At 44.5% G+C, this 72,089-nt stretch overlaps 1 protein-coding gene and 1 long non-coding RNA gene across 2 annotated transcripts in view; one reads left to right on the forward strand and one right to left on the reverse strand.

Annotated features, from left to right (window-relative positions):
• LOC139042745 (uncharacterized) overlaps positions 1-2,286 on the forward strand; it is a 5,788-nt gene extending 3,502 nt beyond the window's left edge. Inside the window, exon 3 of the long non-coding RNA XR_011499810.1 lies at positions 449-2,286. This is a non-coding gene — a long non-coding RNA (uncharacterized lncRNA). The remainder of the gene's footprint in view (positions 1-448) is intronic.
• A 15,358-nt stretch (positions 2,287-17,644) lies between these two features.
• MXRA5 (matrix remodeling associated 5) lies at positions 17,645-45,597 on the reverse strand. Its single transcript, XM_014864344.3, has 7 exons — positions 45,404-45,597; positions 42,940-43,155; positions 35,802-35,931; positions 35,191-35,581; positions 27,869-32,830; positions 24,176-25,076; positions 17,645-20,655 (listed from the first exon to the last, which is right to left on the reverse strand). Exons 1-7 carry the CDS (start codon positions 45,448-45,450, stop codon positions 18,747-18,749), a joined length of 8,556 nt encoding a protein of 2,851 aa, XP_014719830.3. The 5' UTR covers positions 45,451-45,597; the 3' UTR covers positions 17,645-18,746.
• Between the last annotated feature and the right edge of the window lie 26,492 nt (positions 45,598-72,089).

The following is a 72,089-nucleotide window of genomic DNA, read 5'->3' on the forward strand; positions in this document are numbered from 1 at the left end:
TATATATTGGAAAATATATATATGAGAATATATGTGAGAAAGTATGAGAAAAAATATATATACAGTCATGTGTTGCTTAAAAACAGGGACACACCCAGAGAAATGTGTTGTTATGCAGTTTCGTGTTTGTGGCAACATCACAGAGTGTACTTATACAAACCTACATGGTATAGCCCACCACACACCTAGGCTATATGCTAATAACCTTATGGGACCACCATCGTCTATGTCATCTGTCATTGACAGAAACGTCTCTATCTGGCACAGGACTGTATTCTCATTATTCATGGTAGTTACGTTCTATGAAGTCCCTGCAAACTCTGAATTAGCGAATCCTGAATGGCCACTCCCAGGGGAAATAGAGAGTTAGGTTCCTGTGAGCCTCTGGTCACCACATTTTCATCAGCCAATGAATACTTAACCTTGTTTTGTGTGTTTCTCTTTAAAGACACCTTATTGAATCCGTGTTGTTGATTCATCACTATTGAACTCCCAGCCAACACCACTGTCACTCCTGCCTGAACGAAGCTCATCTAACACACGTGTTTTCTCCATAAGATGCATCTCGGCCTTCTTGTGCTTAGGAACGTTAGACAGGTCTTCAGTGCTACACTTGGGGTCCTTTTAAACAGTGAAATCACCAACAAGAAGCACAAAATGCCAAAAACATTGCACTAAATAGCCCTTGAGAAGGACCCGTTTTTAGTATGAGAGCTGAAACAAGAAAGCAGAGGATCGCCTCTTTCCTCCTCAGCTGGGAATGTGGGTGTCGGGCGACTCAGATGTTTCACTCTTCTATTGCCTTTAACAACGTCTTTGAGCCCCGGCAGCTCAACTTCACCCTGGACTCAGAGCAGGAACCCAGTGTGATTGCACTGTAATTAGACTGTTTGTGTTGGAAAGGAAATTGTCCCTGTCGCGTACAGCCTGCTGGACTAACACAGTGAAACCCCGAGATGAATTACAGATCCAACAGGAAGCCTACTCTTCATGCCCCAGCCTGGCTGATGAAGTGCGGAGGCTGACAGTGTCAGAAGCTTACCTACAGACATCCGTCTCGTTGATAGATTTGCTTCTCCTTGCAGCTCTTTCCAACATTTGTAGCAACATCTTTAATTTATTGTCCTCTGGCTTTGCTAGGGGAGCACTGAGTTCTGCCAGGTAGCAGAATGTAAAAGCCATGCCAAATGGATGCTTGAGTGAATGTTGACTCGCTGCCTCTGCTGGAGCCCCTTCCTAATTTGCCATCACCCAGCTAATCCTCCAAGGGACTTTTGTTCCAAGGTTGCCTTCCGCCTTCCAGCTGCTGCCCTGAATCATCGCACCATCAAAAGTCATCTTCAGCAGGATCAGCCCCTGAACTGAATTAACAGTGCCCTGTGTGTCGAAGCCTGCAATCTCCACCATCTTTCTGAAGTATTTGGTGTTTATATTTTGGGCAGAAGAAGAGGTTAAATTGGATGCAGCAAATAACTACCACAGAGTAGCTTATGCATGTGGGGACTCATACCATTACATAATCACAGGCATCCACCTTTCTACTTAGAGAAAAGTTAACCCCAGGGGAAGTGAGCAAAGGCTTGAGTATTTATAAGAAATGACTGTGTGGCTCTCCAGGACTGCTGGTAAATATTTTAGTTATAGGTACGTTTTCAACGATTAATGACAGTATGTGTGGGCAGGAAGTGGAGTCACCGTGAGAAGTTGGAATAACATTCTAGGACTGTAAATTCTTAATGAGCGTGTACACACATACACACATGTACAAAGAGGACAGAGAGAGAGAGAGAGAGAGAAGTGCCACCTTCCTTGAAAAGAGTTAATAGTTGAAGAAAGCAAAGCAGAATGGTTTATGGCTTTCTCCATGTCCTCTTGTGTGTTCTAAGTGAATACCTCCATAAAGACTCAGTTCCTCCACCGCTTACTCCTTCCTCATTCAAAACAGATAGATTCTGTTGCATTTTGACCCCATGAACCACAGGGAACGCTCAGGGCTAAGCAACAGGGGCCACTTAAGAATGAGATAAGGCTGAGGACCCTCCAATGATTTGAAATTACAAAATGCCATTCAAAGAGGGAAGACTTTCTGTGCCCCATAAAGCCAAGTTTTGCACGTAAAGCAGTCTCGTTGATGAGATGGTAGGATTTTCTTTCTGGGTACATGACCAAATTCTGACCTTCTCCTTTGCATGCGTTTGAAAGGTGGGAGAGGTTTCCATCGCTCGGCGATGCCAAGTGTTGAATCCCTAGGTCAGAGGAGCTGTCTCGACAAGCGTTCTGGGATCCTATTGTCCAGTGGCATCGGGAGCCTGCCAGAAAGAAAAAGAGACGGTCTGTTCTCATGAGAAATTCAGAGTGACTGGGCGTCTGCAGGTCAGGTCATTCGGTTGCATGATCTGCTTGAGTTGTTCCATCCAAACAAATTATTGAGAGAGGAAGTCTGTTCTTATTCGGTGTGCAGAAGATTCCCCTCATCTTTCTGGTTGTAATTAAAACCCCATCAACCCTGTTGTGTGCATCTGAGCCAGATTTTCAAAGCGCTATTAAGCTGTCTTCAAGCTTTGCATCCACGGCTCTGGAGCCAATTTGAAGAGCACATAAAATCCACACCCAAGACATGAAAACGACAGATAGGCAGGGGTGAGAATCCCCCCACTGGATGTGCATCCTTTTCCATCCACAAGTCAAATGAGGGGGAACTATTAACCTCGTCCTCACCCTCAAGGAGGGTCTGAAAAAGTCAATGGGTCTTGCTTTGGATGGAAGAACTTGGTTTTTCTTGCAATCTCAGGAAAGAGTTCCTTTGCATTCTTCTGGGCACTGGGGCTCCAAGCCTGATGGTTGGGCCCTTCGGTTTCCCAGATGTCAGTTTCTGTTCTCTATCTCGATGGCTCCCAAAGTGGGGTGCCTTGGCTAGTAGCATCAGCATCACTGGGAATTTGTTCAAGAATGAATCTAGCTGGTCTGTAACACGTTATAGAACATATAACAGGTCCAAATAACCACAAATGTATGAGATAATGTGGGGTATGCAACATGGTGTATTCCTTGCTTGTGTAGCCACAGTTCCTAGCCTAGGGGCTGACCTTTAGGACACTTGACCAAACATTTAGGGAAAGGAGGGAGGGAAGGGTATACTCACAAACTGGAAAGAACCTGGAATTTTATTTTTCACAGAGACATGCTGAAAGGATGGATTCCAGGGTAGAGACGAGATGCGGCTAACAATCAGAGTGGGCTTATGAAGACAGCATGTTAACAATGAGAAAATTGCTGTGCTTATCGCACAGAATGTGCCGAGTTAAAATAATGGCAATCTGTGTTTAAAATATATAAAAGTTAATGTGAGTGCATAAAAATAAGCCACATGTTGCTGGAGCCTGATTTGAGGCATGGAGAATGGAACTTTGCCCCCTAAAGACTCTGAAGATTGACTGTGAGAAGATGCCCAGAAAGGGTGAATGCACCATATTAGTGGGTCACAAAATTTGGGGTGCACAAGAATCCCTGGGGATCCTGATAAAATTCAGATTCTGATGGGACAGGTCTGGGGTGGAGCCTGAGATTATATATTTCTGACCCGCTCCCTGGTGATGCTGAGGCTGCTGGTCTGGACCACACTTGGAATGGCTGGGCTGGTGAGAAGGTCAGAAAGAACGAAGAGACACAAAAAGAGGCATTTAGTCTAGAAGGGATGGCTCATGTCTCAGGAAGTGGCATTTCCATCTATTTCAGAATTGGAAGAAGAAGGAAGTGTACCAGCACTTCCATTGGAGATGGAGGTTTTGGGTGGGAGAGAGGTTGGTGTATTGGAAACATTCAGTGGTCCATCCCATGTGCCTGAGGGTCCCTTTAACAAGTTATGTACATGCCTTCCTTGACTTACCTGCACTTTGCTTCTCCAAGCCAAGACTCTGCAGAGATCTGTCCTTCATACCCTGGAGCTGTTCACCTCACCTCCAGAGACGGGCAAAGTAACTTCAGCCCTCAGCCAAAGACGTACCTTCCTCCAGTGAGAACAGACTCTGAGATGTAACTTACTTTATGATAGACAGATAGATAGAAGATAGATAGATAGATCGATAGATAGATAGCTGGATGGATGGATGGATGGATGGACGGATGGATGGGTAGATGGGTAGATGGATAGGATAGATAGATGGATGGATGGATGGATATTTAGGTAGGTAGGTAGGTAGGGAGGTAGATAGATAGACAGACAGACAGACAGATAGATAGATAGATAGATAGATAGATAGATAGACAGATTTAAAACTCAGATATAGAAAGTTTCTCCTGACTATTTGTTGGTTGACACACATGTCAATCATCTCAATGATGGGTCCAATGTTTCCCATTTTTACTGGCCAGTTGAGATGCTGTTTTACCTACATGGCCATCGATTTTGTTGTTGCTGTTTCCATCATGACCCACATGCCAAGAACCACAGCAGAAGTTCTCAAGGCAATGCTAATGATCGTTCACCACAGAATAGACATAGCACACTGCTATATAAAGTGGAGATCTTCTTTCTGCCCTCTTGGGTTCAAAATCCAGCTCTGCTTCTTCTGAGGTGCTCAACCTACTGCTAGTTGCTTCCTCTCCCCAAACTTGGGCTTGGGGTCAAGTGGCTAATTAGATCTCCAGTGCTATCTGGAGGATTATAGAATTTCGTGTAAAATATCTAGCTCAGCACCTAGCCAAGCCCAAGATACTCAGTAAAGAGTGATTAATATTGCTAGTAATAATAAGGAAAATTCCAGCACATGCCCACTCAATTTGATCTGACAGACACACGACATTCTCTCTGCATTAACTTTGGGAAAACCTGCTGCAAGTTGATGTTAGACGCCAGTAAAATGCTGAGGACCATATTTTAACTCTCCTGTTTTCATTTCAGATCCTGTCTGAGGACATAATGGAGGAGGAAAGAGAGCAGAGAGTCTGCAGTTGTTGGGACCTCAGTTCCGATTGAAGATCTGCAGCTCATGGCTGTGCAGCTTGGACAGGAATGAACCAATGTCACCAACGTGGGTAGTGGCAGAGCTGAGGTGTAGCAGGTCTGATTCCAGATGGCCAGCTTTCGACAGCTGTGTATATCACCTGGCCTCTGAGAGTCCTTATCCCCACCTGGAAAATGGACGAACAATATCGCTTTCACCAGGCTTTCCTGGAAATCTAGATCAAGCATTAGCACGGTGTTCACCCAGTGTCAGCCCCTCAGCTCTTGAGTTGCCTTTCTATTTCCTTGATTTGATAACTCTGCTCTTCTTGCTCATTGTTCTTACTGGTTTTTCAATGACCTTTGACCAAAAGCAATATATTCTGTGTCCCGATCTTTTTTGGTCAGTGCCTCTTCCAAAGAATACAATTTACAAATGAACAAAAAACTTTATTTCTACATTGCCCAAAGAATAAATCTACTATTTGATTTGTTACAAAATATTACATACAGCACTGATCTGGGTTTCAAACTTCTCCTTAAAGTCGACAACGTACACTGCAATCTTAATTTCATGAACACACACCTTTGCAAGTATTTATATGTATTCTTTTTATTATTTTTTGGTCTTACTAATACTAGTCTATCAGTTTAGTCACAGAATTCCCTCTGTCACGCCAAACGTCTCCCTTATCCCATGTTAATCTGTCCATGCTCTGTTGCACAACTGTTGTTTAAATGTTTCTGGGTCCCTGGTGGATGTGGCTTCCGTTATTACTCATCATTCTACTCTCATGATAAAATGAGAAAATTATAATGGACGGTTTTCCAAAACTGATGGCAGGACTTCTCGTTCTGCCTGACCTTCCTTCATGTTGCCATGGTTACAGCCACGGAAAAATAAAATAAAGATTCGACAGACTGCAACTGCCTACATGCATAATTCATCCTGCTCCTGACTTTCCTGGTGCGTTTATTGCCGTTTCGGCTCCAGCGTGATTCATCCTATAGGCATGTGGAAAGAGCTTTAGTGAGCTTTCGGTAGAAGTGCAAGCTTTCATGTGCTCCACCCTCAGCACCAAAGCTGTTCACCGAGCCTGGACGGGCCCAGCTTTCTTTATTTATCCTGGCAAATCGGATGGCAGTCGGCCATTGTAAGGTTGGCGGGAAGACTGTATCGAGATCAATTAAACTTTTAGACTAATGAGAATTCCATTCACCTCATTGATCATCAAGCATTTGAGACTACTAAAACCGTCCATTCTGGGTCTTCTCTCTCTTGCCCGGGGCCCTGGTTTTGCAAAGGAAATATGTGATTTTTTTTCCCTCCCCCGAATATTTTCTCTGGCTGGTTTCCGAGGTTCAGAGCAGTGGCAGTTGAGCGCCTGAATCACGGCCTCATGCTGAGAGGGAAGTCTGCGTCCCAGAGTTGACTTTATGCCTCTAAGAGTCTTTCTTGCTGACACCTGGTGGGGGGAAAGCTCTGTTTTCGGGCAGCCCTGTGGAGGGCAGGGATGCCCTCAGGTTCCACGGGGCAGCCACATGTGCAACAAGTCACCCTGGGTCTTCAACATTCCAGCACGTAGCTTTGCCTGCCAGATGGGACCTTGTCCCTGGCCCACAATTCTGGGTAGACTTTATAAGCCTTGTTACAAGGGGCAGGCTCTCTTCGTTAGTGCTTTATTGCCTCCATTTGGGCTGAGAAACGGAGGTTTTGTAGGAGGCTAATAAACCTTTCACGGATCTGCAGCCAGCACATCCTTGGGGTGGTAAGGATGGTCTCCTCAAATCAAAATCAAAATTCCCGGTTTACCTCCATTGATGCCTCGCCCTGAATCTGCACATTCTTCTTGTGCCAGCTACAGTTTGATTTTTGCCCTGATACTCCCGCTTTCTCAGAAGTCAACCTACCACCAATTCCTTCATTTTATCTCTTTTGCTTAGAGCATATTAATAAAGGGCTAACGGTCCAAAAGAGTTAAACCTTAAAATAATGGGATAGATACAGTTTATAAATTATAAAAATGTAATTGTTTCTGAATCTGGGGATACTGAGAGCACATCTAGTTATTTCTATTTGTCCAGTACTTTCCATTCACCGTCTAGAAAACAGCATCAACTTTTAACTTCCTCACTCTTGTTGAAGGAGATGCGTTAAGCTTAGTCACTTGGATCCAAGTATTTTTTAATATTGATAGTTCCTGCTTTATAGGCAACCACCCACCAAATCCTAGAGAATCTTCGCCTCATATTTCCCAATTGTCTTTCCCCCTTTCTATTTTCACTCAGACCTCACAAATCTAACCTTCACTGGACAATAATCCTTGTACAAATTATGACAATCACCTCTGAGCTAATGGGAGCCCAATTAATTTTTACCCTTGAGCATCAATCCAACTCACCATGCCTCTATTAATTTTCATGAAATTCCTTACTGGTTAAATACTCTATGGTATGTGGTGGAAAACAAAGAAACAAACAAAAAACCCTACAATTGTTCCATATGGACTGTCCAATTTATCCCAATATGGAACATACGTCACAACATAGCACCATGGGCTGCCATCTGTGGTTGACCAAATGTCACCATCCTTGAATGGTCCTTCTTCTAAGAGTCTTTTCTCATCCGACTCTATTCCCTTTTTACAACTCTCTTAATGACCTCTGCTAATGAGAATTTAGTAGGTGGTTTACTGTGTCATTGGGGTCACTGTAATGCCTGTCTCATTTCCTCCACTAAACCATGAATCATTTTCAATAGTAGGTCTTTATTAAATATAGGATGATGTAAATGAATGAAACCAATATACACATAACAACATTGAATTATCATATCTCTCCTTGTTAAGAACTCCACACAAGATTGACTATCCTTGGAGCTCTGCAGCCAAGAGTAAAGGTTGGGTCTCAAAAGAAAACTCAATTCATAAACAGGTTGGCCTGATATTTCATCAGCTATTTTAACAGCAAACACAATAAAAAGGGCACTTCTGTTCCATAAAGCTAACATAAGCAACACTTGATAAAGCAAAACCTGTTGCTACCTAAACACACACGGATGCAGAATTTGGGTGGGAAGTGAGAGAATGTGAATTATTCCAAGTTATGCTTTTGTTTGGTTTCTTTTCCAACCATGTGGAACTCATTAGTTTTCTTTTCCATGGAGCTGCCTGCTACACAGAAAGAATGATTTATCTGGAAACCAAAACGACCAGAATTGGCGGTAGGTTGACTTGTGAGAAAGCGAACCTGGGAAGCCTTGACGAGGAGAATCTTTCAGAAGAGATGGTAGGTTCTGAGGGTCTACTGTATGTTCCACTATAAACGCTGTATCTGTTCTTTTGATCTCAGATCTCTTCCATATGAGTGAATCTTTGTTATTCCATTCGGAGGCATGGATGTTCTTACCGAAGAGGATTCTGTTTATTGTGGTAAGCTATCCAAAAATAAAAAGCAGCCTCTCTCTATTTGATGTAGGTTGTCCAGTTAGGAAACAATTGTTTATATATTTGGGTAGATTGAGAGTCCTGGAAAGTGACGAGGTCAAAGCTGATGCACCATTTCCTTAGGGAAACCTTGGAATTCCAGGTTTGGCACACATCTGTTTCACAAACTCTGATAGCATCTCACTTTTCTTTATAAAACTTATCCTAACTGTTTTAAGCTGATCATCATGTAGTTCTTTATTTAATTTTTGCCTCCCTTTTGGACACTTTTATTATGCTCTTTTCACATTGTATGGCATGCAGAATATACTCAAAAGTATTTATTGAATGAAGGCACGAATGAGATAACATATATGATAAGTGAGGTGCAAAGCATAGCGGTTCTCAAAAAAAACCTCTCTGATTTGTAGTGTCTTCCAATTTCCACGGTGTAAATATTCCACCATCGTTGATTTCAAGCTACCCAGGGTTGAACAGGTGGCTCAAAGATTTCCTGGATATTTGACAGTCGGCTCCTCAGAGCCATGATGAGCCACTCCAGTGCATGGCTCATCCAGAACTGTGTGGGAAAGGCCTTTATCAGTTTCAACACCCCTTCTCAACAAAGGAACAAGCTTAGTAAATCTGATGCACATTCGCTTTATGTTGCCTGGTGCAGATTTTCTTCAGTAGAAAAGTCTGTGTTTCTTCTTAGAGCATCTGCCAGAAGCAGCACCAGAGTTCTGAGAGTTACTTAAGAGAGGCTGCTCCAGACACATTTTCCTTCTGTAAGAATCAGAAATGCTGCCCACGATTGCTTTGGAGCCTATAGCCAGTACAATAGAACAAGAAAAGTAAATAAGAGATACATCTATTGGAGAAGAGAATAAGCCATCGTTTTCCACAGACAATAGGATCACTTAAGTAGCTCAGCTAAAAAGGACATAGACAAAGGAGACCTCCATGAGAAGATTTAGGAAAAGTGTTTGAGACCTCTCTGAAGGTCAGAGGTCTGACCTCTACAAAGAAAACATCAGAGTGTTTCTGATAGATGTAGAAGGATGGAGGTCAGCTCGTGTCCTTGCGTGGTAAGACACAATCTTATAAAGCACAAACACTGCAAAACTAATTCATATGTTTAAAAAATTCCGGTTGAAATATCAATGACTTTTTGTTATGAAATTTTAGTAAGTGAAGTTTATTTCAAGGCAAAAACTGTGTAAGAATACATATGACATATGGAATATATTAAGAATCTTGCACCATCATAATAAATTATGCTACAGTAGGCCACCACACAGAAACCCACTCAGGTATTTACCGTAAGTGGAATTTCTGTCACTGGGGAAATGACAAATTAATAGATGATATTAGATTAATTGTTTTAATATTCAGGTCAAGAAAGTGAGATTTTTCACCTCATACCAAGTGAATTGCAAATGTTCTGAGTTTGAATATTTAAAAATGAAAAATATTATAAGCGCTAGTAAGGGAATATGTAATCTCGGAATAAAGAAAGGCTGGCTACAAACATGAAAAGGGTGGAAAAAATGAGACACAGCTACAGTTTTAAAACTTCCATACTTCCCCAAAATGCAGTTCTATAAACAAAATGGAAAGAAAAGTGACTGTAAAAAAAAAAAGTATTTGCTATATTTTGGACAAGTATTAATGCCTTATTGTGCATTGGCCATTTTTAGGACGTGTTAATCTCTTGTTATGTAAATTATTCTTATTACTCAAATAATGAACTCTAAATAGCTCAAGAGAAATGTGGAAACAAGCTAATAAATAAAATTCCTTCATGAAACAGTCAAGTGATGTAGTTTGACTATTAATTAAAACACATAAAAGATAGAAAGGACATACCCCTCTCTGGGTATCAAATTAGGAGTTGTTAAAATGATGGAATACTTGGACAGAAAGTGTGGCGGTTTCGTATTGTCATATGCCAGTGTAGTGGCAATAGAAACGGGAAGCTCTTTTTGGAAGGCCCTTCCAAACTGTTTGGCAAAAGCCTTCAACATGTTCTCACCCTTCACTGTAGCAATAATACACCTCAGAACTTCAGAGATTTACGGCAGATTCTTTGCAGAGATGGCCAAAAATGTGAAACCATCTAGATGTCCACCAAGATAGGATTAAACACTTTATGGCACATGCTTTTAATGGGATCTCAGTCCGACTAAATGGCATTGAAATACGCAAATCATATATTGTTGTGTGGAACATAAATGAGCTTTGAACGATATGGTTTGGCATATAAATAGGACTGAAATTACATATGTGTATATGTTTGCAAATACACTTACCAAAAGCTAAACATATTCAGAGTATTTATCTTTGAGTAACGGGATTGGGAATAATTTTCATTGATTCACTTTTTTTCTATATTTCTTATATCTTGTTATTTACGACATTTATAATATGAGACAAAGGTTTTTATGGAAACTCATATAATACAAGCTTTATGTGTGAAAACATTAGAAACTTGATCTTTCTCTCCCAAATGGCCCCTGATATGCCTTCCTTCTGGTCAATTCGTCTGTCACTCCGGCAACTGGCCTCATGGTGGGTGGCCTTTTCTGCACTTTTCTGGTTTCTGCTGGAAGGATGTCAAGAAAGATTATTTTTCCCCATTTTGAAATGTACTAAATGCAGTGTTTTCTGTAGGAAAAAAATCTCAGTGGTTATTAGTTTTTTTTTATTAGTTTAAGTCTTGGCTTCACAAAAGTGTCGTTTTCCAGAATCAACAATAAGAAAATGAAACTGCAGTAGATACTAATTCAGTTCTCTGAAAATTGTGTTTTTAGTCTCTTTCTTTAGCTATTTATTTAAAATAGACCTCTACCTCCTACCATCGTCCGGAAAGAAAAACAGAAAAGAGCTTTTACACATGATCTATTTTTATAATCCTTTCGAGCCAAATCCTGGAGCAGATTATCAACTCCAACATCTCAAATCTGGACCCAGAAAATATATCCTTAAAGTATTTTGACATATTTCACAAAAACTTATAGAACATAAAATAATAAGAAGGGACTGCATGAGCCTTCATGTCCTATGTGAAATCTCTTAGGTTTTTTGTTTTTTATTATTGCTTTTAACTTCATGTTGCCAAGCCTTAATGAAAAATAATCAGTTTTTTTCCTTCTAAAGGGACATGTCTGCATTTTCTGTTTCATAAGAGAAAATTGAATGCAGTTTTCACTAACAATATTTCATGACTCCCAAACCTCTTTATAACGTTTTAAATACTAAAATATACTTTGCTCGTTCTATCTCTTACATGATAAAGAGGGCCTCGGAGTGTGGGCATCTGGAAGGGAGCATTGTAGAAAATTTCAGCATATGCCATGTTTAATAATCCAGCTGAAATATTGGGCTGGACTTCACGCAGTCTTTCTCTGCCACTTACACATGGGAAGAACTAGGGGTGGCCAGAAAACCCCATGAGCTCTAGTTCTTTGATTTAGAGTAAAGAATTAACACTTAAAGTCCTGTTTTATATTTTAAATTGCAGTATATATGAGAGATTTAGAAAATTACAACTCATGTAAAAATTTGAGTTACGCTGTCATTCCTCAAGACACTACTACTAATTTTTTTTTTCCATTTCCATGAGAAGTCCTCCAGAAGTATTATCTCATTTAAACATCACAATGCGTTCACGGATTAATGTCTCATGTGAGACTAAGCTGTGGGTAAAATAAGCCTCAGACTTGCAGGAGTGTGACACCAAAAGACTGGTTTCCTATTTTCAAGAGCAAGAGTGTTTTCCAGAGCCATGGTGGCCGTAAGAAGAAAGAAGTTAGGAGACGGTAGCACAATAGAGGACCACAGGGAGCCCACGTCATGTGTTCTGTATCTGTGGTGATTCAGGCACTCAGGTTCCTCCCATCTTGCAGCTTCCCCATCCCCTAGTGCCTTTTAATCTCTGTATTCGGTGGGGGATGGGAAAAGAGAGATGGAAAAGGCATCTCTGCTTCTTCACCATCTTAGCCAGGAAGGTACACACATCATTGGTAATAATTGGCCACATGACCCCATCTCAAGGCAAAGGAGCCTGGGAAATGTAGTTTCCACCTGGGAGGCTGTGCCCTGCCAATATTCTGCATCACAGCAGCAGGTGCGTGAGGCCTGGGGGATGGCTAACCGCTTCCGTGAAATTCCACTGGTGGCAACATTTCGCAGGTGAGAGACTCTGTAACTGGGAGCCAGATTTAGATCCAGGCTACCGTGCGGTAAGATTGCTTTTTAAAAATACGTTTTCTATGTGCTACAATGAGAGTGATGTACCAAGCAAAATATTATTATTTTAAATTTTGTATTCATTTGTATATATTTTATGTTTATATATTATATACTATACCTATCTACCTCTATTTACTTATTTATTTATCTATCATCCATTTATCATCTATCATCTGTCTATCATCTATCATCTCTATTATCTATCAATCAATCTATGTATCTCTCTGTCATTTCTATCTACTGTCTACTTATCTATCTATCATATCTATCTATCCATCCCTTTATCTATGTATCTATCATCTCTCTATCATTTCTATCTACTGTCTACCTCTCTATCTATCATATCTATCTATCCACTCCTTTATCTATGTATCTGTCATCTCTCTATCTCTACTCTGTTCTCCTGTTTACAGCCTCACTACTTTGCCCTCTTATCTCAATACCTATCTGACAGTCCAGCCTGGGGAGACATTCCTTTCACATAACCAAAAAGCCTCATGGAGAGTTTTCTACAACAAAACTGATCTCTATCTTTCAGGTGATTTATGCCATCCTAATAGGTGGTGGGCACAGATGCATGCCTTTTTAAATAGGACCTTTGACCTTGGTCCCATCATCCACATGTTATCTCAGTGGTTCTCCCAGTAATCCTAGAAGGTGAGTGGTTGCCATGTGATATATAAGGAAATGGAAGCTCATGTAGATGACACATGGGTTCCCACAGCTGTGAAGGGGCAGGACCTAAATTCAAGTCCACATCTCATCTATTCCAAGCCTTGTTTGCTCTGCCATATTCTAACAAGCCTCACGGTTGAGCGGAGCCCGTCGTGGCACACAGGTTGATTCTGATTCTGCTACATGGCTTTGGATGGGCAAATCACAGCTGAAGTTGGATGGTGTAAGATCGGACTGTATCATCTCTAAGAACCCATCCCCAGAATTCAACTCTTCCAAGAGATTGTGAAGCTTGAACGGAGAGAGCATGTGAAAGTGCTCTGGAAACCATAGCTATTTTAAAAGCTGGAAGAATAATAGCAATAAGTGTGGAAACAGCAATGCAGACTAATGGAGTGGGTCAGGCTCCGTTCTAGGCACTTTATTCTCTGTCTTCACAATGACCCTATGAGGTGGGTGTGCAGTAAGTTTCCTCTGTCTCCCAAGTCTTGGAACAGAGGCATAGAGAGCTTAAACAATATACACCAAGGTCCTAATGTCTGTTTAGGAAGGTGCCCTACAACATGGTGGAAATAGGCACATTAGGCTGCCCCAAAGAGCATTGAACCATAAAGAAACCCACAGCGGACCATGGTATAGATTCGCCAAACCACCTGAGGGAGCCAGCACTAAGCCCTCCTCTGGTGCATCTCGATCTTGACGCAGATCACTGGGGCTTCTGTCTCAGAGATTCTGGTTTAGTTACTCAGAGATATGGGTTGGTGTAGTGGGTTGAATGGTGGCCCCCCAAAATATATGCCCACACCCTAACCCCTGGGAACCTGCAAAGGAGACCTTGTCTAGAAAAAGGCTTTTGGCAGATGTAATGATGTGAAGGATCTGAGATGAGATCACCCTGGATGAGGGTGGCCCTAAATCCAATGACAGTGTCCTTACAAGAGACAGAAGGAGAGAAAGACACAGACACAGAGGTGAAGCCACCTGAAGACAGAGGCAGAGATGGGAGGGATGCAGCCACCAGCCAAGGGATGGCTGGAGCCCCAGAAGCTGGAAGAGGCAGGAAGGACCCTCCTCTGGAGCTTCCGGTGGGATCGCAGCCCTGCGACGCCTTTATCTCAGACACCTGGTCTCCAGAACTGGGGGAGGATGAATTTCAACTGTTTTAAGCACCCTAGTTTATGGTAATTCGTTATGGCGGCCCCAGGAAATGAACACACCAGGACATGAGAAAATTTTAATCTCCCTGGGTAATTGCGACATGAAGCCAAGGACGAGAATCACTGCCTATTATGTCATAACAAGGTTAAACTAAAGAAGACCGTCCCGAAGGAGGCTGAACAGCTAGACATTCAGGATGGAGTTAAATGACCTTTGGGGTCCCCCCACCCTCCTGTGCAACCTCAGGTCCTCCTGGCATCCAGGCACTCACCACACTGCCTGTCCGCGGTTTGGTCTCACACGACAAAAAGTGCAGAAAAAGCTGCTGCAGGGCGCAGCATCTTGCATTTTGAAATCAGTAGCAGGGTAGGGGCATCCCTCATGAGGTCTAGAGTCCAGTCCAACTTCCTTGGAATAAGAGCTGTGTTTGCAATGACAAATGAAATTTTATAGAGAATAGCCTGGTCTGGGTGTTGTTTTCCAGTAAGGACCTGGGAACCATCAAAGAGTGACAATTGACTGCTAGCTAAAAATTCTGCTTGTGCACAAAGATTTACAAGCGCATAGGCCAGATGTTAGAAGCTGGCAATCTAGGGGGTAAGAAAACTATCTTTTAGTTAGTATATTATTTACAAATCATACTAGAACCATATGTGGTTCCAATTAATGATCTTCTCTGATCATATGTGCCCCTCTTCTGAGCAAACTGGTTTAAAGGCCTCTTAGTGTCACAAAGTACTTAAATGCCTCTCCTCGGTACTATCTCTACCAGAAAATTTTACATCTTTGCATTCATTTATCAGGGCTGCTGTAGCCAATTACCCCACAGTGGGAGGCCGCAACAGCAAGAATTCATCCTCCCACGTCCTGGAGCCCCGAGTTTGGGATGAAGGGTCGCAGGGCCACGCTCCCTCTGGAGGCTCCCGGGGAGGGTCCTTCCTGCCTCTTCCGCTTCTGGGGCTCCAGACGTCCCTTAGCTGAGGGCCGCATGCCTCCCGTCTCTGCCTCCGTCTTCACGTGGCTTCTCCTCTGTGTCTGCATCTCTCCTCTTCTGTCTCTTATAAGGACATCTGTCATTGGATTCAGGGCCAGTCTCATGCAGGATGACCTCACCTCAGATTCTTCACTTCATCACATCTGCAAAGACCCTGTTTCCAAATAAGGTCACATTCTGAGACTCCAGGTCAACAAGACTCTTTTCCAGGACACTCTTCAACCAACTACAATATCTTACCATTTTCAATCAACTAGGAGACTCTTTTTTTGACTCTAGTCCAAATATGTCTGTTGCTTTTGAGCTGTCACTAGACCCTAGGTCTCCTTGCTTGAGGCTGGAACTTTCCTTGCAGTGTTTTGCTGCCAAGGGAGCAGTCTTTCCGTCCTATCCATCTCATTCTGCCCAGGAATCCCTCTTTCTCAGCCCAGTAAAAATCCCTTCTCAGTCGCAAAAACATCCCTTACCCTTCCGTCCGATGTGGACTTTGACTCCCCTGGAACTCAAAATACTCCTTGAAAGACTTTAATGCTTCTGAAGGTCTCAGCCATGAATTAACCAGACTTGCATGCTTGTTTTGCATCCTTTGAGAAGACAGTATACGCAGACCATCATACGCCTCTTCATGTCATGCTACCTTGCCTACATCAGGATGTGGCAGGTCCTCAAGAATGTACATTGAGTCCACCCACAAACGTTTGTCGTCAGTCTTTAACCTACATGAACCCAGAACAATGGGTCAATGAGATGATGTACCATTTTTTCCCAGGAGAAATTGCACAGAGGAGTATCTAACAGAGTATTTCTGTACACCTAGGTTACTCTACCACGCTGGCTTTCATTTTCTGCATCCATACACAGAGGCAGGCAGTCCAAACAGGCATGTTTCTAAGACTCCTTGCTGCATTTGTTGATCTCGCACAGTGATTTCCCACCAGGGAGGATTCTGCATTCCAGCGGGCATGTGGCAATGTCTGGATACATTTTCGGTTGTCAAATTGAGGGGGAGGAGGGTGGAATGGGATACTGGTATGGAGCGGGTGGAAGCTGGGGATGCTGGTCAACACCCTACAGTGCACAGAACACCCCACCAGAGAGAGTCATCCAGCTCCAAATGTCATAGTGTCGAGGTTGAGAAGCCCTGACCTAGCATGAGAGACTCTGTGTATAACTATCTATCTATCAATCATCTAGCTATCTAGCTATCATCTATCACCTATCTAATCACATTTAGCTATCTCATCTATCATCTATCTAGCTATCATTTACCTATCTGTCTATCCTTTCCATCATCTATCTGCCTATCATTTATCTATCATCTATGGCAGTGATTCTCAAGTAGGGGTGATTCTGCACTCCCCCCAAGGGAGACATGTGGCAACATCTGGAGCCATTTTTTCATTGTCACAGCTGGAGGAGAGGATGCCACCGGCCTCTAGTGGGTATGGCCCAGGGATGCTGCTCAACACCCTACAACGCACAGCACAGCCTTCACCACAGAGTCATCCAGTCCCAATGTCACGAGCGCTAATGTTGGGGAACCCTGCTCTAGCTGAACGGCTTGTCTACGGAGCGTGAACTCCTCAAGCATCACGTGTATCCTCCTCATCTGGGTGTTCCCAGCTCCCGTCCTGGTACCTGGCACACGGTAAGGACTGTGTTGATCTACTTAAGCAAATAAGTGGATTAATCAGTGGTAGAGGATGTGTACTTCCCACAGAGCTGTGAAAAGCCAAGCATTCTTCTGTTTCAGTGACCAATATCCTTTAAAGATCAACAGCACTAGGTTTCTCTCAATGCTGGCAGTCATCTTCTTCCCAAATATTTATCTTGAGTTTGCTTAATTTCTTCCTCTCAGAGGAGGCAAAGGAATGGCAGTTTTTGCATCTTTGAGGAATGCTGGTACATGTACCCTGGATGGCTCTTTCCTAAAGAAAATTTCCTGAAGGATTGCTGGGGCACCACTTCTTCCTCCTCAACTTAGAACTGTCACCAGAGGGGACCGAGGGGTCCCACCCTGCCTTCCTGTCTGTCAAATAGGTTGGAGCCACTGCCTCAGACTACTTCCTTGCCTGTTAAAAACTTGTAGGGGACAGAATAATTCAAAGGTGGTGGATAAAAGCAGATTTCAAACACTGTTATTTAAACCCAAATTTGCTTTTGTGCTTGAAAATATCACTGTCGTCATCGCCCAGCTGTTTGGAAAATAGTATTTTATTATCAAATGTACATTATATTGACCTTAAAAATACAGTAAAGCAGTCATGGAAATGACAGGTCTCCTACTTTCTGTGGGCACAAACTGACAGGGAGAGAGATGTTTCTGGACTTTTCTGGAAGGCTCTGGATTCATTCTGTGGGGTGATGACTTAGCTCTCTCCTTTCTCTCCTCTCCCCCTACCACAGCTCTCAAGATAAACTTCATAAACAAGGAAATCCAAGATTCCAGCCTCCCTCCCTGTGGGGTTCCTGTGAATGGTAATATAATAGCAGTTACTGAATTTGAAGGAAGTTGGGGACGAATGTTTTTATAATTGCATTTCCATGCCTGCTTTAATGTATCCAAGTCTTGTAAAGACCAATAATTTATTATTTCTTAACGAGACAGAAAGTATTTCTTTCTCTTTCCAGTCTCATCGTCTGATTAGAAAGAAATATATATATATATATATAACTATTAAAAAAGTGAGTTCCAGGGAAAAAGAGTTCTTTCATATAAAATGGTAGCTGTATTGTATGCAACTTGTACATTACAAAAAAAAAAGATCGATCACTCTGGTTCTAAGCCCTTACTGGGCAAATTGGAGTTTTGAAGTGACAGAGGCAATAACTGAAAGATGGGTACTCATTCTAGAATGTTCTATCATGTTAAAACAGCAATGGGTTAACTAGGTGGTGCATCTTCAACAGGGTGGCAAGGCACAGTTAATCTCTATGTTTATTTTCAGTGACTGCTCCTTAGGGATCCTACAGATGCTCATTAAAGCATCAGGGTGCTATTTGCAACACAGATTTGTGCCCATGTCTGTGAAACGCCAGACAAGAGCGCATGGCATCCTGGAAATAGAAAAGAAAGTCCCCAGAGAGGCAGACCCCTCTTTCCAATGTCTGATTGCTTCCTTTCGCCAACAAGCATAGGTCAAAGTCAACGTGAACCTGAATCCCATAGGGGGCGCCACCACGCCCGTGACACATCTTTTTAGGGCTCTGAATCTCTGCCCCGGCTTTCCTTGCAAAGGAGGCTTTGTTCTAAGGTCCTAAGCAACGACCGTGGAGTCCACGTTCTCCGGGAAGTGTTTCAGTAGACGTGGATGTAAGTTGTTTTGGAGTCACGGCCCAGGATATTCTTCGCGGTGCACTTGTAGAAGCCGGCGTCTCTCTGTGTGGCCTGCTGGATGGTTAATGATCCTTGTGGGTGAAGGAACCTGTTCCCATACAGACGGGCCTGTGCCCCGGCAGTCAGATGCGATTTGTCAGGCAGCTCCCAGGTGATTTCAGCTTTGGGAATCCCCATGGCCATGCAGTTCATCTTGACGGTATTCCCGGGCCGGGTGTAGATGACGGGCGTTGGCTCGCTGGTGATCCGGGGAGGATATGCGATCACAATAACTGGGAAGTTCGTGACAGAAGGGCCATACTCCGTGTCCGCCTTGCACACGTAGGTGCCCCTGTCAAACACTGAGGCGTCGCGCACGGTGAGGGTGCCATTTTCCCCAAGGGAAAAGCGTCCTCGTGCTTGGGGGCCCTCCAGGACCATGCCGTTGGGGAGCGTCCATGAGAAGCGTGCCTCCCGGCCCCCTGGAGGGAGGCATTGCAGCTGCAGGGTCTCGCCGTTGATGATGCTCACCAGATTGTGGTACTGCTTGCTCATTTCGGGTTTCAGCCCCACCTTCAGAGAGACCAGCCTCTCGGTGTAGCCCGCGGAGTTGCGGGCCACGCAGCGGTAGGCCCCGGCATCGATGGAGGAGAGACCGCTGATGTGCAGCATGCCGTCGCCCTTGTGGTAGAATCTCTGTAGCTGCTGGCCACTCTGGAGCTCCGTCCCATTGGGAAGGACCCACAGCAGCGTGGGTGTTGGGGTCCCCGCGGCTGAGCAGTTGAGGCTGATGGTGTGGCCGGCCATGGCGGTAATCTTCTCACTGACGGGGTCATGGAAGATGGGCTTCTCCACTGGCTCCAAGACCGTGAGCTGGACAATCAACCTGGCTTCACCCCCCTCATTGCGGCCAATGCACGCAAGCTGCACGGAGTCGCTCTTCCTCAGACTCCTGATGTCCAGGGTGCCGTTGCGATGGATAGTGATCCGGTTCCCATAGTAGGGAGCTGGCAGAACCACGCCCTCGGGAAAGGCCCACAGCACTCTTGGCGTGGGGATGCCTTCTGCTTGGCAGTCAATGAGTTTCCGACTCCCCCCGGCGGCAATCTCCCGCACGGTGGTGATGGCGTCAGGGTTCCCGTTGATCTTGGGCGACTGGACATTGACGTGGATCCAGACCATTTTCCTGTCCTCCCCGGCACTGTTCCTGACCACGCAGGTGTAGTTGCCACTGTCTGACCGCTGAGCTTTCTGGATAAGGAGAGTGCCATCCTGATATATCTGATACTTATCCGAGGATGTGGGGATCAGCCTATTGGTTGGAGAAAGCCACGTCACCCTGGGTGTGGGCTCCCCCTTGGCCTCACATGCTACAGTGACCACATCCCCATAGGGGACCTGGACCACAGAGTATGTCTTATTCCGGATGGCGGCGGGCTCGGTCACCACCTTGACACGTACTCTCATCTCATCCTTCCCCACCTGGTTTTCCGCAAAGCAGATGTAGTCCCCTTCCTCTCGCATGCCTACTTCGTTGAAGTAGAGAGTCCCGTTGTTGAACACCACATAGCGCTTGGTACGCCCACCACTGTCATCCGACTGCATGAAGGAGTTGACCAGGCTCCCATCAGGGAGGCTCCAAGAGATCTCGGGGTAGGGAAGCCCGGTGGCCACGCAGTCAACCTTCAGATCACTCCCATAGAACACCCTGTGGTCGTTCTCCTCTTTATGCTCGATCTTGGCTGGTTTCATGACGACATTCACCTTGAGCACGACAAAGTCATCACCAACCTTGTTCCGGGCGACGCACAGGTAGTCCCCGGCATCTTTGTCTGTGACGGATTTCACCACCAGGGTCCCATTGGCAAACACCTTGATTCTGGTATCAAAACTGTTGGAGAAAAAGGAAAAGAATAAGATGTCAGTCTGCCCAGTGCTCTACCCCAGCTGTAGGTCATAGGAATGAAATAAAACATGTGCTGAGAATGATCAGGACAGGCGACTGTTATTGCAAAATGTCAGATGGTTTTTGCAGCCTGGGGGGACTGCGTCCAAGTGCGGAAAGGGTATATTTACCGCAAATAAGAATTCTCTGGTTGAGTCTGACCTTTGGCTGGCCACTGACTCCAGGATGTGAAAAGCAGTCGAGGACTTCAGCCGTGCTAGTGTGGGAGTGTGTGGATCGAGTATTTGCATGGCGGTTAACGCAGAGCTTATTGTAATGAGAAAATCAGGTAAGATGCTACAGACAGAGAGAGAATGAATTGAGCTAACCTTATAAGGAGACAAAGTGCTTCCTGAACAAAATGCTCCAAATGCTATTTTTACTCTCGACGATGTTTTATAATATTGCATTTCATTATGAGGTAATGGGCAGCAAAGTAGTTATACGATGGATGTTGTAATGGTGGTTATACCCAGAGTTTCGATGCTAAAATTGAATTCTTCCAAATGTGGCAATGTCAGTGTAAAGGCTTCTTCCCCTTGAATCTGTAACCAGAGCTGAATGGCATTTGCCAGCTAGCACCCCAATGCTGGCATCCCATTCCTCTGCAGGAAATGACAACTGTTGGACCTAAGCCCGTGCACTTCCAAGTTAATATTTAAAAAGTCTTTCAACGTAAAGGGGCAACATGCAAACAGTGCTTTGAAAGACCTTCACTATGCATGTGATATTTTTATCAATATGAGGGTGCCCTGGGGCAATTCAGAAGTGATGTTTTGACCAATGGGGTGAAAAGATTTGGGAAGTTCCTACTTTAAAAGTATCCAGATTGAAAATCTAAGTTGCACATAATGTATAGAGGTGGCATCAGGGGAAGCCGTTGAATTTTCATCTCGAAATATTTCCTAAACACTGCATTATTCGAATAGCATGTCTGGAATTTCATCATAGATCTAAAAAACAAAAAGTCTGCCTGTGATTGAATTCCACATGATAACATGATTATGGTTAATAAAAGCTACTATGAACAATGATCAAACAAACTGTTTTGTTGGCCATGAGTGAGAATCAAGCCAACAAAAATAGGTAGGTCATTCAATAGGAGTGAAGCAGACAAAGATACTTTAATGTGTCTTGGAGTTTGAATCCAAAAATCCATACAGTAGCCTGTGTTTGTAAATATTTTGAAAGTTCTAGCACAGGGATTCCTAGCCTGGGTCATAATGAGAACCAAATGAGCGACTCTGAAAGATACACATGCATATAAGCATCACGGGGGATCTGACTTCAAGAATTGAAACTCCAATATCTGTATTTTGAAATAGTCCCAATGTGTAGGCAGGGCAAAGAGCCCGCTCTTTTATAAAACGCACATGGGTGGTTTAATTACTATTTACTAAGAAGATTATTAGTCAGAATTTAGTAAGAATGAAGCCACAGAGACAATAATTTACAGGGAGGTACGAATTGAATGGCTCAAATTCATGCTGGAAGGACACTCTTTTACTGTCATTCATTCAACCCTGCCTCAGCCCTGCCAAAATCAACTGAAAACAGTTCTCCACATGGCAGTACATCTGCTCAGCTGGAAGATATTCCAGGGAAAATTGGGTACGTGGTATTCTGGATTGTGCAAGGTTCACTGGGCACCACCCAGCCAGCTAACATTAAAATACGGGGTGAGGAAAGTGCCTTGGTCCTTTCCTTGCTTCGGAAAGAGACGGGGGAGGCCAGATGCAGCTGTGCAGAACCCTTGAACGCTGGCTTTGCTCATGTCCTGGGGAGGAAGCCACGTGGAGAGGCATTCCTGCCTGAGCTGCTGGGCTGTGGATGCTGAAGACACATCCTAAGTGAGGGTTTCTCCACCACGGCACCAGCGGAATTTCTTTGATGCCATGTTGCCAACCATTATCTCCTTCCCTGTATGCTGAAATGTTTATTAAAGAGATATTGGTTCTTTTGGATCTAGCCTAGGGTTTCTCAACCTGGACACTATGGGGGGTGGATAATTATCAGGGGTGGGAGAGTCCTGTATATTGCGAGATGTTGAGCAGTATCCCTGGTCTATATTCATTAGGCAGGAGTACCTTTTCGCCTACTAGTTGTGACAACCAAAAATGTCTCCAGACATTGATGAGTGTTCCCTGGGGGTACAATCCTTTAGTTGAGAAAAACTGCCATAGATAGATAGATGATAGATAGATAGACAGACAGATAGAGATGGATGGCTAGATGGATGAATGGATATATATAGATAGATGATCGACGGATAGATAGATATACACAGACAGAGTCTCTCCCGCTAGTTGAGGGTTTCTCAGCCTCAGCACGGTTGACATTTGGGGCCAGATGATTCTCTGTGGTGGGAACTGTGCTGTGTGCTGTAGGGTATTGAGCAGCATCTCTGGTCTCCACCCATGAGGCAGTAGCAACCCCCCTCCCCCAGTTGTGCCAACCAAAAATGTCTTCAGACATTGATGAGTGTCCCTTGGGAACACAATCTTCTAGTTAAGAACTACTGTCTTGGATAGACAGATAGATAAAGATAGATTATAGATAAAAACAGATAGATCGATGATAGATATAAACATGATAGATAGATAGACACATAGATATATAGATAGAAACATAGATATATAGATAGATAGATAGATAGATAGATAGATAGATAGATAGATAGATGACAGACAGATGATAGTCCTTCATGCTAAGAGAGGGCGTCTCAACCTCACTCCTACTGACATTTGAGCAAGAGCGCTCTGTGCGGTGGGGCTGTCTTGTTCATTGTAGGGAGTTGAGCAGCATCCCTGGTCTCCACCTACTAGATGCCAGTAGGAACCCCTGTTCCCAGAGTCACATCAACTAAAAATGTCTGCAAACATTGCCAAATGTACCCTGGGGGCAAAATCACCCTCCCCCCCAATACCTGGGAATTGAAGTCACTGGAATAGAAGGTGACTTTCTTCCTAGCCAAAACGCATTTTTAGAATTCCCCATATGCCACCCTCAGGCTGAAATAATGTCTTGACATTTTTTGTTTTACGTCCTTTCACTCTCTCACTAATGCCACTTAAAAACAAAGTATGAAGCGTCTGTGTGTTTTGTTGGCATTAGATAGTAGAAATAGAAAGCAGCCTAAATTGCTTTACCTAATACTATCGTTTAAAACACAATTACAAAGATAAGCATTAAAACAAAAGTTATTTGGTTTTTTTCTTTTGTAGGAGAGAGAAGGGTGGAGAAGGGGAAAGGCTAGGTGTTTGTTCTGGATCCCATTTATAAAGACAAGATTGCATTGTGTGAAAAAGTGTCCCCTGGCCTCTGCACATAAGGAGCATGTCTGTGCATCTTCATCCCAGACAAGGACACTCCATGAAGAGATGTCCCAAGACACTGTTCCCAGCATCCGAAGGGGAGGCGGTGGCAGGAGCCCAGTGGTTGATGGCGAAGCAGGAGCACCACATACCTGAAGAGTGCGTCGATCATCCTCTTGGACGGGAGTCTCCAGAGGATGCGTGGCCAGGGGTCCCCCGAGGCGCTGCAGTCCAGCCGGAGGGTCCCGCCGTAGCGGACGTCGGTCCTCTGCGGAGAGGTCCCGGTGATGCGAGCATTGGCCGCTGCGCGCTGCACGGTCAGCTGGACCGTCCTGCGCGCCGAGCCCACCAGGTTGGCAGCCACACACTCGTAGCGCCCGCTGTCCTTGGGCGCCAGGTTGCGGATGTAGAGCGTCCCGTTGGGGAAGACAAACAAGTTCCCGTTGATGAACTGCGAAGGGCGGATCTGGGTCCCATCCCTGAGCACCCAGCGCACGCTGGGCAGGGGCGCGGCCTTGGCTGTGCAGTGGATGTGGATGCTGAGCCCTGGGGGCAGCGAGATGTTCTCCGTCTTCTCCTGGTGGATGACCGGAGGCAGGGCGGCCACGTGGAGGCGAATGGCCAGGCTGTCCGCCCCGGCTGGGTTGCTGGCCACGCACTTGTAGACACCTCTGTCTGAGAAGGAAGCCTCTTTGATGGACAGGGTGCGGTTTTCGTGAAGTGTGACCCTACCCTCCACTGGGGACACGGTCTGCCACACCCTCCCGTCAGGGAAAATCCAGGAGATTTGGGGGGCTGGGGTGCCCTTGGCTAGACACTCCATGGCAATTGTGTCTCCCAGGTAGACGGTGACGTCCTGGTAGTGGGAGGCTAGGATTTGGGGCTGCTGCACGGTGACAGACAGCAGGACCACCATCCTGTCGACACCGTGCAAGTTTTTGGCTGTGCACATGTACTGGCCACGGTCCTGCACCTGTACCTTCCGGATGACGAAGGTGCCATTCTTGAGGACTTCGAACCGTTGTACTCTGGTGTTCGGGGTCATAATAGCTCCTGGAAATCGAAAATACGTACCATCAGGTTCAACCTAAATGTGCCCTTTCCATAGGCCCAAACAAGGATTGTTAGTTAGGTAATCAGTTCTCCTCTTTGTGTCCTAAACAGCAAAAGCAAAGACTTGCCCCCCAACCACCTCCACCTCCAATGTGGGGAAGAGAGAACATTTTTTTCACCCTTCTTGACTCTTACACCAATCCCAGAATCAGGGCGTACGCCACCTTCAAGCAAAGGGCAGCCACCATGGGTTTCATGGAAGGTTCTGGAAGCCCTCATGAGCTCCAGGCCCTCTCAAGCTGGCCTCCTCGTTCACTTCAGTTACTGTAGACGCAGCCCCCATTGGGTCAGCCCCTGCCTCACTGGTGCAGGTTGACCTCCTGAGGTCTCCAAGTTGGTTGCAGGGACACCCCAAGCTTGCAGTCACCATCCACCTCTGCCCAGACAGCCTCTTGAGTCCAACAAGACAACTAGATTGAGCGGGTCATTCTCTGCCCAGTCTGGATGAACTGAGCACTAAGTCATTTTTCCAAACAGCACTTGACATCCCCACCACTACAGCCAGGGGGCATGTGCCCCTCTTTCTTCCCACTCTCTATACCACCAATGTTTTCTATCTTGCCTTCTAGGGGCTCTGCCACAGTCAGGGATTGTATTAACCAAGAGTTTCTGATACTTTGACATCTTGGGTCTTGCTGACACTGGAGGGACTGGCCCTCCCAGGGATAGCCAATTCCTAGAGAGAGCAAAGGATGCACCTTGCAAACACAAACCGACCAATCCAGAGCCCGCACTTCCAGCCACCTGCACTATGGTGCTCTCACAGTGCACACCACCATCTGCCTCCTGTCGTCTCCCCAGGACCAGGTACCGGACAACTAGGGACAGTCCCTATGCCTCACAGGCCACTGATATTATTCAACTCAGCCAGTCCTACAGCTACTCTGCCTCACCTATTCCTTCCTGCAGAAACTACAATAAAGGTTCTTGTCCACATTTTCCTGTCTCTCCCTCTGCCTCCTGACCAGCCCTGCTGCCTCCCTGTGTGGCCCTGTATGGCATAGCATGCCCCGTCCTCTTGGGAACTGTGAGGAGAAAACTATGTTTTCAATGGCAGTCATCTCCTGATCTGTTGGCCTCACCATACCTGAACAATAAATCCTATATTTAAAAACTGGAAAACTCTGATTTTGAGTCCTCCCTTCTGCTCCCGCATACTGGATTTCTTGGTCCGTGCTTCCATCACGGGCTACTCATTTAGTTCTGACAAGCTCTTCTGCTACAGCCGGGAGTAGAAGCTGAGTCTTGACAATGTAGGAGAATTTGCATGAATGTCTAGTGAGGGGCTGTGGTCCAGCGATGCTCAGAAAGGGCACAAGGTGTGGAAGACCCTAAGGATGAATATAAATGGGATTTCCCAGTAGAGGAATGTGCTTTCCTTCAAAGGCACGATACTTTTAGAATGAAAACCCTGTGGTCTTCTCCACTTGTTACTTGAAGCAAAATTCCTTATTAAATCATTACAGAAACATCTGACATCAGATGGTTACAGATCAAAGAAGTCAGTCATTTCGCTATACTCAGAGCCTCTGCTAACCTTTGGAACACATCCAACATTTGTGAGATAAACCTGAGCAAACAATGCCCAGCTCTCCCAAGGGCTATCAGCATAAATCATTCCTGTATTACCAAAAGGGAGACCAAATGGAAAAAAAAAAAAAAACCCTCAGGTCAGAATCCAGGCCTGAAGGATCCAGCTGTGTTGAGAGGGAAGTAAAGAGAAGGAGGAGCAGGGAGAGCCTTTCTTTTGTGGAGAGGTTGTAGCTTTTTAGATTTTACTTTCTTCTGTCACCTAGAAATTGTTTTGCCACTCAAACAAAGGAGATGGTCATGTTTATGAATTTGAGTGCTCTCTGAGCTTCCCAGGATTCCAAATATAGACCAATGTATAGACTATTGCATGGGCTGAGTTGTATCACCCCCAAAATTCACATGTTGAAGTCTTAATTCCCAGGACCTCAGAAGGTGACTGTATTTGGAGATGGGTCTTTAAAGAGGGGATTAAGGTAAAATGAGGTCATTAGGGTGGGTCCTGATCCAAGAGGACTGGTGTCCTTATAAGAAGAGAAGATGAGGACACAGACACACAGAGGGACAGAGGGACGACCATGTGAGGACACGGGGAGAAGATGGTGTCCACATGCCAAGGAGAGAGGCCTCAGGAGGAACCAGCCCTGCTCACACCTTCATCTCGGACTTCCCGCCTCCAGGACTGTGAGACCATCAATGTTTGAGGTTTAAGGCACCCAGCGTGTGGTCCTTTGCTATGGCAGCCTAAGCAAATGAAAACAACTGTGTCTCTAGGTTGAAATCAAAGAAATCCCTGATGGGCTCAGACAAGGCTGCAGTTACCTTTCAAGCCAGTGGAAGGACAAGGGGAATTTGCACACTTCCCCTCAGCCCCACTCCCTGCCAACAGGAGTGTGGAAGACTTTTGCACTGGACCTCACTAGAAGAAGATAAGAAGCTGATATATTCCTAAGCCTAGGTTGTTCCCTATCCAAAGAGCCTGTGACATGTTTCCATGGCCCCATTAAAATCGTACATCTATTCTAGGTCCTTATTTCCTGTCCCTATAAAGGAACGTGCTTGTATCTAAGTTTTCAGGAGTTCTTTCCCATCCCATGAACTTGGCCTTTTCCCAGAATCTCTGGTTCTGCCCGGGGCCACAGACTCAGACAACCTCCTCCTACACAAGCCCCAGTTAAAACACAGATGCTTAAGCGCCCTACCTGTGGAAACTTTTGTCCAGGTAATGAAAGGCTTGGGTTTCCCTGTTGCCTCACATGGGATCATAGCATCTGTCTCTGCAGTGATGGACACAGTCTGAGGGAATTTGGTGATAATTTGGGGCTTTTCCCCAAGCGTCCAGAATTTGGATGCAGGTGGTCCTACAGGAGAGAAGAGCTTTGAGCTACTCTGATGAAAGCTTCTGGAGGGCTGGCCAGAAGATGTCACGATGGGGATGGAGCTCCGGGTGGAGTAGACCAGAGGGATGTTCTGTAAGTTCATGGAGGGTGGTGCCGTGGTCCGGGGAGGGTGCAATAATGGAGGGGCGGGGGGTCCAAAGTCCACGTGGATGATGCTCTGAGAATGTATCCTATTGTAGGGAGCTGGGTTGACTTTTCTCTCTCTCATCACTGGGGCAGGAGAAGTGGGTATCTGGGGCTTCAGAGTAACTCCCAATTGTGGGAAAGAAAGAGTTTTGTTGAAAAAGAAAGGGAATCTTCCATGGGGATAATGAGGAACTCTTGAACTTGGAGGCTTGCCAACAGAGTCTCTGAGATCAAGGATGTTGTTATTTCCAACGACTTTGGAGTTGCCGTTAAATCGGTCAGTTCCTTGGTCGGTTAACTTACTAGGAATGCCAGGTTTGGGCCTGTGCCACAGAACAACAGGGGTTGTTGTACTTGATAACGTTGGGGTCGTAAAGTGTTTATTCTTTGGCAAAACCCTTGAAGGATAGGCAATTATTTCTGGTTTGTTGGTGAAGTGACGAGGGGGCTGGACAGTTACAATGTATCCAGAGGAGGCTTGTGTGGCCACATATGGTGGCCTCACTGTCCCTCTTGGTGGGATAGGTTTGGCAGGAACTCTGGCTGGTTGACGGAAAACTTGGACTCTCCCATCCTGATGCTGACTATCTGGGCCGCGAGGAAGAATGTCCTTGGTCCTCCTATCAAATGCTTCCTTTTCTAACTCCTGCTTGGGAGTTAAGTTAAATTGGTCCTGGTTGGAAGATGGGGTGGATAATTCATTAGGCCTCCATATATGCTGAGTTCCCTCATTATTCACTGGGGGTGTTTTGGTTTCCGAGATCCCCACATAATTCAAGAAAATTTTTTCCTTGGAGCCTGTTGATGTTGGGGATGTTCTTGAAGTAAGAGGCATGGGCTTCGTGGTGGTTTCTGCCAAAGACACGAGAGTCGTGGCGGGGACTGAGGATGCTGGCTCCTTCCTGGGGGCAGGAGTAGAGATGATATTCTGTGGTCCAATTTCAGCTGGACTGGTTTCCTGATGATCCTGACCACCGAAGGTGGTTTCTGCCTTCCCTGAAGACGACTCTGCTTTCATGCTAGAGAGAGTAGTTGACGCAACCTGAAATAGTGTCGAGACTGCAACAGAAGGTGAAAACTCGGAAGGAAAATCTGGATCCTCTGACTCTTTAAAAAAAGGTGTGTCTGTAAATGTTTCCCAAGAGCTGGTGACAGGTGTGTCTGTCTGCAGCCCTCTAGGCTGGGCTGCCTTTGGGGGATTCCAGCTTGGCGTTCCTGGAGAGCGGGAAGGAGAGAATTCTCCCTGAAATTCTCCCACAGTGGAGACCTTGAAGCCAGAAGGTGATACAGCATCAGTGACGAACTTACCAGGGACTAAACTGTCAGTGGTATGGTCATTGATGTTGGTGACACCATCATTCTTACTTTCCTTTTCACCTAACACGGGTTTATATGTGACTGGAATTGTCTCTTGCAATTTATCATGAGATAAATGTACTTTTGTGCTTGTTATATAATCTTCCTTTCTAGTTATCTCACGTGGGGCCCCAGTTCTCAGAGAAGCCATTGTAGATAAAAGTACGGTGTCCGTACTGGGGTTAACAACGTTGTTATGTTGACTTTCTGGAGAAGGATTGGAATTGGACACAGAAGGTTGAGACCTCACCGTAGAAGTAGAAGACCGATGTTTATTTGGCCTCTTCCCATGTTTCCTTCTTGATGGTCCTTTGGATACTGGTTCTGCATCCTTCCCCATTTCCACCTGCTTTGGGGTGCCAACTGTGCTATCAACCCAAGACGTGGGAACCAGCAAACTCTCCACTTGGTATGGAATCTTCACCTCAGGTACTTGAGTTGGTCGAGTCAAGAAAGTCTCCGTTGGGGCGGGAGTTGTGGGCAGAGTTTGTTTATGCCGGTGTCGGAATCTGTCGGGGTGTAATCTTTTCCTTCCCTTCTGTCTCTTTCGAGAAGGGTGAGTGGTCAGCACTGATGGTGAAGTGGGCTTTTGGGTTGGCATCATCACTGCTACTGTGGAGGTATCCTTGTCAAACAGAGAGCCAAGTGTGGTTTCCCCAGGATGCTTGAAGAGAGCTTTGCTGTCTGTCACTCCCAGTGTGGAGTCACGCAGAGTGGTGAATTCGACGCCCTGTCTCTTACTCTCAGGACTTCTGGAGTTTGTGGGGTCTCTCTCTAGCATATCTCCTTCCCATTGTATCTGAAAATTCTCCTCTGTGCTCTTTTTAATCAGTAAATTGCCTTGAGTGCCTAAACTACCTTTCACAAGCTGGGAGTTGTCTGTTTGTTCCTGTAGAGGGACTTGTGTGGGGACACCTGGTTCTTCTAAAATGAGGTCTTCAAATGGCTCAGATGTCTTAGAGTCAGCAACCCACATGGTAGGGGTTGGAGTCAAGTGTGTGGAGGTCAGTTCATTCATCTTATCTTCATTAGGTCGTGAATTAGTCTCCCAATCTGGGTACACGTATGGCACAGTCTCAGACTCAGCTAAGGAGGTGGCATCTAACGGAGACTCATACTCATTTGATGTAGGCTCTGACATGGCTCCAACATCTGGGGTAGACCAGCCCTCTGTGGCTGTGTTTTCATTGGTGGGCTCTTCATAGACTGTGTCCAGGGTCTGTGGAGTAGGAGAAGATTCGTAAGGCGCAGATATCAGTGTAGTGACTGTAGCCCAGTTTGAGCCAATGTCGGTCGGAAACGTGTCGTCAGTCTTCTCAGAAAATTCATCATCAGTGAGTTCCTCCAGGTGCATGCTTGTCACTTTGGGTTCAGTAAGAATTACTCCATCGTGGCCATGTTCTAGTGGCATCTCGGTTGAGGAAACGGTACTGGAAACCAGCTCTTCCTCACCCAATAAAGACATATCTGCTGAGGATTCTTCAGCACTGGTTGTGGTCTGCACAGGCCATATTGAGGGGGGAGGAAGAACAGGCAAAAGAGGTGTTTCTTCTGGACTCACTGATGGAGGAGTGGTGGTTTTAACGCCCCGGGGGACTTCTGTTCCCTTAGGGAGGTTTTTCCCACGCACTCTGGCTAAAATATCTGCCCAGTGCTCTGGATTAATTTGTTTGCTAGCCATATTGATCCTTCGTCTGGACTCGAACACTCTGCGACCCTCTGCGATGTTTGTCTCTGGTTCCTTTTCAGAATTCTTCCAGAGTTTCAGTTTTCTTCTCCCTTTCTTAGTTTTCTTACCTCCAGTGGTGGCATCATCCTTTGTTTTGATGTACATCTCTTGGTCCTTTGGATGTAGGACTGTCCTGGAAGTGTTATCTTCATCTCCCATGCCTGAGCCCCCTTCGTCCTCCACGACATCTCCTCTCCCTCTGGAACGAGCCTTCCCACCTGGGCGTCTGCCTCTTTTTGATGACCTGCCAGATCCTTTCTTACTCACTGTGACTCCCACAGTGAAATGATCTACCCCTTGCTGGTTGACGGCCACACATCTGTAGTGACCACTGTCACTGACCTGGACCTTTGGGATGGAAAGAGTTCCATTTGCCAACATGTACGCATCTGATGTGTTAGCCAAATCATTAATTATCCTTTTGTTTGGAAGAATCCAGCTAAGCCGGGCTTCAGGTATTGCCAGCGCAGTACAAGGCAACATCACTGATTCCCCTGGGTTCTTCTGAATAGTTACTGTATGGCTATCAGGTGGCTGAGTGGCAGGTGGCTGCACGAGAACCCTGTACACCATTTGGTCCATTTCTTCCCTCACCTGAGCAATGCACCGGTACAAACCAGAGTCCAACTGATCTGTTGACTTGATCTTCAGCCAGCCACTGGTGAGGATGGAGAACTTGCTGTCCTGGTCCTCCATGGGTGCTTTCAGGACAGAGCCATCGGGGAGCACCCAGAATATGGATGGACTCTCAGAAGCCTTTACGTTGCAGCTCAGCTGGCACGGACTCCCTTCCAAGACAGTCTGAGCTCTTTGCACGGCTCCGCTCGGCTCGATCATCACCCAGCTTCTGCTCCGAGACTGCCTTGCATCTTTGGCAGCCATTGTTAAAGAATAGTGGGAAGAATAGGAGAGGAACACCTTTTTGGCCGTACTCTGACGTCGGTTCAGCTGGATATCTATGGACGGCTGCATGACCCATTCTGGTTCTGCAAGAATATGGGCTCTGACGCCAGTGTAGTAAAGAGCATCATCATCAGCATCTTGCCTGTATTGGTAGCTGACTTTGGGATCTGCGCCGAGCGTGAGTTCTCGGTGCAGCTTAACAGGAACCTCACTATAATAGGCGATCAGTTTCCACAGCTTTTCATAGTTTTCCCGGGTCATCGGACACTCAAAGTCCAAGGCAACTGTTGCATTTATCTCAATCTCTTGAGGATCCGTTTGGTTCAGGTGAATTTTGTACACATCCATTGGCTTCCTGATGTCACAAACCAAGTTCACTGTGTTCTGGTGCTCATCAGTCATGTTCAAAGAGATGTTCCATGGCGGGAATTGGAACCCTTCCAGGGAGAGCTGGCTGTCGCTGTCCTCCTCTTGGTCCTGCTCTTCCTCAAGACTCCTGTTCTGTCTCAGAGGGGACTCTATGGAAGGCTTCTGACAAGTGATGTCCTTCAGTTTGTGAATCTCTTGTTTGTACATCTTCTTGGGACTGGAGCACATGGCACATAACTGACCACCTTCGTAGGCTTTGTCTTTCTTACACTTCAGAATCCCTAAGACAAATAATCAAAGAAACATGCTGTAAGTTAATGAACCAAAGAATGACAAGCCTTACACATGGCCAGAGCTTAAAGCTTTTGTTTACATCTTTATCACCTGGGCGTGTTTCTGTAATGCTTTTAATACCTCACTCACTTTGCCTCTGTGGCAACACTTATAACCTTAAATCAATTCAGCACAGTGTGTGGTAACTAACCTGCACTTTATAACCACTTGACAATGGATAATAAGTACTTTTTAAAAATGTTTCTAAGTTAAAAAACTCTATCACATACCCTGTACAATTTTCCTTCAATAAAGGTCCAGAAGAATCTACATAAATAATTGCAACTCATGAAAATATTTCTGGATAAAAGGATCATCTTTTGAGATGAATCACATCATATCTACCTCTTATCATTTTTTTCTCTTGCTGTAATTTTTCATTTCAGGCAGTGTTTACTTTTTGGATTCATATTCTGTTCTTGGCTTCCTGGACATCAAATCCTCCAGAATTTTCTCTTTTTCTGGCCACCGCTCAGTCTCTTTCACTGTTTCCTCCTTCTCTGCCCAACTCGTTAGTGATGGAGCATTCTTTGACTTGGTCTAAGTCTTTTTCCTTCTTGCTCTGCCCCATCAGAGTCCTCGCCCACATGCATGGTTTCCATTACCATGCATTAGCCAGTGATGACTCCCATATGTGCTTCTGCAGTCCAAGCAAACCCTTAGGAGTTCCACACTCACTTCCCTACTTGACATGTCTATTTAGAGGTCACAAAGGCTCCTTGAACTGACATCGACAGAACCAAATTATGTTTTCTCCCTGCTCAAAACCTAGATCCTCATGCCTTTTCTATATCATTCAGTCGTACCATAATCTCTCTTGTTGGGGAAACTAGAAGACTAGGAATGCTTTTTGACAGCCCTCTTGGCATCTTCCCACTTCTTCCTATTCCCACTGAGAATACACCAGTCAAAGCGCCATCATCTATGACTTGGAGTATTATAAACTTCCTAATTGGTTTCACTATAATTCCTTTTGCTTCCATGAACACACTTCTCCATGTGAATTTAAGAGTAAACACCTCAAAATGCAAATATGATTGTTTCACATACCTCCCCCAACACATACACACAAATGTACACATACACCAGACAAACATGTATGCACACGCACACACAAAGACACACCCATGTATGTCCAGAATATCGAAGATGGCTCTCTGCCCAAGCTTTATGGTTTCATTTCCATGGTGTAGCCTTACTCCTTGGAAATGACTATCTAAATGGATTTTCAGCCCCTCTTGCATCCAGAGGGGTTTGGGAACTAGTTCCCACCAATGCAATATGAATGGAGGCGACAAGTGTGTTGTCTAGCTAAGACTATTAAGAAGTGAGTATACATCTGTCTTTACTCATCCATTGCCTGATTAAGCAAATCTGATGCCAAATATAAGATGGAGCCACAGATGGAAGCACCTGGGTCCTTCAATGAATCCATGGAGGAAAGCAGCCTGGCAGCTGAAAGCACTCCCATCAAATTGTGACATAAGGTGGGTGTGCTGGACGTTCCTAGATGGACACAGGCTTAAGAGGCTAAGTAGAAATTGAGGACAGCAAGACCTCTCAGAGGAGGTGATCTTTTAACAAAGACCTGAATGCTGAGAAGAGGCCAGCCCCTTGAACATCTAGCAGGAAAGTATTCTTGGAAGGAAGGTTGAGCAAGTCTGACGCCATTGAGTTGGAAAGTGCAAGGAACAGAAAGGAGAGCAGTGTGGCCAGAACTGAGCGCATGAGGGGAACGCTGGGGCCAGCTCGTTGCAGGAGGGTGGGTCATAGGTGGAAGCATCATTGTGTAGGAACTCCTCATAAGGCTGGTGGCTGTGAGGATGGAGAAGAGCACGGAGACCCAAGATATGGTAAACTCAATGAGATCTGAGGATGGATTCCAAGATGGGGCTTGGAGAAGCGGGTAAAGAAAGAAAAAGAAAGGAAAAAGTCTTCCTTATTTTGAATCAAATCTACTTTCTTACAACTTCTACGCATTGGTCCTGTTCTTTGGTGCTCTGGGTCAATGCAGAATGTCTCTCTCCCCAATCCATAAGAGAATGATCTCATAGCCACCTCCCGTCTCATTTTTTCCAAGCATCCTTGAATACTTCCTCAGAGGATGTGGATGCACAGAAAATTCCACATTTAGCTGCAGCCCAAGGTTGAACATGACACTCCAGATATCCCTTCCACGACCACCACAGTCAACTGTACATAACCAATTAAATGATTATTACTTTAAATTTTACTAAAAAATAAAAATGCATTTGAATCACGGAGATAAGGAATGTGTAGCTAGAGGACACGTCAAATCTCATCTCACCTTTGGATTTCGCATCCCATTCTAGAAACCATCTCATGTCACAATCACAGGACCACGGATTCCCATGCAGGTAAAGATTCTCCAGAAGTGGCATGTTCTGGAGCATCCCCGTGGGAAGAGTTCTAATCATGTTCTCTGCTAAGTAGAGGTGTCTTATAGTGGACAGTCTGAAATAATCCAGGAAGGTGAATGTGGAGAACGTGCCGGGGTGTAGCTGGTGGAGCAGGTTTCCTTCTAAATGGAGCAGCCTTAGCGATGTTAAGCCATTGAAAGCTTGTGGGTGGATAAACTCGATCTTGTTATGGTCAATGTGTAGCCTCATTAGGCTCCAGAGCCCCTGCAGCGTCTGTCCTGTGATTACTCGAAGCTTGTTGTAGCTGAACTTGAAAACCTGCAAAGACAGAAGGTTGGAAAATCCTGTTTATAATTTAAAAAGCCACAACCAGGGAAAAACAGAACAAAGGGCAGGAGCGTAATGACATTAAACTTGTTTTCAAAGTAAAAACAACATGGCAATTTTATTAATCATTAGGGAGCATTATATCACCTCTACTATTCATTACTGGTGGTAGAAGCTGCAATTAGTGATGCTCATAAATGCCAGGGTTTACCTGTAGAGAGCTGAGGTCTCTTAAAGCCCCATCAGGGATGCTGGGGATGTTGTTGCCATGAATCATAAGCAGTTCCAACTTGGTCAGTCCCGCAAATGAGGTTTTTGACAAAGCCTGTATACTATTAAATCTAAAAAAAAAAATAATAATTAGAAAAAGAAATGGTGAATACATAAATCCCATCTGGGAAAGATTCCCCAGCCAGCCCAGGACCCACTTAGCAAAATGTTGGTTCTGAGGTCGGATTGGTGTCAGTCCCAAAGCACATTCATCTCTTTGTGCCCTTGATCATTTCTAGGGTCAAAAGAAAACTGACCCTTTTTATTAGCTTTCATTCAATTAAGGAATATTGGCTGGGCCTTTTGACTTGGAATATGCTAGTGTAATTAGAGGCCTTTTTAGGGAAACTAGGAGGAGTTAGAATTCTAAAGGAAGCTGGTCCAATCGGCCTTGTTGGAAATTTCACTCTGAAGTTGCAGTAATGATGAATGACACGTGGCCAGCATGAATGAAAAGAAACACACAACATCAGAGGGAGCTTTGCATATAACAAGAGAGGGAGAGTCCTCTGGTCTAAAGGACCAAGTGAAAATGCTGACAGCCAAACATGGATTCTTATTCCACAGGGACAAGTTGTCATTTCCAATGGATTATCTAAGTTATCTGTAAACATTTTGGTGCTTTTTGGTCTTGGTTTTTGCATATACATTGGCAAAGATGCTTCCTTGACCAATCTGGAAATTCCTCATTGCTTCGTTATTCACGGCACAAGGGAATCCTCAATGTTAATCCATGGAGAACGGATTATAAAACAAGGGAGAATCTGTGCCTTGCTCTGTTGGAGGACTGTGACCTCATGTCAGCTGAAATATAATGCATTTAGCTTCACACTGTTTATTGCTTCTCCTTAGTACCTAAATAAAAGGAAATAGAGGGCTCAGCCCCATGGCATAGTGGTTAAATCCAACATGCTCTGCTTTGGGGTCCTGTCAGTTCAGATCTCAGGCATCGATCTACACCACTTGTCGAGCCACGCTGTGCCAGTGACCCACATACAGAACAGGAAGATTGGCACAGATGTTAGCTCAGGGCCAACCTTTCTCAAGCAAAAAATAAAAAGAGGAAGATTGGCAACAGACGTTAGCTCAGAGCAAATCTTCCTCACCAAAAAAAAGAGAAGATAATAGATGTGTAGAAAATGCAGGTGACAACCTTATAGCTAAATGCATCATGTGCTAGCCAAGTATAACTTCCTTATAAACACATGTGTGCCGAAACCCAGACCCCAACCTCCAAGTCAACATCTGGGTAATTCCTCCCCTAAGAGCCAGTCTTAGGAAGCACCTTTCAACTCTAAATTCTTGAGTGTGGGAAAAATAATCTCCAACACCCAAACCACTCACCTTGGTTGCTTCAAGCTCTTGGAAGAACAACTTTAATCATTGCATTCTTTTATAAGACCAACTTGTGCAAAGAAAACACGGGATGGAATGAAATGCGTCCCATCTTATTAGAATAATGCTAGAGGGATTCAAAATGGTGCAGGGAAAAATATGGTAGAACATAATCCTATGTCCTGTTCATCATTTTGAGTCGTGTCGTCAATGGATGATTATATAGAGTGTCTCTCTTCTGGATGACATGGCATTGCCTGCTCCTCCTCTTTAATGCTTTGCTCCAGTGTCTTGTCAGCTTACTCTGCTCTATTTAGCAGTGACAAGAGATAAAATACTAAGAAGAATTGGCATAGTTAGGAAACACTGATTAGAGGACTCAGCAGAGAACAAATCAAGTGAAAGTGCCCTAAAGCAGAGGCAAGAGCAGGACTTCTTCAGCAAGTCCAAGGGACACAAAGATGGCACATGATCCCTAACTCTAAGGCAAACAGCAAACATCTTAGAGAGTTAACAGATAGCCCGCCATGGGTACTGGACAATGTCTGCAGACATTTTTGAATGTCACAAATGGGTAGGAGAGTGTTACTAGCATCTAATGGTTGGAGACCAGGGATGCTGCTGAACATCCTACAGTGTGCAGGACAGCCCCCACCACAAAGAATTATCCAGCCCCAAATATCAAGAGTGCCGAGTTTTGGAAACTGCCTTAGCATGAGAGATTCTGTCTGTTGGTTTGTCTATCTACCTAGCTATCTATTATCTGTCTGTCTATCTATCTATCTATCTATCTATCTCTCTATCTACCTATCATCTATCAATCATGTATCCTCTATCTTCTATCTATCATGCATCTATCAGGTATCTATCATCTACCTATCATTTATCTACCTATCATCTATCTATCTACAGTAGTGGTCTTGAACGGGGTGATTTTGCCTCTAGGAGACATTTGGCAATATCTGGGGTCATTTTGGGTGACCACAACTAAGGGGGAGCGTATTACTGGCATCTAGTGGGAAAAGGTGATGGAATGAAACGCATCCCATCTTATTAGGATAATGCTGCAGGGATTCAAAATAGTGCAAGGGGAAAATATAGCAAAACATAATCCTATCTTCTATTCATCATTTTGAGTTGTCATGTAGTCAATGGATGATTATACAGAGCATCTCTCTTCTGGATGACATGGCATTCTCTGCTGCTCAAGAATGCTGCTGAACATCTTTCAAAGAACAGGACAACCCCCACAACAAGGAATTATCCTGTCCAAAATGGAAATTGTGTCCCAAATGTCAATTATGCTGACGTTCAGAAATCCTGCTCCAACCAAAGATGGAATAGCCTGTGGGCTGATGTGCTGCCTCATTCATCTATCATTATTTAGGAATCTACAATTAAATCTGTCTGGGAAATGGGAATTTATGGCAACATTTAAACTCTTTTCCATTTCTTGGAGCTTGAGGTTTGTCTAGAAACAGTAAGTAAGGTGGAGAATGGTCTCATGTGAGGTAGGCATGCTTGGCAGGCACCAGGTAATCTAGAAGCTGGGAGGACATGGGAAGGAGTGTGGCTTTTTTTGGTTCCAGATTCAATGGGAAGCACTTGAGGGTTTTAAGGAGGGGAGTGACATGAACTAAGTTATGTGTTAAAACAACAATGCTGGCCACTACATGGAGAATGGGTTGGAGATGGATAAGAGAGGAAACAGGAGATGGAGTGAATCCCAAGGAGGTGCTGGTGTCCCTAGCTAAGGTAGAGACAGTGGAGATAAAAGTACATGGAGAGCTTCCAGAGGTGCTTGGAGGAAGAGCCAACAGGCTTTACTGAGTGATGGAATTGCAAACAAGGAAAAGATCACAGGAACGACTTCTACCTGGATGTGAGTAAATGGGTGGATTGTGCCATTGGCTGAGATGGAGAACGATGGGTGTGGGGGAAATCATTCAAGGTTATATTTGTCTTGTGATCTTGAAGGTGTTTGTGAGAATCCAAGGTGAGGGTGGTACTCAGGACTGAGACAGAGACCCAAGATGTGCACATTCAGGAGACCTTGGCCAACTGACTAATGGAGCAAAGCACTGGGAATTAATAAGATCACCTGAGAAGACGCCAAAGGGAAAGAAGAGTAGAGAAGCCAGAAGGAGGAGGCAGATCTTGAGATGGAGGAGATGGGGGTCAGAGGCTCAACTTCTAAAATGGGTCAGAAAGAGTTTGCTCTTCCTCAGGACATTTTAGCCTAAGGGTGTGCGATGCTCACCAGGGCTTCCTCTCCTGTCTTTGTAGCCAAAAATTCTCACTTCCAACTTGGCATTCAACTATAATCGTGGACACCAAGGTGGAGAAGGTGAAGGGAAGGAAGATAGTTGAGTACAGAGGAACATGAACTCTTTCCACACCTAAATAAATCCCCCCAAGGCCCTTGATGGAGATGTATCATCTCAGGAAGCTGTCTTACTATAGCATCTTCTTGGTGCTTGTTTTTAAGAGCCATCAAAAGCTACAGATGGAGGTGTTGTTGGTGGCAGAGCTAAGAAAGGCGAGACTTTTGGTGGACAGACAAAGTCAAGGGAATTGCCTAAATGCCAAGTAGAGGAGGCACTTTCTTCCCTCACAGCACCCAGTGGGTGTGGATGAATCCTCTTTGCATCCATCTGAAAACCAGCAGGAAGATGGGGAAATTGGTGTGGTACTCAAGGAAGAGAATCTGATGGGAGACTGAAATGACCCTGGACAGAGCCCACTTACGCTCTTCTCCAGAGCATCTTCCTCACCTGTTGATTGACAATAACTGACTACATAACCACCTAAATGAAGTGATTTTTTATATCAGAAATATATGATCATTTTGCAATACATACAAATATTGAATCAATCTGTTGTACACCTGAAGCTGATATAAAGCTCTATGTCAATTATATCTCAATAAAAAAAGAAATATATGTAAAACTACTTCATGAATAGCAATTAGTATCCCAAAGCAAAATTTTAAATAAAAAAGAGCAGTATGGGCATTTGGGAAGTTCCAGACAGATGTCATCAAAACTGGTCTTTTAATTAAAGGGAAGAAAATCTTTAACGGTCTATAAATCAGATGCTAAGTGGATGATATTTTTGGTTTACTCAAAAATATCTGGAAAGCAATTTTTTAAAAAGCTTTGGGGCTGGCCAAACAGGAAACAGGAGCTTTCTCTTTCAATGCTAACTGAGAACCCTAAAAACATCTGTGTGGGAATGAAAAATGTGTTTTGTGCTCTGCCAAAAATCTCTCATTCCTTGAGAGTTTTATACTCTCTCCAGACTCCAAAAAGACAAATCTGAGCCCAAGTTCTATATATATTAGACATGGCTCTTGTTTCTTTTTTTTCCAACAAAATACACGTTGCCAGTCTCATTATCTACTTTGAGACTGATTTTCAGAAACAGTGTTATAATATTAAAAGTGTAATTTAGAACTGTGGCACATGGATTCATGTTCCAAATTAAGCCAGATGGAAGTAATATATATTGGTTCAGTGAAACTATTCCTCAGTGGTTTTTCTTTTATCTTTACTATTACACAAACTCATCCCAAGAGATTATTGGCATCTGAAGGAGAAGGAAGCATCGTTGCTTTGTTCTAGTGGCAAAGACTTTAGGACACCATAATTCACTGTTTTTATCATTAGTTGTTTGAAATGAAACCGCCAGAAGCTATGTTCTAATTGAGAGGTTAGTTAAGTTCCACTCTTACAAAATACTTCAATTTAAAAGTGGATGGAAGAAAAACATCCCAGAAACTGTCAATGAGATGCAAATAGCTTGACAAAAAATAGTCTATCAGTGTCGCCAGTCTAAAACCACCTCCCAGTTAATCTTTTGGGGGGGATGCATGCAGATCTTATCCACTCAAGTCCAACCTGCCAGCTCAGACCCCCATCACACGACAGGAGTGCACTCATGGTTCACGCAGGAGCTGCAGCAGAAACCAGTTCTCCTGGAGCACTCCCATTCCCACACTTTCCAGGGGGCTCCTCCAAAGCTTGTCTGACAGTACCCCCAACTCTGTGCCCTGACAAGAGCTCAAGTTTGAGGGATCAGGTGGTTAATGCTAGCAAGTGGGACAACATGCTAAAAATGATTCGTAAATGGATCCATCCCAAGACAGAGCCATTTTGCACACCAGGAGGTGCGAGAAAGAAGGGAAATCATAGACGTGCTCATTTTCCTGTCTACAAACTTGGCATAGCTCATGCAATCCTGATTCCAGTCAGCTCGAGTTCCCCTTCCTTATCTCTTTCTTCCACTAGGCAAGTGGTTTGTCCCAATAAATTATAATTGTAGATTGTACAAAAAAAGGAAACTGGTTTAATGATTAATATTCCCTCTTTTGGCAAAGCCAGATTGTTTTCCCGATGGAGCTATCATCATTGCAGTTGAGTTTAGTTAGTCAAGTCATACGGTATTCCAAGATTTTATTGAGAAGACTATTTTGTTGTTTATTGCCTTGGATTAGTGAAGTTTCTATCTTATTGTCTCAACTTCACATTTTCTTATTCTGCTACTGGGCTTTATAGACAATAAATGCAATAAAAACATTTAACTCTGTAAGCTAAGGTTTCTAGGCACATGTACAATTCTTTGTTCATTGACTTTGGTTTGGCCATCTCATTTTACTACAATGTCCCCTTAGTGGATATTCATCAACCCTACATTATTTTAGTGTCTTCTAGATGGTGGAAAATAGCAAATATATTTTGTTGAAGGGGTTGGCCCCATGGCCAAGTGGTTAAGTTCGCACACTCCACTTTGGCAGCCCAGGGTTTCGCTGGTTCAGATCCTGGGTGCCAACATGGCACGGCTTGTCAGGCCATGCTAAGGCAGAATCCCACATAGCACAACCAGAAGGACCTACAGCTAAAATATACAGCTAAAATATACTACTAGGGGGCTTTGGAGAGGAGGAGAAGAAGAAGAAGAAAGAGAAGGAGATGGAGAAAGAGAAGAAGAGGAGGAAGAAAGAAGATTGGCAACAGATGTTAGCTCAGGTGCCAGTCTTAAAAAAAAAAAGAGAGAGAGGCAATAGCTAATATATTTCGTTGAAGAAGTCCAAATGATTGTCTACTATTAAAACTGTACACGAGTACCTGTAATTCATAGCAACTAATATTTATGTATATAAAACAAAATTTAAAAATATAAAAATTCTGTCTGGGATGCTGCAGAAATTCATCTCTTGAAAACATATTAATATTTTAATAGGCATCCGAAAGAACTCTTTTATTGTGTCAAAGTCACAATTACATCATCCAGATAACTTGCAAAAGGTCAGAGATGTCCCATTTATTCTTTTTATTATTTTTAAATAAAAATATTTAATGTTTTTAATATTTCCTGGTCTGTTTAAACAATATCCGTATATTTACATGTGTGTCATATGCATTCGTATCTGCTATATATTTAAGAATTGTTATCGAGGGAAATTTCTCAACAAACTTAAGTTGTTCATGACACGTGGCTATTAAACTTTATGATAGCAGTTGCAGCCAATGGATGAATTTAGATAATATCCCAAAAGGATCGCATTTAGTATAGTTAAAAACTGTCACCTGGATTCTGCCCCTATGGAAGTACGTAACGCTAGATGGAACAACACATAAAGGAGTATCCATTTGCACTTATGTAGATGCACATACATATACGGAAAAGCGAATAAACATGCAGGCAAAGAGGCCAAAGTTTTTCAGTAAGAATGTGGTACAAACCCCAAATTGATTCTTTCCACATGTTTAGAAATTCCAGCTGGCACGGAAGCCAAGGAGCGAAACGTGCAGTGGACCTCGCTGGGAACATAGCAGGCGCAAGGGTGAGGGCAGGCGAGTGCCGCTGGAGGATGTCCCCAGACCAGAATCAGCACCACGGAGAGTACTCGCCAGTGCGCCCGCGTTGGCATCTTGTCGGGGTGCCTCATCCTGGAACACCTGTTGTGGAACCACAAAACGGGATTCACTTAGTATCAGGTCGCAATCCCTTATTTTCAGCAAATTTTATTGGAATGGAGCATACTGGTTTTAAGCTTCCCAAGACTTCAAATGATTTATTTTCACGACACAAAATGTTTGAGTCAGGAAACACAAAACTTATTGTCTTAATCGTTCGCTGTTAACTTTAATGGTTACTATAGAACAGAGCCTTAATTCCTGACTTCGATACGACAATTTGGAAGTCTCGTTATGTTATGAGAGAAAGTACAGAACACACACACACACAGAGACACCCAAATACATATGCACGTGTATTTGCATATATATGTATATACATATATATACATAGAGACAGAAGGAGAGGTACATTTCCGTTTCTATAATAATAAAATAAATAATAAAAATATAATTATGTGCCTGCCCCCAATGTTAATTCTGAGCCATAGACACTGCATATATTTGAATAAAAAACTTCTAAAGAAAGTCGCTATGATTAGGATTACTTCCTTCTTTTAATGACATTCCTTAAGTTTTCATTATATCTTCTTAAAGTGCTTCAAAAGCGTTCACTAAAGCGAAATTTAATCCATTATTTGTGGGTCTGTTTACTACACTTAATTTTTTTCTGGGAAGGACCAAAGTGTTGCTACAGTCCAGTATCCTTGTTTAGCAGGGGGAAGTTTGCGAAAACCTCTGTAAAATCTGCCGTTTGATAAAGAGGATAGGAACAGCCTGATGAAATATGTTCACACACACAAAAAAGATCAAGGAGTTTACAAAAAAAAAGGGGGGGGAATGGTCAGATATTTCAAATATTAGGTTTCATCAGCTACCTCTTTCAGAACGTCAGTGATTATTTTTTTCACGCATTCGTCATGCCTTCATCATCTCATATTTTTGTCATCTCTTGAATGAAGTTTATTTACAAATAGGAATACGCGTGGACAGCAAAGCGTACAATAGAGAAACGCGCCTCTGCCTTCGTCCCTGCTCTGGGCAAGCGCTCACCGCTAATAACAAACTCGACATCCGCTCATACAGCATAGACACATCCCCAGTCCGTAGCTTTTCCATCCTTTCCATGACCTCGAAATGGATACTTTCTTAAACCCGTGTGCATCTCGCCTTTCAGTCGCCCATAAAGAGCTGACGATGCAGGCAACTTTGCAGAAAGCAAGTTCAGGCTCCACCTCTGCGTTCTAGAACAGGCTCCTAAAGCTTTGCAGCGAGCAGTTCCCCAGCTCGCCTGAGCCCAGGCCTCGCACGCCCCCGCCTGCGCGCCTGACCTCGGCTCTGGGCTTCTGCCAAGGGCATCCTGACCCAAACCCCTTGCCCGCAGGCAGACCTGGCCCCAGCATCCCCATGCGTCCTCCCCAGCCTTCGCCCTCCGTCCTGCCTCCCACCCAGGTCCTCCCCGGAGACCAAAGGAACGCGCCCCAGGGAACCCTAGTCCTGGGGCTGTAAGGGAACCCACCCTGAGCCTGCAGGGCTGCCAGGGGGAACCCCAGGCAGCAGGGCGGGGGTCGCGAGGCAGTGCGCGTTCGCCCCCCTGGAGGCGGACAATCTGCAGCGGCCGGGCGCGAGGCCCTGCGCCCCTGGCCACCTTCCAGCGCCCGCTCCGACGTGCCCCGCCGGCGGCGCGGTGAATTACAAGCTTTCCCGGAACGCGGCTCGGGTTGCCCCGCGGGTCCCCGCTGCCGGGACCCCGACACCAAACGCCGTCTCTCCCAGATGATGACTTCTCCAGCTTCCGTGCGGCTCAGCCCTCGGCGGGGCCTTCGGTCTTCCCCTTTCCAGGGGAGGAGGAGGACAAGGAGGGGGAGGAGACCCTCAGTACCCCGGAGCCCGAGGAATAGGGAGGAGGATCCGCAACCGTGTTTTCCCCACCAACGCAAGAGCGGGATCGCTTTCACTTGGGGATCCCCTTGGTGGCTCGCTAGAAACCAGGGGAGGATGAGCGACAGGCCGCTAGGGAGAGGGAGGAAGGACGAAGGGAGAAAGGGTCGGGAGTTCATTAGACCTATTCAAAGCATCGTCCCTCAAAATTCCATCAGCTTCCCTCCTGAATGGTAACTGGCCCCTCAGCTCCTTAACACAGTGCCTGGAAGCACTTCAAGATGCCTCTTTGCTGTCACCCCGTGGTCTTCCCTTGGCCACCCCCAATTCCTTTCACCCGTTGCAGACAGAACCAGTATCTCCCCCGCCACCCCCTCTCCCGGGTGCCCAGGCTGCCCTCGGTGCTCACCTGTCCTTCGGAAGCCGCCAAAAACGGGAGCGGTGCGCCCGGAGCATCCACTGGGCCGGGGCGCGCAAGTCACCGCCGGGGGTCCGCCGGGGCCATGCCCTTCCTGGGGCCGGGGGCGCGGCAGCACGGCTTCCCAGCGCGGCAGGGCGAGCCGGCGCCCTTTTATTACGGTCGCCGAGAGACTTCCCCGAGTCCACGCCTCGGCCCACCCCCACCCTGCCCCACCCAGGGGAGACGGGGCGCGCGCCCGAGCCGAGGGACCCTGGCCGCGCCGCCCTGCGCTCAGCCCTCCTCTCGACTCTTCATCGTGCCTCGTCCCGGGTGGGCACGCCTCGCCCACTCCTGTTGGGAGAAGCGCAGGAGCCAAACGCACACGGCTTTGGGAACGAGTATTCGTGGTTCGAGAGGAAGTCCAGGGACCCGAGGGGAGGGGGAGAAGCAGGGAGCGAGGTGGGAGCTGCTGCGGAGAGTCCTTACACAGAGCGCTCTTCCCTGCAGCGATGGAGACGGTTTCTTTCGTTTGGAGAAGAGAGTAGGAGCAAGATTCGCGCTGCTCCAGGCGGGATGGAGTTTTCTCTGGCAGTGTCTCGGAACCCGTGTGCAGGCAGCAGCCGGCAGCGCCCCGCCGGCATCCCCGGAGCTGCAGGCCCGGCTGCAACTTGAGCGCCGCTGCCACGCCCTCCCGCCTCTCCGGTGGCTCCCGGCCGCCCGCCTCCCTCGCGCCGCCGGAGTCCTCCAGCCTGAAAGATGGAACTGCTCTCCTCCCGCTTGGAGAGCCTGCGGAGGCAGGGCCAGGATGGGGAAACTTTGGGGAGCCTGGTGGTAGTAGCTGGGGGATGTGGGGACCACCAAGGGGGAGGGCAAGAAACAGAGGCTGGAGAGGATGGGGTGTCCCTGACCCAGAAGAGGAGGGAAGAGAAGGAGGCCATCTGGCTTCCAGGAGGAAGCCGACATGAGACAGATGGGAATGGCTGAGGTGAGTACAGTTATCAGCAGAATCCTCCTAGGGCAAAAGGACAGAGCCATTGTGAAGAGAAACAAGAGGATGTCCAAGCACGAGGAGCAGCCAAGAAAGGCCCATTCCAGGAGTCCTGATTGAGCCTGCTGCATGCTCAGGATGCTACCCAGGGGCTGTAAGGAGGTGGCCAGAAATGAGCCTTGAGATGAGTTGCTTCTGGTGCATGGAGTATGGAGGGATTGCCTTAGTTTCTCCTAAGAAGTGTGTAGGAATTCCTCCCTGCCCATCATGCAATGTGGCGACCACCGGGCATATCACCAATAGGTACTGGTTCATAAACGGGTGGATTCACTTCTTCAACAGCTTTACTTTTCAAACAACGTGTGTGGATGTATTTTTCTCCTAGTTTGAGATATCCACGTTCTTGGAATGCCCAAAACGTATTGATTAAATTTATACAAAACTTGTCCCCAGAACGTCATCTCCTTATCCGCATTAATGGCATTGCCATCTAGCTACTCCACGAAACTGGAAACTCAAGTCACCCTCCCCACGTGCCTCTCCTGTGTGGCCTCACAGTCAGCCGGTCGTCAAGTCTTGGGGGTTCTGACTCCTAAGAATGTTGGGCCCGAAGGCCTCTTCCCTCCCTGTCTCTCACTGCCATGATATGGATCCTCATGACCTAGCATCTACCAGTCTCTTCTTCCACCAATTCCTTCTTTCCTCAACCTCCAGTGGGTCACCAAAACATGAAGGGCTGTGGTCAGCCTCAAGACAAACTCTGAAGTTGACCATGGGGGGCACATGGCATGCCGGGGTCATGCCAGCCTGTCCCAGGGCCCTTGCTTCTGCTGACACGTCTGGCTTTGGAGAAATGGTACCAGATCTCTGTGCCTTCTTCTTTTTCTTTAAATGTCCATGCATGTCCTCATCTTGAGGTTCTTGTTGTAGTCAATTCTTTGCCCCTCTCCTGCTGTTGCTTGATAGTCGCCCCCTCAACCTCCATCTCATAACATTTCCCAACATTCCTGCCCATCCATACGGCCCTTTGCTTGCATTATGGCCAATTCCTTACCCTGGTCTAAGTTATATGGTAACTTTCTGGAACCTGGACACGAACGTGGTGGTTAGCTTACACTAGGCACTCAATTCAATGTGTGAATGAATCAATGAGTGAGTGAGGGTCAGTTTTACTAAGAAACGTGTAGATTAAAAATTTTGCAGCACATGACTTGTATGACAAATCCATGAATATAGCATTATGGATCCTAAGTGATTCACTTAAAAAAAATCAGTATTTTGGTGTCTTTAGTCCTTTTGTTTTGTCATTTGTCCCGCTAGCACTGCCAGCTTCCTCAGTGGTTGTCTCCGGGGGAGGAACCACGTTTTATTACCGTTGAATCTCCAGAATCAACAACAAGATTCCTAGGATACAGAAGGTTTTAAATACATGTTGGTTGAATGAAATTCACCTGTTTGGTCAGAATTCCACTAGGTGGAGGTTGAGGAGGAATGAAAGGATGGAGGACAGGCCAGCAAGGCAGGACAGCTTGTAGCTAATTGTAGCTACCTAGTTATGTGCTTTGAGCAAACAAGTAATATTGACCTGAATATTGACAACGGGTTGAGTCCTCCTAGTAACCAAACACCACGTCATTTGATGGAGTACCTACTGATTTCATCAGCTATGGCTTTTCCATGTTCTTATTTTCAGCAGCATCTCTTTTCTTGAACCAGACTTTTGACAGTATGTTTGTTATGGACTGAATAGCATCACCTCAAAATTCATATGTTCACCCTAGCCCTTACAGTGGTGGTATTAGGAGGGGGCCTTTGGAAGGTGATTAGGGTAGATGAGGTCAGGAGGCTGGTGCCCCCATGATGGGCTTCGTGTCCTTATAAGAAGAGACCAGAGCTCTCTCTCCATCGTGTGAGGACACAGTGAGAAGGTAGCCATCAGGAAGTCAGGAAGAGGGCCCCTCCAAGAACCAAATCTGCCAGCCCCTGACCAGACTTCTCTTTAGGGGCATGAGGATAGCAAAAACTCAAAGCTCAGAAGCCCCTACAGTCCTCTGCTGTGGGGGATCCATCATTGCTCTGCCTCATCATAAGGACCCTCCGATCCACTCTCCTTGTGACGAGTGTACGGCCCCCGTTAACAGCAGAGCGATTGGTAATTGAGTCAGATGGCTGGGATGGACCCACTCCCTCCTCCTGCCTACTATTTCTTGGCTGGATGGCCCAGAAACACACTATTCACCCTCCCTGAAATCAGCATTCCTACACATAAAATAAGGACAGGGACGTTTGCCTATCAGAGCTGGTGTGACAACAGGATGCAATCCCGTACACAGAAAGTGGAACACGGTCCATGCACCGTATCTGTAGTTCATACGTAGGATCCAGTGAACCTACAGTCACTTATTTTTCTCTATTCTTGCATCTTTCATCTTCTTATCTGATTCTACCCCAAAGCAGGATCTCTGGGGATATATTGGCTGTTTCTTGTACGAGCTGAAGTTCTCAAGGGCTTGGAGCTCCAATGGACGAGTTTAATATTCTAAGGGAGGCTGTGGATTACTGTGGAATTATGTGTTCTTTGCTTAACAGGGACTGTAAAAGGAATGCCTGAGTCACGTGGCTGGCCTCCCGCGGCTGCTCAGCCTCCACAATCAGGGGAAGAGCTGACCCTAAATAGTCTAGGATGACTGGAGAGAGAGAGAGAAAGTCTACGCAGGAAATATCTATTTGCATAGCTGGCAAATCCCGGGGGTGGACTAATAGCTAGTGAGGATGTATCTTGACTTGAGCAGAAGCAGACTTTCAGGAATGTTCCACGTGAAGCCTGCCCCCGGTCTGTCTTGAGTAAACCCTGAATGATACTCCAGGCTACTGGCAATCTTGCTGAAATCGAGAGGGTAGTTTTGTTTTGATTCATCTCTACATACCGTGGTCAGTAGAAGTCTCCTGTTCTGTTGCCTTTACTAAAATGCTTCCAGATTTTTTCAGCAGCGTACTTTAAAATGGAACAGCATGAAGAAAAAATTAGAGGTACGTGTCAGAGGAACTCCCCAGATCTCCCAAGCACTGTTGAATTATTTCTGCAAAATAGACTGGACAACATCCTGCTGTGCCAGGAGCGCAGCCACCTATGGAAAGAGCATCATGTGTAGACATGAACTCAATCTGACCCGTGGTGGGGGACACATTGAGAGGGATTTCTGGGCAAAATGGAAGCTATTTATCCATCACTGCCCCTTATCTGCAACAGTGAATGTCGGAGACCTGTGCTCCTCCACGCTGGGTCTCCAAATTCTGCATGGTAGAAAACCAACTGTAGAGAGATGAGATCATGGAATATTTGCCCCCTCCTCCCTCCATATCACATAGAGACATGAGCAACTCCAGAGAGGGTTGCTTGGTGTGAGACCTCAAAACCACACACCAGCAGATAAAGGCATGGTCCTTTGCTTAACAAAGAAAACGGGGATCTTCTATGTGCTGGTCACAAGGTTCTTGAGTAGTATCAATATCAAACCTATTTTTGGTCACTGAGAAAATGTTTGTAGGAGAGATCTTTTTCCATGGGATATGGACAAAACCTCCCGACTTTTCCTTCAGTTTTATGTAACAGGTTTGTGGCAGGAGGAATAACGAATGGCTCCCCCAAAGATGACCACATCTTGATCCCTGGAACCTGTGAAGATGTTCCCCTACACGGCAAACGGGAATGAAGGTTGCAGATGAGTTAACGTTGATCATCAGCTGAGCTCAAGGTCAGTGTAGAGATGATCCAGGTGGGCCCCATGCCATCACGGAGGTCCTCAAGAATGGAAGAGCAAGGCAGGAGAGGAGGTTAGAAGGATGAGGTCAGAGAAGGACTTGACTCGCTATTGCTGGGTTTGAAGATGGAGGAAGGGGCCATGAGCCAAGGAATGTGGGAGATCTCCAAGAGCTGAAAAAGGCAAGAAATGGATTCTTCTCTAGTCTCCAGAAGGAACCAGCCCTGTTGACACCTTGATTTTAGCCCCATCAGACTCATTTCAGAACTTTCACCTGCAGAACGGCAGGATGATGTTTGTGTTGTTTAAGTCACGATGTTTATAGTCAATGGTTACAGCAGCAATAAGAGACTCATACCAGGCTTATCTTTGATCATTTTCAATCTTGAAGGGCAGTCTCAGTTCAGCAATGAGAGTAAGTCGTGCCCTGGATATTTGCCAGTCCTCCACTCTCTACCCACATGTAGCCCGTTCATGTCCTCCCCTCATTTTAAGACCTCCTCCTTGCCTGCTGCCCATCTTTGAGGACAGTATAAGCACAGCAGGTTCTGACTTGGCTCCTAGCTCCCCCTCCATCTCTTCTGTTTTGGCACCTGCTACCCAGTTCCCAGCAACAGCTCAGGGTAAGAAGTTTTGGGGAGGTAACGGATATCCCACGTGCACTCCCTCTGGCCCTGGCTGGTGTGTAATGGTGTCTCCTTCCTGGGCCCTTTGGGAGGTCCTCCAGGGAGACCCGTCGATGGGACCCTTCTTCTTTATCGCAGGTGCCGGAGATGATGCAATTTATTGTGCTCAGTACCACCCGGACAGGCAGCCTTCCGCTCTCCCCATCTATCGCTATTGCCACTGGAGTCCCTTTGCTCTTTCAAGCTGGGACACCAAATAACTCAGCCTTATCTGATCCTCAAGGAAAAAACTGATCATTCTTTGCTAGAACAAACCCTAAGTGTGTGGGTGGCACCAGTCCAGTGTCCCCAAACTGCCAGTAACACCTTTCGATTCTCCAAGGGAGCCATCCGCTAGAGCTCACTTCCTCCTGGATTGAACAAAGTAACGTGGCTGCAGATCTTTTAAAAGCAGTAGTTTCTCTAAAGGCTTCTCCACTCTCTGATAAATTTTTATACCTCGATATATTGGGGAAGTTCCAAGAATGCAGACCCTCTTCTCCGAAATACCCTTTGTAAGTTCTGAGTGTGCGTATGTGTATGGGGACTCTCTCTCACACTCATTACTGTTGATTCAGCCAGACCAGCTGCTATGTCAGGACCTTTGCACACACCCTCTGCTGCCTGGAATGCTCTTCTCCTAGCTCCCTTTCTGGCTTCCGCCAATGCCTTCTTGTGGTGTTTGCTCGGTGATTCCCTTTCAGCAACTCCTTCTCTGACCACTCCCCCTATAGTTTCCAGTCTTCTTTCTTGGTTTATTTTTCCACATTCTGGAGCCAAGCAGAGGCAAGTGGACCTGAGGAGAGGGAGGTTGATGTGGGCGGCCGCTTTGAGTCTCAGATTATTGTCCTTGGGGATTTCATGGTTTCCTTTGATTTGGGAGACTTCTTAGCACCCACTAAGCCAATACACACCTTTATGGCTTTCTTAATTTGACTTGAGTTTTTCTTACTTGCAACAAAAAAAGTTCTCAACGATATAATAATCAGGGTTCAAAGGTAAACCCAATATTCTTTTTAAAAAATGTATCATTTAGGCAAACAATAATGTAAGATTTAGCATTTTCTAAATCAGTGAAACCAGTACTAAACTAGTAATAAAATAGAAGGGAAGAATGTGCATTTGCTTTGCTTTCATTATTATGCCATTTTATTATTATTATGAGGCATAGTCACTTATCCAGGAGTTTCATTTTTTCCTGAAAATGATTGCTAGGGGAATGGTTTACGACTGGTCTTTTCCCATTTCTTTCTCAGGCATAATCATTATAAAGGTAGGCATATGCATTATGTTTATTCTTTCATTAATTAAAATATTTTAAATGGCACACATTCATATATACATGCCTGACTGTGTATAAAAATTCTGCAAGAAGTTAAAAGAAATTGCTAATGATCACTCCTGATGTTTAAGACTGGAAGACGAGAGGCAGTAGCCAGAAAGAAAAGTTACATGTTTGCATTCTCTGCTTTTTTCTCTTTTTTTACCATATGTATTTTCAGTATTAAACCATAAAGAAGGCTTTGTTTGCTCTAGGAATGTCTTCTCATTTTTATAAAAAGACAGCTGAATGTTTTATTGTTTTGATGTTTAAATGTAAAGCCATTAAGGAGCATGAGGTTATCCTGGTTAAGCTTATAAAAGACCCAGGGCACATAACGCTTTTAATGTCTGGGTTTTTTTTTTTGTTTTTCCTTTTTACTTAGAATAATCTTTTGAGCAGAAATAGTTCTTGTTTAAATGAAACATCTGTCTGAGGTTTAATAATCCTTCACTTTCACTTTTATTAAAGTAAAACTCACTTTATCTAAAATTTACCATTTTAACCATTTTAATGTGTGCAATTCAGTGGTGTTTAGCACATTCACAGTGTTGTGTAACCATCACCTCTATCTAGTTCCAACACGTTTTCATCGTCACCAAAGGAGACCCATTAACCAGTCACTCCTTATTCTCCCCTCTCCCAGGGTCTGGCAACCACTAATTTGTTTTCTATCTCTATGGATTCACCTATTTGGGAGGTTTAATATAAATGGAATCATACAGTATGTGGTCTTTTGTGTCTGACTTCTTTCACTAAGCATCCTGTTTTCAACGTCTATCCATGTTGTAACGTGTGTCAGTGCTTCGTTCCTTTTCATCGCTGAGTAATATTCCATTGTATGATGGACCACATTCTGTCAATCTGTTCATCCATGGATGGGTGGGTAAAATTAAGTGTAATGCTTTTTAGAAAATAGCTAAAGATGTCAGACTCTATTTTAGACCTGATGAAACAGGCATGGGCTATGCATGTCCAGAAACAGCCACCCCTGACCATGACATGTAGAAGATCTGAGAATAACCATGCAACCACAGTTCTTGCACTTCTCCGGGGAAAGGTGAGCTTCCTCCCCATTTATCTTTCTTCCAAAGGGATGAAAGTCGTGAGAAATCTTTCGGACTCACGTGCAGCATCATTCAATAGAACTATTGATGGAAACCATCTTTTTGAAATCTAATAGCCATATTGTATTGCTGACTTGTGCTCAGCAGCAGTTAATTAAAGGCAGCTGACTCTGAATGTCCTGTCTAGGTGCCATCATTATCTCAACTTGTAATTTGCACCTGTAAAACTATATTTAAGAAGAGCTGGCAAAGTATGTCCAGTGTGAAAACTTTTCTCTATAGCCTGGAGCGAACACTGGGCATTTTAGCAGTTTCTAAGTCAAAGAATAGAGAATGAGAGCACACACAGCCATTCTTCTGCTGGCTAAGATTTTAAGCTAGATGTAATTTGTTAAAGTAAAAGTACCTTTTATGATGGTTAGGCCTTGACCACCAGGGTTCGCACCGATGAGCCTTGGGTCTCCTTGTTGACTCTAAGGTCTGAATAGGATAAGACTGATTCTATCCCAAAGTGGGTACACACTCAAATAACCTTGACGTAACTCAGAGCTCTGAGACCTGATTCTGGATCCAAAGGAATTCCATGCTATTCTGCCATATACATCAGCAAGAGAAGAGAAGGAGCCCAGGTATATTTTCTTGTAGTTGAACGTGTCCAAACGCCAGACTCTCGCACACTGGGTACAATGACATACTAGCACATGGGGAGGTTCTCCCTCCAGCATCCTTCAGAAGACGTCTGAGTGCAGGAACCCCTGTTGAGCCCAGAGAGCATGTGAGCAAACTGCTGTGTATTGTGTGGTCTCCTAACACGTGAAGTGTTCATTCCTGGAAAAGATTCAGAGAAACAGTCCAATGGAACATCCATTTGGAGTCAAGATCTGGTCTGCTGTTCTCCCAATGGAACTGGACCGCCCACAGCCTTGAGTGTTCAAGTTATGATAAAAACCTCGTATAAAAAGTGTTACCACAGCAAGTATGGATTCTGTAGGGTTTTGTCTATTATTACTTCTCAACATGGTCTATTTTTTTTTCTGGAGATAGTAAGATAATATATTCATCATCTATCCACCTACCTCTACTTAAGATAAATGATCACAACCCATTTCCATTAATTTGATTTAAAAAACAGACTTATCCAAAGGTTCACTTGAAATTTTGAGGCTAATGATTTCTTTTGAAATAAAGTAACAGTGAAATGCATTTCTGTATTCTTTAAAAATTGAGATCCTGGGGCCAGCCCCATGGCCTAGTGGTTAAGTTTGGCATGCTCTGCTTTGGTGGCCTGAGTTTGGTTCCCAGGAGCAGACCTACACCACTCATTGGTGGCCATGCTGTGGCAATGACCCACATACAAAACAGAGGAAGATTGACATAGATGTTAGCTTAGGGTGAATCTTCCTCAAGTGAAAAAGAGGAAAACTGACAACCGATGTTAACTCAGGGGAAATCTTCCTCAGGAAAAATGAAAAAGTAAGATCCTGCTTTCAGTTCTTTTGAATAAAGACCCGAAAGTGGAATTGCTGGATCATATTACCGTAATGTTTTTTAAATTATTGAGGAACTTCTGTTCTGTCTTCCACAGTGGCTGCACCATTTTACATGCCCACCAACAGTGCAAGAGGGTTCTAATTTCCTCACATCTTTGCCAAAACTTAGTTCTATTTTGTTTGTTTGTAGTAGCCATCCTAGCAGGTGTGAGCTCACATCTCATTATCATTATGGTTTTGATTTGCATTTCCCTGATGATTAGTGATGTTGAGCATTTCAAGTGCCTGTAGACCATTTCTATGTTCTCTTTGGAGAAATGTCTATTCAAGTCCTTTGCCCATTTTTGAATAGGGTTGGTTGTTTTCTTGTTGTTGAATTCTAGAAATTATCTATATATAATGGATGCCAATCCCTTGTAAGATTTATGAATTGCAAATATTTTCTCCCATTCTGGGAGTTGCCTTTTTATCTGTTGATACTGTCTTTGGATGCACAAAATTTCTTACTTTCACGAGATCCACTTTGTCTATTTTTTTTTTTTTTGAAGCCTGTGTCTTTGGTTTCACACCCAAGAAATCATTGCTAAATCCAGTGTTGTGAAGCTTGTGTCCTGTGTTTTCTTCTCCCCATCTGCCTTGATCACCCCAAATTATGAACCGTGGTGACAGTTTGCCAACTGAATATTCCCGCCCTCCTCCTCAGCTGAGGCCACGCTGTCAACAGGACAACATAAATCTGATTATCACAATCTTTATTTTAGTGGCTTTCACCCTCAGACTTGCTTTCTTTAAAATTGCTTCTTAAGCCACTTGCTGCAAATTAGATTGCATAATTGAGTTTTTTAAAGTGCATGCATTTAACAACAGATTTTGAGCCCCTGCTGCTGCCGGTCCTAGATAAAAGTGCCAGGTGCACATGAATTCGAACCTTAAAATATAAGACCTGTGTTCTAAATGAGTCACTCAGAGTCTCCCCATGTGTCCTGCATAGGTATCTAAGAGGACATGACTTTGTTTCCTTAGCCAAATATCCTTAATTGACACACACCGGGAGTGATGTTATGTAACAGTTCCCAAGAAAGATTAAACATTTCATGACCATGAAGTAAGTAAACAGCTAGTAACAAGTTCATACATAAACTTAACCCTGGGGCCAAACACCTTTGAAACACCTGGAAAATTTTATCTTTTTTTCTTAAAGGAATGCAGATACGATTTACATACTTTCCACATATGGAAACAGTAGTCTGTGTATATAATCCAGGTGGCTAAATTAATTGCTGATAAAGACACTGCTGCAACGTCGGGTATAACCTTCAGGAAGGGGAAGTGCGCAGCTCCAGAAGAAGTCATGAGATCTGCATCCTTCTCTGGCTTGAGTCTTTAGGAGCACAAGAAAAAGAAGGAAATTATGGCTGATGTGTTTAACGCAGAAGTGCTGCTTAAGGAACAATTGAGGTGACAGGTATCATTGTGCTTTTAAAGGAAATAAATCCACTGGGGGCAGTTGCCCCTTTGGCTATGTATTCCACGTCTAACTTTGTCACCCCGTCCATGGCTAAATTAATTCCATAACATCCTTCCCAACGGCCTGGCCACACTCAGTGAGTTAACTCCCTCCAGAGATAGGAGCCTGATTCTTTTCGAGGCAGGTGCGTTCCACATTCGGCCAGCTCTGTTACCCCTAAATCTACCTCTTGGCAACTTTCATGGGTCATGCGTACACCTCGAGGGGCCACGTGGGATATCTGTGGTACTTCACCTTTATGGCAGCCCTTCAAATGTTTTTTAAAAAACAATTCCTGTGCTTCCTGGGTTTTATTTTCTTTAGAATAAATACGTGCTCGTGCATGGTTAACAGTCCTTGCACCATCCTTAGCTCTTCTGTATCCTTTCAAAATAGAGCACTCAGCACCCATGGCATCCAGGTGGGCCCAGGTGAGAGGGCTGTGGCTACCTCTTAGCTGACAGAGCTGGATGTCTAGTGCATCATTTGATCTGGGCAGGTATTTCTCGTGACTGATTCACGTTTAGCCAGTTGTAGATATTTGTAACAGGTTTTGGAGCTGTTCAGTCATCTCTGCCCACCAGGTATAGAGCAGAGATAGCCAATGCTGACATGGCTAGAGTCAGGACCCCTGGCTCCTCCGGGTGGGCACAACATCACCACAGGGGTCCTCATAACAGGGAGGCAAGAGGCTTAATGCTCGAAAAAGGAGACGTGATGAAGAAAAACACAGGTGGGAGTGATGTGAAGAAGGGGCCATGAGCCAAGGAACATGGGAACCTCTAGAAGCTGGAAAAGGCAAGAAGGAATTCTCCCGGAGAGCCTCCAGAAGAATCACAGCTCTACCCACACCTTAATTTTAGGACTATGATGTGCAGAATGGCAAGAGAATAAATTCGCGTTGTTTGAAGCCGCTAAGTGCCTGGTCATCTGTTATAGCATCCCAAGAGAGTAGCGCATATGAATCCTTCCGTTCAACGTATGCTACAAGATAAATCGGGCTCAGGCCCTTTGCACCCACTGGTCTCTTTGCTTGGAAACCTCTTCCTCCAGATGCCAAATGGTTTACTCAGCATTACTCCCCAGAAAGGCTTTCCTGCTTCTCTTCTTTCCAAAATAAACTTCTCCTCTCCCTTTGCCCTGATTTACTTTTGGAAACAGTCATTAATACTTGAGTTTGGTATATATCACATGGTACCTGACTGCTCCCACCGAAATGTGAGCTCGAAGGACTCATCAGCGTGGTCACTCACTGCTGTATGTAAGATGGTGCCAGGAGCTGTCAGTACCCACTGGATAAAGCAATGAGCATGGGCCAAGGTTAGAGGGTCTAATGATGGATGGAGAGAGCCCTGAGGCTCTCTTAGGGAAAGAGCAGAAGCACATCTCTCACTTATGGGAAACCAGGATTAGAAGACACCCACCCACTGGATGTGTCTCCTTGATCTGAGACACCAACCGTAGGGTGAACCTCCTTCAACCCGTGGTTCTCGGGCTCAGCTGCATAGCGACATCACTGTGAGCTTTGGAGAGTACCCGTGTCTGTGGTCCTGCCCAGAGATTCCAGCTTCGATGGTCCTGGGTGTGGTCTCAACCCTGGGATGGTAAATCTTCTCCAGGTGATTCCAACAACCCACATGTGGATGCGGTGATACCCAGATCCCAAGGTAGAAACACAATTACAGTGAACACGAAAATGGCTCAAGATGTAGGAGGGGAGACCACAAGGGATCAGGGAAGATGGCAAAGTCCTGAAAAAGTAGATCTTTAATATCAACATGGTCATATTTTTCCATCTGTAGAGTAAAACAAACTCAGTTTTTAACCAGAGGTACACAAGTGTGTGCCTGTGTATGTGTACATGGTTATCTCTACCTCAAGGACTTGAGTCATTATACAATCAATTTATATTCTGAAGTAAAATATATACATGCCTCCCTACAGAAAAAAAGGAATTTTGTTTTATTTGAAGCCAACCTACTGTTTTGGCTGTGTGTTCAGACGTAAGGGGGGACTGGCAGAATTTTAATTGTCCGAGATAATTGTAGAGAATGAAATGGAAAGTCGTGAAGGGGACATTGAGTGGGTAAGCAGTATTTGCCCGTTAGATCCCAAAGACAATGGTAAATATTTTTTCCATGCAATTCCTTCTTAAGAAAGGCCTGTCATTTAATTCCCAGAAGCCATTGAGAAAATCATGAAACGCCCCAAGAGATGCAGTCCAGACAGAAATTTGGACCCTAAACAATGGTAGCTTGTGTCTCCAACCAACCTCTGTACCAGGAGAAGGTTGAGAAGTTGAGGGGCATATGTGAAGCTCATATGTGGAACCTTGTGAAGGAAATATCTCACATGTGCCAAGCAAGGGTTTTGCAAACAAGAGGAAGCATTGCATCAGTTCTTCCCCTGAGAAAGATTATGGAGAGAAGAGAAGTGTGAAGGAAAAGAATATGTTGCCTCTGCATGGGAAGAACTCTTTGAAAGGTATTCATAGACAATCTCTGGAGGTTCTGAGGCCACAGATACAGAGGAAGTAGACCTTTCTGTGAACATCTGATGTGATAAAAGAGACCCTTTGAATGGAATGGCATGCCCCAGTTGGAGGACGGTGTGTCGCTAAGCCAACCAGGATTGCCCCATATTTCCTGTCATCCGTTTGAAAGGCTGAAACAGGTCTAGTTTGTCTCATGTTGGATAACACTCTGCTATATCAACATTCACTCGTGTAGAATACCAAAAGCACTGACTGAATAAGACTGGAAAATGCAACAGGAAATGTTCCTCCTCTCTCTCTTCCTCATTCCTCCCTTTAAACCTCCTCCTGATTGCATGAAGTAACATGTCATTATTTCAGTTTTAGTTTGGGCATCTCCTCATATTCATTGTGTGAGTTTCCTGTGACTGCTTCAGCCACAAACTCAGTGGCTGAAAACAATACACATATATTATCTTACCGTTTTGGAGGTCTGAAGCCTGAAGTGGGTCTCACTGGGCTAAAACCAACATATTTTAGGCTAGGTAGAACCTCATTCTTTCTGGAGGTTCTAAAGGACAATGTGTTCTTGCTTCTTCCAGTTTCTGGGATCCACCCACATTCCTTGGCACGTGACCCCTTCCTCTATCTTCTGAGCCAGCAATGTTGGTCAAACTCTTCTTGTGCTGCCTGCTCTGTGGTTCTCTCTCTTCAGCCTTCTCCTTCCACTTATAAGAACTCTTGTGATTCCATTGGGACCACTTGGATAAGCCAAGATCATCTCCTTATTTGAGCTCACCTGATGAGCAACCTTAGTTACAACTGCTACTTTAATTCTCCTTTGCCATAAAATATAACATATTCACAGTCCTTGGGCATTGGATGTCTTTTGGGGGAGGCATTATCCTGCCTACTCCTTTCAGTTAAACTATTTGGGCTTTCCCTTCCAACAACTATCTCTCTCTACCCACAGCCTCTTCTTTCTCTTGGATTTCCTTTTTGTGTTAATAGGCATTCTTTGCGTATTCTAGATATTAACCCCTTGTCAGGTTGAGACACCGTGTGTGTGGAGAGGTAATTTCCTGTCTGGTTTCTAAGATATTTTTCTTCTTACCAAAACTCAAACTCTTAACCAGAACACATTGACACACTCTTTTCTTTCAATCGCTTTCATCTGGCACTGATTAAGAATTGAGTTCCCAGAAAGATCATCATAACTATTTTTAAATTGAAATGACCTTATTTTGTAGGTGTTAGAAAAACGAAGTTGATTCATTTCAAAGGACTCTGTGCATTCATTTGATTCTCTTAGTGACCCAAGAATTTCTTTTGTAGGTACCATATCCTCAGAGGATCGCTCACAGTAGAGACTGAGGCCAAGGCTTCTGTGCAAGTCATTTATTTGGGAATGGAGAGCCAAGAGTCCAGGAAGAGAGGATGAAACAGAGAAGGAGGAAAAGCCAATTTGAGGACATGGTAGTGAATTAGCCACCAATGCTGGCAACTGGATCTTGACCTGCAGGACTTTCTGAAGATTTTAAATAATCTCAAGGCTCTGCACCCAGGAGATGAAAGGAGAGCATATTTATCCACCTCTCTGCATCCCCCATTGGTCCAGGATGGCTCCCCTGCCCTTCTAAAAGTGCATTCCAGAGAGCTGGAAAGATTTCCATGACAGCTGAGTGACTGCAGCCGGGCTAGATTCTCAGGAAGCTGGTGAAGCAGTAGTGGCTGGAGGGAGAAGAGGATTCAAGAGGGTTTGATGTGGTGGACAACTAGTGTCTGATGGATTGCCAAAGAGCAGATCCTCTGGAGTGCTTAAAACAATGATAATACCAGCAATAATAATTATTATCCTTCTTACTATGAATGGTACTCGAGGTTTGTCACTACTGCTTATGCCCTTTTTTTTTTCCAGGATGCAATGACCTCATCCACATTCTGGGGCAGCATTTCTCCATGGGTCCCATTGCTCCACAGCATCCTAACCCTATAACATGCTCTGTTCAACATGGATTTTGTGATCAAATACACTTTAGAAATGTTGGATGTATTACCCTTTTTGGCAATTCATAACCCTGTTAGCTATTGCTCTGTAACAAATTACCCCAAAACTGAGTGGCTTAAAGCAACACATGCCTCATAGTTTCTGTGGGATAGGGATCTAAGAACAAGTTGGCATGGCTTAGTCAGGTCGTGTGGCTGAGGTTCTCAGGAGGGCACAGTCAAGGTGTTGGTGGGGGTTGCATTTATCTCAAGTCTTGGGGTGGATCCTTACTCATATTGTGGTTGGCAGGATTCAATTCCTCACTGGCTGTTGTCTAGAGGCATCCTTCCATGTCTTGCATGTGGATTTCTCCATCAGGAAACTCACAATATGGCAGCTTGCTTGCCTCTTTATTTGCCTGTGAGGATGTTTGATCTTAATCCTGGTCTCTCATTCAGTCAAGAGTCCTGTTTGGGCAGCCCAGATTTCACATGAGACTTCAGCTCTAGGACCAGTAGGTCAGCTTCTAATGCACATACTTCACTTGCATCCAGTTCTCTCCAGAGCTTCTAGCCTTGTGCTGCCTGCCTAGAAGCTCTTTTATCAACCAGTAGGAGTGTTTTTTTTGGAAGACAGTCTACGTATAATCCGTCCCTGATTCTGCACGCTCCAAATCCTATCCTCCGATGTAGCTGCAGCATCAGCACTTTCCGAAGTGGGGAGATAACTTGATTACTGCCATGCCTCGGTCGTTGTGGTTTCATGGGCTGCCAGCAACTGCTGTTGAAGGATGTGCCGATAAACACCCACATGAAACTGGTGACTGGATCTGCTGCTGGAGTCTTTGAAAGGGCTGTGTTCACTTTATGCATCTCTCTGCCATATGTAAAGTCCCAAGAATGTGGTCTCTTCTGGACTCCAGTGGGAGGGAACAATTTCCTTCCTCTTAAACACAGTAACACTTCCTTCTCTTAAGTGTTGAAACTTGTGTCGGACTATGTTCCTACTTTATTTAGACCGGCAGATAGCACAGATGCATCACAATCTACGTTCATCCTTGTGGGTCCATTTTTTACCTATTCCATCACCCTGGTTTTCTATTCTTCATTTATAATCTGTATTCCTCAATATCCCATTTTCAGTTCCATTTTATTACCCTGTGTTGTTGTGTTTTCTCTTCCTGGAGGCCTCCTCCTGCTCTTCAAAGAACAAGGCAAGATCGGTACATTGATGACCAACAAAGAGATCACTACAATTACAAATTGCCCTCCAACTTGGAGCAGTTCTGATGGCTCACACCTTTCATTAATTATTTTGAATTTATTGACCTTTGAGGGTGTGAAATGTCCCATAGGCTTGCATGATGCAGATTCTCCAGAGCTCAGTGACTGGCTTGACTTTTTCTGTTCTTACTCACAGTTCATAGGAGGTTATATAACAGATGTTAATGTTCGCTTCACATTTAGTATGTTCCACAATTGTGAAGTGTGCTATTTCACCAGATTGGTAAGAGTTTCAGTGCATGGAAGACTGAATTTACTCTGTTAATTTGCCTTATATTCATTGCCTAATGTATTAGGGTTCTCCAGAGAAATGGGATCAACGGGATGTATGTGTGAGAGTTTTTGTGTGTGTGTGTGTGTGTGTATAGATATAGATATAGATATTAGAGAGAAAAAGAGAGGCAAAGAGAGACAGAGAGAGACAGAGAGAAACAGAGAGGAATTTATTTTTTAAGAAATTGGCTCACGTGATTGTGGAGGCTTGGCAAGTCCAAAATCTGTAGGATAGACCAGCAGGCTGGAGACCCAAGAATGAGGTGATGGTGCAGCCCAAGGCCAAAGGCCATCTGCTGCACAATTTCCTCTTCCTCTGGAGACTTCTGTCTTTTTTTCTCTTAAGGCCTTCAACTCATTGGATGAGGCCCACCCACGTTATGGAGGATAATCTGCTTTACTCAAAGTCTACTGATTTAGAGGTTAATCTCATATGAAAATTACCTTCACAATGGCATTTAGACTATTGCCCTATTCCAATTCCTACTTTATTTGCTTGACAAGCCCCTTTCACTATAGGACGTCTTTAGGGCTTCACATCAAATCTCCCCAAGCTGCATCTCTTATTCCAGTTACTGCTGCAATGGCCAGTTCCCAGAAACTGCAGCCGCCCTTCCTGGGCTGTCCCCTGACCATCCAGTCTCAGGTGTGTGGGCCACACCTTCTCTTCCTGCCACAATGCTTCTCTGCAGGTTCCCCTCCTTTTGCAGGCAAGCAAGCAAGACCTAGATGTGCAGGGGAGACAATGTCTCCTGGGAGTCACAAGCTGCTGGAGAAACAATTAACCCTTCCATCCCTTGTGTGCGCAGTTCTGAGGCACATTTCTCAAGGCCACCCTTCTGAAGGTCCAGTCGTCTGCAACAAGGACCAACCCTGCAACCCAATCTTGTTTGCCTTTTGCCCTTTTCCCAGTTCCGCCTCACAGTCCCTCCTCCCTTTGCCCTGGAACCATTTGGCAAATAAAGTTTCTGCTCACAACTGCTGTTTCAGAGGGGCCCAGGCCAAGATACCCTTGGGTGACCATTTCAGAAGTCAAAAAAAGGAAGAAGAGAAATAAATGGGATGATTCCTGTAATCAAGAATGCTAGACTAAAATGGAAATCTTAGCACTGAGAATTGACATGACATGAGGTAAGAACATTGCTCCCACCTACCTGGACTCAGCGGAGGGTTTGAACCAGCTTATATGAGAAATATAATTGAGTAATAAAGTAGGATCAGAATATATGTGCACTTTTGGATTGTATGGGCGGTTTTGCTGAGGGAGAGTAATATGTGTGCCCTTTAAATATGAAGATGAGTATTGTCTCAAGGAGCTCAGAACCTATTAGGGTGGATACACCCATGGGAGTCTATGTGGATAGATAGATAAATAGGTAGATCGATAGAGAGAGGGGTAGGTAGGTAGATGCATAGATAGATAGATAGATAGATAGATAGAGATAGAATGATAGAAAGATAGATGGATGGACAGATAGACAATAGATGGATAGATAGATAGATGATAGAGGAGAGATATTGTCAATGCAAATAATCCATAATCAATCTACAAATCAATACTGAGATGTGTTTATTATGAGCCACATTTGAGGATCATGTAGCCCAGGAGAATCCTTCCACAAAGGAACAGAGCTCTCCAAAGAAGTGAGGGTGTACAGAGTTGTTATACACTGTCAAAGAGCATGCATCACATGTGATTGAAATGTCCCTTTTACAATAGTTACAAGATTGCCCTGTCAGCACGATTGACAAGCTTAGCAAGTAGCAGATCTGCTGTCTCGAGCTGGGTGGTCACAGGTGAGCGCAGCAGTCAATTCCTAGCCTAGGGAGAGATGCTTATCCTTAAGGAAATGCCATGTGGGGGGAAGTTGCATCTCTATCTTAAGGCCATTTGTTCTTGTCTTCGGGACACAGAAAATGCTTCAAGCAGATATACAATGCATGCTCAACGGCCACATCAGGCCCTTTTGGAAAAACAAGGTCAGGCTGAATTAGGTTTACACCAAATGTCTTCCAGACATACTCCAATATATCCTATTGCTTGCCATTTGTTTATCAATATAGATAGAATGATAGATATATAGATATAGATAGAATGATAGATACACTGATATATAGATAGATAGAATGATTGATAGATGATAGATTGAATAGAAAAATATATAAATAGATGGATGGATGAATGGATAGATAGACAACTGATAGATATAGATAGATATCCATTAACATAGAATGCAATGCCACGTGCCAGCCAAGTACTACACACAATGCAGTGAGAGAGAGAAAAGTGTCTCCCCATTGGACTTCTGAGCTCCATGAAGATCAAGGAATCTCTACAATGGGGCAGGGTGTGACGCAACTTCATATTAAATCCTCATACATTGATTTATGCAAATCTCCACTCAAAACAAGCCAGGATCTACATGACATTGGTATTGTAGATTTGCGAGACAAAGGAAGAGGGAGGAGATGACACAGGCAAAGAGAAGCCAAACAAAGCTCAGAGAAAGAGTGTTCACAAGAATGGATGCCTTCTCTTTCCTTAACTTTATTTTACTAAATAACCAAGAGCGTAAAGAACACGGGGTGGTGAGGCAGGATCAGGTGACAGAAGGAATGACAATGACAATGCTCTGAATGACAACGTGAGTGCCAAGGGGTTAGGGGGAAGGAGGGTTTTTAGACATCAGTATTCTAATCAGTATTCATTTGTTCTTAGGAGCCACCAAAGAAATAGATAGTAACATCTCATTCTATGGCCACTGTTTTTTAGTGAGGAGAAAAGTTAATCTGATCTGATGTGATGGTCCCAGCAGCAACTTAGGCTCAGGGTCAAGTGATGAATTGGGCAGAGTTTCCCAGAATGCCTCCCTCTTTTTTCGTGGCAATCGATCCCCACAGGCAGCACCTTGTTCCTGGAGCTCTACCCCTCCAGATGGCTGCTCAGCCCCCTTCCAGAAGACACAACCCTGTATTCTCCTGCTTTCTGAGGCATTGATGATACAGAGTTCCCTGTATACGTGGTAGAATTGCCTGGTTAAATATAAGACTTCAGTCCAATTTGATTTTCTGATAAGCAATTTTTTTTGGGGTGGGGGGGAAGGTTAGCCCTGAGCTAACATCTGCTGCCAATCCTCCTCTTTTTTGCTGAGGAAGACTGACCCTGAGCTAATATCCATGCCCATCTTCCTCTACTTTATATGTGGGATGCCTACCACAGCATGGCTTGCCAAGTGGTGCCATGTCCACACCCAGGATTCAAACCGGTGAACTCCTGGCCACCGAAGCCAAACGTGTGAACTTAACCACTGTGCCACCAGGCTGGCCCCAACAATTTTTTTTTAAGTATAAGAATATGCAACATATTTTGTGGGTCATTTAGACTGAAAAATTATCAGTTGCTAACCTGAAACTCACTGTCACTGGGCACCCTGTATTTTTATTTGTTGCATCTGGCAACCCTACCACAGGCCATTTGCCTTTTAAGAAGTAAAAAATAAGTGGCTTGATGTTAGACCAAATATCTAACTGTTTAGCACCAATAGAATTATTATTATTACTATTATATTGATTTGTTTTGATGCAAGATTTTCCCTGTTTACCTCAGATCACACCAAGTTTGGACTTGCTCTTATGCCCATCCAAAATCAAAGCCGGTCTCGTTCATCTGCTCTTTCGTCTTCCTTCACAGGGTCAGGATGCTAACAGGCAAAGATGAAGCGCTGAACCCACAGGAAACAGCAACTTTTCTTTGAAAGTAGAAATGCAGACTGAATGTATTTTAAAAATGCATCTCCATATGTGGTACTAAAGTATTCATCCTATCCGTCTTTGATCATTTTCAGCTTCGTGCTTCTGGGTGTTTTTAAAATATGTTTTTTGCATTTGCAAACTATTACATGACTAGCATTCAGAAAATAAAAGTGACATCAGTTCAAAAGACTTGAATTTCTTTACTTGACGCTTAAAGACCCAAGAAATCCTTTGGATCTTTAATCCAACTGCATCCAAAAGGGGAAAAAAAATATGGCATTTTTAGCAATTTTTATTTGAACTGTTGTTACAGAGACCACAGCATGGAAAAAAAAATCTATAATGATTTTACTATAATAGAATACACAGAAATGCAAAACATAGCACATTTTAACTGAATAGTGAAAATGGTGAATATTCATTACAAGCAGAAGACAGATTAATGTAAAGGAAGAGGAACCGTGATCTATAGCGTGTCAGTGCCTGAAGAATTTATTTTTTAACTTAATAAACAAACAACTGCATCTACTTTTATGATTTTGACGAAGACCTTGAAAATTGCAGCCACTTAGAGCAAATGCATATTTTAACTGTCATTCGACTACCTGTCAAAGCAGGTAGATTACAAGAATGAAAAAGTGGTGGTCAAAAAAATAATAAGATCAGAGGAGTTTTTTTTTTTTTTTTACCTATTATAGGTTTATTAAGGAATTCTATTTCTTCCTTTTTTTCTCTTTTTTTTAATTAATTAAGATTATGATACATTACAACCTTGTGAGATTTCAGTTGTACATTATTGTTAGTCATGTTGTGGGTACACCACTTCCCCCTTTGTGCCCTCCCCCACCCCCCCTTTTCCCTGGTAACCACCGATCAGTTCTCCTTGTCAATATGTTAACTTCCACCTATGAGTGGAGTCATACAGAGTTCGTCTTTCTCTGTCTGGCTTATTTCGCTTAACATAATACCCTCGAGGTCCATCCATGTTGCTGCGAATGGACCAATTTTGTCCTTTTTTATGGCTGAGTAGTATTCCATTGTGTATATATATATCGTATCTTCTTTATCCAATCATCAGTTTCTGGGCATTTAGGTTGGTTCCACGTCTTGGCTATTGTAAATAATGCTGCGATGAACATAGGGGTGCAAGGGACTCTTGGGATTTCTGATTTCAGGTTCTTAGGATAGATACCCAATAGTGGGATGGCTGGGTCATAAGGTATTTCTATTTTTAACTTTTTGAGAAATCTCCATACTGTTTTCCATAGTGGCTGCACCAGTTTGCACTCTCACTAACAGTGTATGAGAGTTCCTTTTTCTCCACAACCTCTCCAACATTTGTCGCTCTTGGTTTTGGATGTTTTTGCCAATCTAACGGGTATAAGGTGATATCTTAGTGTAGTTTTGATTTGCATTTCCCGATCAGAGGAGTTTTAAATTGAATGAGGCAGAGGACAAGTGGCCATCTCCTGACTTGCTCCACATCTTGGATGACAAATGCAAAAAGGAAGCCAATTTTCAAATTAAAAAATAAAGACTTAGCTAAAAGAATGTCTGCATTTTTTTTTCTTTATTTTTTCTTTATTCTTTGTAAGTTGTGCCTACTCTCCCAATTGCTGATCATCTGGGGATTTGTGGCTGCAAATTGTTAACGTATAATTTGTTTCTCAGATTCCACATGGTGCCCTGGAATTGGAGTAGATGCTGTTTTCGGGTTTAGCTTTTGGTCAGAAAAAAAAAAAATGATGAGCCATGGAAGAATTCTTTCTCAATACTGTTTACTTTGAAAGAGGTTTAAGGTTCTTTTCTGGCTCATCATTTATCCTGCATTAAATTAAAGAGTAGTGAGAGCAAGCATCTATTAAAGAGACCTAAAAAAGAAATTAAAAGTGTACATGTAATAGCTAGGCCTGCAAAGAGCGTTCTGGGGGGAAAGCATTTTATGGATGGAGCGCTTGGTAAGCTTCTTGATATAAAATTGGTACTTTCTAATTTCAGTATATATGGCATCATGTTTAACACTTTGCAAGAAGAGAAACCCATAATATAAGGATCTGAGAAATTCTCCTAGACCAGTGCTTATAAAGCTTTAATGTGCATATGACTCACCTGGGGCTGTTGTTACAATGCAGATTCTGGTTCAGCAGGTCTGGAGCAGGTGGGGAGGCAAAATTCTGCATTTGCAACAGCTCGCAGGTGATGCTGATGATGTGGGTCCGCGGACCAGACTTTGAGTAGCAGACTCATTAGGTCAGAATCTCCAAGAGCAGAACCTGCAGTAGGATTTGTTCTTAAATTCCCCAGGTAATGTTAATCTGCAGTCTGGGTTGAAAAACCCAGATTTACACAAACGCCTGGGTTTTCCAGAAGACGAGAAAGGAGACTAAGCTCTTTGAACTTGGCCAAGTTCATGTGACAACAGAGTGGAACCATGGAAACCACTGACTCCCTGATTCCAGGGTTTGGGCACCTGATTCTTTACCAGCCTAGTATCCCAATCTGAAGAACTTTGATTGATTTAAAACAAATCAATCACTAATGGCTGAAGGGCTACAAATTCAAGAGTGGAGGAAATTCAGTCACAATTGTATTCTTTCCTTTCCTTTTTGAGTGTTGATGTCGCTTGCCAAGGGGGAAGAGGGCATTCTTCATCCCTGAGGAAAGCAGGAGGAGGCAACATGATGGCAAGGCAGGTGGTAACAAGGAGCGTGGGCGAGGAGAGATGAGAGACAGACAGACGGTGACAACAGAAGCAATTGGTCAGGGCTGCAGTGGGCTCCAGTCTATACAAGAGACACTCCTGTGGAGTCAAGACATCCACACGGATGATACCACCCACTCCTTCCACCGCCATATGCATTCCTTGACCCGCCCACTCAACTTCATCTGAAAGACACTATTATCAGTGCTAAACGTGTTTTGTGTTTTTTCAAAATGCAGTTCCTGAAGCACCATTGGAACGAATGCTGCCTGAAGTCCTACCGGCAGCACGCGCCCTATGAGATTGTCTGAACTCTTCTTCCTCATGAAGGCAGCTCCGAGAGATGGATGATTTCTCACCACTCAGGAGAGGTAAGACAGCCAGGGATAAAGAGAAGAGGGCACAGAACTTCAGCCTGTGTTGTTTCTTTGCAACTGAGCAGCTCAAGGAACTCACAGGGCCATCCAGAGCTCTGTAATTCTAGAAATAAATGATTTCTTTTTCACAGCTACAAGGGCTTCAGGAGAACACGAGAAGCAGATTTGCACAGATTCTCTGTTGAGGAATTTCACATTGAGGAATATCCTTTGGCACCGTATAGAAATCACCAGCGAAACGGGCCTCGAGAGACAAATTGAAGGGGGCTGGGAGCCGGTTCCTCCTCCAGCCCCACTCCTGGTTTTGGTTGGAACAAAGTCACAAGGATTCATAGTACCTTCTCACCCATAATAAGCCATCCCTACTTGAATGGAATCCCCATTTTTCTTCAGTTAGATTCTTCTGCTTAGAGAGAGATTAAATAGAAAAGCCAAGAAACCAATTTTTAGCAAAACGTTTCTGTTTCACACAAAAAACCCCATGTATTTATATTTTGAACGAACTCCAAGATCCTGATGTGAAAAGAAGAAAAAATAAAGAACTTCACATATAATGGTTATGCTGAGCCTTGAAATGCTCCGTTGTGTAGACTGGTGGTTAAGTCTGAGAGACTGAAGCCAAACCCTGAGTTCAGACTCCAGCTCCCTCTTGGATAATCTTAATAGCCCTGACTCGCTGCTTTCAGAAAGATAATGTCTGTGAAGCAATTAGCAGAGGCTCTAGCATACAGGGAGCATTCATCGATGTTATCGTGATGACAACATAGTTTTGTTTCTTTACAATGGAGAAGCCTGTTCATTGCCCTGTTTCTCTTGATTTTGCACCAATCGGACCATTCACTCTTCATTTTACTTCTTACTATTCCAGACATGCCACCTCCTGACGGGATGCTGAAGCCGTGAGATAATTTAAGATCCATGCACAGAAGGAGGTAGGGCCATTAGGATGTGGGCATGTCCCCCAGGGAATTATAGAATAACACATGAAAAAAAAAAAAGAAAATTACCAGCAACGTGAAGACTAGGAGATCATGATTTATTGTAATCCATTGCTCTTGCCAAAAATGATCTCAGCCAGCAGCATTTTAGGTAAATGATGTGTGGGAGGTCATTAGTCGAATATGTCGACTGCATCCATTGGAATTTAGAGAGTCATTTCATGGAATGGAAGTCATTTCACTGGTCGTACAGCAGAGCTGTCTCAGTTTTGTCGCTGAAGACCTCTGGCGGACTACGCCAGCCCACTCTATCTGCGCATACGAGCCTGACCCCTTGCCAGGCCTACCTCACTGTCTAGACGTGGAGATAATTGCTGATTAGACCCAAGCGTGGGATCTTTGAATCGATTCCAGCTGTGAACGTAAGGCCCTAGATGACACCCGGCCTATCTCACCTCCAGTCGACACAGTGAACTCACTTACAAGGGCTTCTTTTGAAGCAAGGAACATTATTCCATCGCTGTGATATTTCATTTGTGACCTAAGATGGCACACCTCCTCAAGCTTTGAGTTTTTTCATGTGGGTTTTGTCCTATCCGCCTGCTCTCTTGTTCTAGCCCTAACAAACGTTTCCCCATATATGGATGGTTGGGTTTATTTGACAAAAAATTAACATAGGCATGGCTTGAACTTGATCGATTTTGAACTTATTGGATGCTCTAAGAATACTACCATTTCCATATTCAGTTTTCCTTGTATTTCAAAAGGGCTCAGGGCTTAGGAATTTCTATAGCCCTAATCAAGAGAGTCATCTTTCCTCTTCAACTTTTCTGATTTACTCTTAAGTTCTTTACATGACTGGGCACTTGCTATTATTGAGAATTGGTTCAGTAAATACTCCTCACAGATTACTAATGAATGGCAGCCTTTCATGCTAGTGGGCAGGGAGATGCACCAATTACATTAATCTCTAAAAGTCTGAATTCATTGCCATGAACTCTCTCTGCCCAATTTTAAAAATTCTATGAGCCGTCTTTGTTTGAAAATTAACTTTGACGTGATTGAAAGATAATGAATCCAAACTGAAAGAGGAAAAACACATGAACCAAATACCATGATGTGAGTTACCGTGGTTTTCACCAGCATCATAAAGGCCTAGGAAGAGGGACACTCTCCCGCTCAGGTGTACAGATGGTACAGACAGGTATGACTAGTGCACAGGTGCAATGGTGTTCTGTGGCTGCCATGACAAAATACCCCAGACTGGGGGGCTTAAACAACACACATGTACTTCTCATAGTTCTGGAGGCTGGACGTGACGTCCAAGACCCAGGTGTGGGCAGGGCTGGTTCCTCCTGAGGCCTCTCTCCTTGGTGTGTGGACACGTCTTCTCCTTGTGTCCTCACGTGGTTGTCTCTCAGTGCACATCTGTGTGCTCATCTCCTCTTCTCATAAGGACCTCAGTCCTACTGGATTAGAACCTACCCTAATGACTTCATTCTACCTTCATCGCCTCCTTAAAGACCCCATCTCCTAACACAGCCATCTTCTGAGGTCCTGGGTGTTAGGGCTCCAACATATGAATGTAGGGGACATAATTCAGCCTATAACAATGGGGTAAAAGGCAACTCCGTTTTCCTCTTCTGCTATTTCTTTTCCATTTGTTTAGTTGAGGAGGAGGAAACGTTTCCCTGTTGCTGTCTAAAAACTCAACGGGCCCCATGAATTTTGTTCTGTTCACCCTTAAGTAATGGACAGCCCAACCATCACCTTACATCTCAGGTCACAAAGTACAGACTCAGTTTGGAACAGAATCCCACGTGTACTATGAAGAACACTTTCGACATTCCCTCTGGCCACCACAGTCTGTGATTGATGCTTCGCTGGCTGAGGGAAGCCGTGTCACGGGGCTGATGCTGTGGCTCTTCATTCACCAGCTGCTGGCTGCTCTTTAGAGCCCCCATCAGAGCTTCAGAGAAGGAGATGAAGGGGCAAGGCAGGGAAGTCCCCAGTTAGCTGGTGGATGGTTCTACCTGAAGCTTGCATCCCACCTTCCGTGAGGCGTGCACCTCTTGTGGGAGGCTGTGCAGTAAAGAGTTAACTCAGCAGGG

This window comes from Equus asinus, chromosome X (assembly GCF_041296235.1).
Source record: "Equus asinus isolate D_3611 breed Donkey chromosome X, EquAss-T2T_v2, whole genome shotgun sequence".
NCBI classification, from domain to species: domain Eukaryota; kingdom Metazoa; phylum Chordata; class Mammalia; order Perissodactyla; family Equidae; genus Equus; species Equus asinus.

Bases quoted from the DNA above. Each gene is read 5' to 3' on its own strand.
- MXRA5 (XM_014864344.3), bottom strand. From the start codon at position 45,450: ATGCTCCGGGCGCACCGCTCCCGTTTTTGGCGGCTTCCGAAGGACAG. The intron at 35,932-42,939 runs GTTTGTACCACA...TTTTTTTTTTAG, and splicing joins GTGGAAAGAATCAATTTGGG to ATTTAATAGTATACAGGCTT. The intron at 35,582-35,801 runs GTAAACCCTGGC...CTGTCTTTGCAG, and splicing joins GAGACCTCAGCTCTCTACAG to GTTTTCAAGTTCAGCTACAA.